This window comes from Microtus pennsylvanicus, chromosome 13, assembly GCF_037038515.1.
Source record: "Microtus pennsylvanicus isolate mMicPen1 chromosome 13, mMicPen1.hap1, whole genome shotgun sequence".
Taxonomy (NCBI): Eukaryota; Metazoa; Chordata; class Mammalia; order Rodentia; family Cricetidae; genus Microtus; species Microtus pennsylvanicus.
This window is the reverse complement of record NC_134591.1, coordinates 42,045,437-42,117,525: the sequence shown is the minus strand read 5'-3', so window position 1 is coordinate 42,117,525 and position 72,089 is coordinate 42,045,437.

Genomic DNA, 72,089 nt, shown 5'->3' with positions numbered 1-72,089 from the left:
TGGCTTTCACAGCCCCCTACATACAAATGGCATTGACTTCCTAACACAATGACCTGGTAAGGCCCCCAATCCCTTTGTTAGCTCTATATTGTCATACCTGCAGGGCTAGGGAATGATGTCACTGCTGCTCCCAGCTTTGCCATAGTTTATAGGGAAGAAACACTTTCTTCTATGACAATGTTAATAAAAACACTAACAACAAAACCCCCAGTTTCAGGGGCATAAGGTAAGCAGCTTCTGTCTTAATATTTTCACCTTACGGTTCAGAGTGGGTTTTCCTGGTGGGTAAGTAGCTTTCTGCCAGGTGGGGGAGTCTGGGACTGCACCCCTTCTGCCTTGTGCGTCTGCCACCTACGGGGCATTGGGTCCTCAATATTCAGACAAAAGACAGGAAAGCAATGGATGAGGCACAGCTATACTGTGTTACCTACCGATGACATATGCTCATATTTCACAATGGACACTCGCGCCACAGACCCGCTGGACCTAAGAGGGCTAGGGGGCATGGCCTCTAGTGTACAGCTGCTCTCTGTGACAGTTCTGTGTTCTGTGTTCAAACACGGCTAACCAGGCCATCTTTACCTCAGTCTAGTTCCTGTCCTGACATTCGGTACATAAAGGTTACATCCCAAGCACCCTTTCAAGGTTCCACAGTAGCCGCCCCGCACTCTGGAATATAATAAAGGAGGAACAAAACATGAAAAAAAAAACCTCACGATTGTTCACATTAAGTTGAACCATACGGAATTGCTGTTTTGTAGGAAGACCTGCCAAATGCTGCCAATTTCATGTGATTCAGCCTAATAATTCATCAGGGAAGGGCTTCCAAAAATGGTTTTCCGAGAACTCTGGCTTCTAACTGGGAGAATGCCTCATACACTCTGCTCTTCGGGGACAGTCAAATATGTTTTAGTCATTATGAGCTCTGAAAACTCCCGTGTTCCAGAAAAAAAAAATCCTATATTATTTAGTTCCTTTCATCAGTGATTTCCTAAGCAACCATGGTTTAGTCAGTAGTTTCCAGGATAATCTGTGCATAGAACTTTTTTTTTTTGTCCCCCAGATGTCTCCTCAGTTCTCAGTTATCATTTTATTTTTCCTGCCCCTGAGAAGCTTTACATAGAGTCCCCGGGGACTCCATCAGTAAATCCTCTTAGACGCTGGATTGTTTTTTGTAGAAGTCTATGTCAGGCACCTCAGGAAACATTTGCTGAACAAAAGGTGTTGGAACAGTTGCATTTCTCAGAGCCTGAGATTCTTCACCTGCACAATGAAAATGGTGAATTGGATGAGAAGTCCCGTGCAGGCTGGCTCAGGAGGAGGCAGTGTCTGTATTAGGCTCCGCCTTCCCTCCGGAGTCTCTGAGCCTAACAAAGCAGCCACTTGCCACGTGGAGGACACCTCATCCCAGAGGCCACATGCGGGATCGCTTTCATTCTGACATGCAAACATGTTTAAGCCCAACTTCTCCAGCACTCACAAGGATATTTGAGTCAGATGGAATTATTTTTATCTGCTCAAGAAGGCGGGGAGGGAATAGGGGGCAGCATCCTTGTGCTGACACGAAATGGATGCCCTGAGATTCTGAACTGGAGGTGGGAGGTAGCCATGCTGGGTGTGTGTGTGTGTGGGGGGGGGAGAGTGAGTAAGTAACAGGCTGCAAGCCCCACATGGAACCACTTTTCCATGCTCTGATCTGGGAAGCTGAGCGTGGTGAGCTTGGAGTGGAGTTATGGCTTTGGTTGGAAGACGGTCTCACTGGGGCCAGCATGGCCTTTGGCAGAGCCACGGTCACATCTGTCCTCCCCCCTGGCCTGACCTCCCTCTGGCAGAACTCAGCTCCAGGTCTGGCAGAACCCCCAGAACGGATCTTTCTCCTGGCCCCCAGCAAAGCGGCTTACTGACTTCCAAACATGTGCGGCTGGTTTGGCCATCTGGGCCAGAGGCACTCTGTGCGCTGGGCCTCACAGGGAAGGGCCTTCCTGTCCCTACTGCATGCACTTAAGGGTTCTAGCCAAGCCCCGCCCCCATTCTCACACAAGACCCCTGCATCTCGGGCTCTTTCCAACCAAAATGGAAGTAGCAGGGTGCCTGTTTGAGGCTAGATGCCTCTAGGCTTGGTCTTTGTGGAGTTGGTGAGTATGGCTCCCAAAGCCAGGAAGACCTGGGTTGAATCTTGACTTGGCTACCCTGGAGCCATAGAACCTTGGGTTGGTAATCTCATACATCTGAATGTCAGTTCCTTCTTCTGTATATTGGGAATAATTACTGTTTATTTTTTCATAAAACCGTCACACATTTATCAAAGGGATTATTTTGTCTACCAGACATTGGAAACATAAGCATGAACTGCCTAAGACTGGAACCTGCATCAAGCAGACACTGGTTTCAAGAATACAAAATTTCCAAGGCTCAGAGTAGACACTGAACACAAACGTGTGGAAATAACTGGAGTTTTCAATCCCTGTACACTGTTCAGTTCCCAATCAGGGTATTAGCTGGCTGTGTGATGCTGGACAAGGAGCCTGTGCTTTTTGGTCCTCTGTACAGTAGAGAGGTTTAACTATGGGATCATTTTAATCTCTGACAGACTATGGTTGTGTAAGTACCCAATTCAAAAATCGAGGAAAAAATAAGTTAAGGGTCATTTGAGTAGTCTAATTAAACTAAGCCCGTGGGACTTAGAATTCTGTCTATGTATTTTATGTTGACAGCGCTGCGAGGGGTTCTCTGTGTTCTTGGGTACAGATCCTGAGCACAACAGCCAATAATTATGGGATCTAACCCCAGTTCTGCCACTTATTGGCTGTGCAGTACTGAGCAGGAATTCCAATTCTTCTAATTCCTCGAGTGTGAGAGTGCCAGGGGCTGCTGCAGACATAGACAGGGTGTGGAGGGAGCACACACAGGGCGTGGAGGGAGCACTCACAGGGTGTGGAGGGAGCATATGCAGGGCATGGGGGAGCACTCACAGGGCGTGGAGGGAGCATATACAGGGCATGGAGGGAGCACTCACAGGGTGTGGAGGGAGCACACACAGGGTGTGGAGGGAGCACACACAGGGCATGGAGGGAGCACTCACAGGGTGTGGAGGGAGCACACACAGGGCATGGGGGAGCACTCACAGGGTGTGGAGGGAGCACACACAGGGCATGGAGGGAGCACTCACAGGGTGTGGAGGGAGCACACACAGGGCACGGGGGGAGCACTCACAGGGTGTGGAGGGAGCATATGCAGGGCATGGGGGAGCACTCACAGGGCGTGGAGGGAGCACTCACAGGGTGTGGAGGGAGCATACACAGGGCATGGAGGGAGCACTCACAGGGTGTGGAGGGAGCACACACAGGGCATGGGGGAGCACTCACAGGGTGTGGAGGGAGCACTCACAGGGTGTGGAGGGAGCACACACAGGGCGTGGAGGGAGCACACACAGGGGAGCATACACAGGGTGTGGGGGGAACATGCATAGGGTGTGAGGGAGCATGCACAGGGCGTGGGCAGAGCATGCACAGGGTGTAGGGGAGCATGCACAGGGCATGGGCAGAGCATGCGCATGCACAGGGTGTGAGGGAGCATGCACAGGGTGTGGGCGGGGCATGCACAGGGCGTGGGCGGAGCATGCACAGGGCGTGGGCGGAGCATGCACAGGGTGTAGGGGAGCATGCACAGAGTGTGGGCAGAACATGCACAGGGTGTAGGGGAGCATACACCGGGTGTGGGCGGAGCATGCACAGGGTGTGGGTGGAGCATGCACAGGGCATGGGCGGAGCATGCACAGGGTGTAGGGGAGCATGCACAGGACATGGGCAGAGCATGCACAGAGTGTGGGCGGAACATGCACAGGGCGTGGGGGAGCATGCACAAGGCATGGGGGGGAGCATGCACAGGGCATGTAGGGGGAGCATACACAGGGTGTGGGCAGAGCATGCACAGAGTGTGGGCGGAGCATGCACAGGGTGTGGGTGGAGCATGTACAGGGCATGGGGGAAACATGCACAGGGTATGTAGGGGGAGCATACACAGGGTGTGGAGGGAACATGCACAGGGTGTGTAGGGGGAGCATGCACAGGGTGTGGAGCACTCAGCAAGGTACCTAGTAAAGGCAGGAAGTTCTAGTTCACAGAAGTACCCAGAAATGGCCATGAAAGCTCCTTTGAGTGGAATGAATGGAGGGTTATTGTGAGAGCCCACTTCTCTCTTATTCCTTCTTCCTCTGTTGCCAGCACACATTACTTTTAAAAATCCATGCGTGTGAGAAAGGTGATGGGACCACATGCCCTGATTCATTCGCACCTAAGGCAGCAGGCATCGTGCTTGGAGGCCTCCCAGGCTTTTCCCTTCATGACACATAGAGGTAGAATGTTATGGTTTGAGTGTAGAGCATGTCCCACAGGCTTATGCTTTGAATATTCGGTTCCCAGTTCGTGGTGCTGATTTGAAGGCAGTGGGGTCTGCAGGAAGTAGGCCTGGCTGCTGGGCACAGGTCACTTTTAATGTTACATCTGTTCCTGGTGTTGTTTGTGCTCCCTGCTTCTTGATCCTCCAACATGAGACCATCTCCATGGCATGCTCCCACTGCCATAGACTGAGGGGGTCCTTCCCCTTTGGTAGACTTCAGTTCCGGAACAGTGAGCCAAAACACATCTTTCCTTCCAAAAGTTTGCCTCTTGGAGGTGTTTTGTCATGATAATGAGAAAGAAAAGCTAAACACACGGTCAACTCTGAAGCGGGTGAGCATATACACTGAGCGGAAAAGAGAGGCTAGCGATGTATATCATTGCATGTCAGTTATTAACTAGACATGCCGCACATGAGGACCAAATGCACTGAGAGCCCACGAGCGGCTTGCAGAGCACGGGGCAAACCGTTTGTGCACAGCCAGCACTAACTGTCACCATTAGAGCTCCTTCCTAGAAGGACCATCGGTTCTGTTTGTCTCAAGGATGAGCCCTTGGATTAAGCCCTTAGCATTGTCCGTGGCCCCTGGTGCACTTTTAGTGGACAAGGAACCTCTGGTTACAAGCACTTGGTTCTTTATTCCAGCTGTCTTTGGGAAGGTTTTACCTGGCACTATCAAGAGGACATTTTCAGTATGCCCAAATGCTGCGCACTGGGATCTGAGAAAACACTGTCTGACCCTGCACCTGTGGCATCTGGGAGTCCTCTTCACTTTGAAGGACACTGTGATCAAATCTGCTGTGTCAGAAGAGCACTCAAGATAACAGTGTATGTCCTTCATGAACTCAGAGAGGAACGGCATGAAGACCCAGTTTGCTAAGAGGTTAGTGTCAGCACCCGCCCTGGAGCCTGCCTGCGTCCAGCTCAGAATTCTTTGTATATTTCCTGGGGAGATTGGATTGGGGTTTCAGCTTATGCACCCTGTAGATTAATATTGAGCATCTACTTTGAACCAGACCAGTATCAGAGGCAGGGTAGACTAGAAGCTGGAATAGACCCTACTCTTTCTCTCGGGGGCAAGCTACGGGATAAGAAAATAAGGAAGGGAAAAAGTCCCACTTGAGACAGGAGAATAAAACGCCATATGTTCAAGTTCACACGAGGGTGGGAGAATCAAATGGTGTTGTATCTTTATATACTATCATCCAATCTGAAAGCATTCTGAGGAAGAAGGAAGGATTTACACGCATAATGACCACTTCTGTTGGCCAGATATAATGCTTCGAGTTTTCCCATATATTCCCTAATAGGAGATAACAGTGCAGTGCATAGATTATATACTTGGTTGTCTCAGATAAACCTGACCTGAAGTCATGGTACCATTCTTTAACTATGGATTTGGGAAACATCAGAGACTCATCCATCAAATGGAGATCCTAAAGAAAGAGTTGTCATGAGGCTTGAAAGAGATGGTGTTTTGAAGTTCTTTCACATATGGCTTGTCACAGAGGAAACTCTAAACAAAAATTCTGGCTCCCTTCCCTTTTGGGATCCTCAAGGAATATTTTGAAGAGGCAAATATTGCCTAAAAAGTTTGGAGAGTTGGACTGCATTTTCTGAGAGAGAACAGCCCCTCAGAGATCAAAAGTCTCGTGGCTTCTTTCTCTACCATTTCATTTTATTTAATTGGAAAAAAAGTGTGTGTGTGTGTATGTATGTGTGTGTGTGTGTGTGTATGTGTGTGTGTGTGTGTATGTGTGTGTGTGTGCACATGGAGATGTGTACATACATGCATGTAGAGGTCAGATGTCAACCTTGGCTGTTGTTTCCCGGAAGTTGGTCATGGTGTGTTTTTTGAGACAGCATCTCTCATTGAACCTGGACTTCACTGATCTGTCTAGACTGGCTGGCCAGGAATCCCCCTGTCTCCACCTCCCCAGTACTGGGATTATAAGAGTGCACCAGCTTGCTAGGCTTTTCTAGGCGATTCTGGGGGCAAAGCACTTCTGTGCACTGAGCTATCTTGCCAGATCTGAGGTAAATGTTCTTAATCCAGATTAATTAATGGAGTGCGAGGTTCAAAGACGTTTTACACATTGCTCAAACCATCTAAATAATAATAAAAGTGTAACTGGCCTGCGAAATAGTCCTGGTTTTGTGTCGTTCCTCGGGACTTTTCATTACAACTTCCTTTCAGTAAATCTGCTGAAGTCTTATAGTCAGTCCCGTACGACAGGTTGGCGCTGTCTTGAAAGGCCAGCTTTCTCTGACTATATTTTATTACTTTGGAAAAATATCTCCTTTGCTAAATCTCTTCAGTGTGGCCAAAACAAGATTCTTGTGAAAATATGTCATACATTTGTACCAAAGATTTAATTTTAACTTATAAACAAAGGAACAAATAGAAAGGTTAAGAGAGTTTGGCTCAGTCTTATATTCTCGATTACAAAAATTCATCACCATCGCTGTGAGCAAGAGTCATTTGTATCACTATGGGCAGGAGATTTGTATTGTTGCTAATTTTCTATAAATTAAATTGTCTTTCACTGAGTATTAAAATAGCTTGGTCAATCAAAGATTGAAACCTGACAACCTTGGAAGTAGTAGCAGCTCAGAATGGTAAGAATTCCCAGTACTCTCTTTGTGTATTTCTAGTTTCTGACAAAATTTCCTATTACACTAACAAACAAACAAACAAACATACAAACAACATGGCATTCGAGTGATGGCTCCATGACTCAGAGCATGTGTGCTTGCAGAGGACCCAAGTTCAGTTCCTAGCGCCCATGTAGTTCCAACTTCAGGGAACCTTCTGCCCTCTTCTGGACTCCATGGGCACTGCACTCACACGTACACACACCCATACACAGCTACATTCACACATGGTTAAAAATACAATAAATATATTTTTATAAATGCACAGAGCTGGAGATGTGAGAGATGCCATGTTCACCCAGCAGGTACAAGACCCTGGGGTTTGATCCCCAGCACCATAAGCAAAAAAAAAATAATAATAAAAGGAAGACAAAGCTCCATAAAATACACACAATCTGGAAGGATTTTTCTCACGAGCTATATAGAATTCCGTTACAAACCTAAGAAAGAGACAGCCCACTCCGTGGAAAATGGGAACAGTGTTAAACACATGCCTCTAACATCCAATAAAGCAAAAAGATGCTCATTTCTTAGCACTCCAAGAACTGTAAGTGAAAATGACAATGAGAACCACTTCTCATGCACCAGGTAAAATTTATAAACATTTGAAGGTCTGGTAATTACATGTAGTAACAAACATGGAGTCATGGGAGGTCACACATTACTTATCGGGGCTGTCATTGGTAGAATGACTAGGAAGAGAAATTTAGTAGAGCAACGGAGTGAGTATCTGAGTCCCTTTAAATTACTTATTTAATTTAGCACCATGGAATCTTTTTTCTCTTTCTTTTGGAGGTACGTGACTAGGCCACAAGAATGGAGCCCTCACAAATGCAGCTAATGACTTTATAGGAATAGACTTGGCAGCTAGCTCATTTTCTTTTTGGCAGGTGCAGCTGTGAGAGGTTGGCTGTTTGCTGCCTGAAGGAGGATCCTTGCCAGAACCTGACCAGGCTGGCTCTCTGATCTTAAATATCTAGGCTCCAGACCTGTGAGAAATGAGCATTTATTGTTTCAGTCACCCATCAATGGTAATTTAAGTGACATTCCAAACAAAAACAGCTGATAAGGTCAGAGATGCGTGCATCCTGCAGCCAGACACTTACTCTTCTTTCGAGAACACTTCCCAGAGAACCTCTAACATGCATGCATAGAGAGCTGACAGTGTTGCTACCTCTTCTTGTTCTTAGGTTATGATAAAGTGCAGACCTATTTGTTCATGGCAGCTGGTCAGTGATAGCGAACACAGGGAATAACTCTGATGTCCATCCCTGGAGGAGTGCCAAAATATTCTGTCATGTATTTTTGTATCCTTGCACTCCTAATAACATTAAAATAAGTGGATACTCTGTAGCATTCAGATGAAGTAGTGTTGGATACATCTGAAGAACTGTGTTGAGAGAAAGGATGAAGTTGTAGAAGCTTAAATGCAACTTGTTAAAAGTTTTCAAACATGCAAAACCAATAGTGCTATCTTATAGGAACATAAGTCTAGAAGCGTAAAACTGTGAAAGAGAATGACATGTCTAAGCTTTAGGGCTGTGGTTTCCCCTGGAATTCAGGGGGGTGGGGAAGGAATGATACTAAGAAAGACATTTCAACTCTAATATTTTAATTCTTAATATAAATGAGGGGTATTCATGTGTTAGCTATAACATTATTATTTTTTGTGATTAGAGATTTATGTTTTTGTGACTATGGATCTGGTTTTTCTTTTCTTTCTTTCTTTTAAAGTTTTTATGTGCATTGGTGTCAAGCCTGCATGCAGGACTGTGTGAGTGTCAGATCCCCTGAAACTAGAGTTTCAGTTTTGAGCTGTTGTGTGGGTGCTGGGAATTGAACCTGGGTCCTCTGGAATAGGAGCCAGTGCTCTTGACCACTGAGCATCTCTCTAGCCCATATCATCAATATTTATATGTTTGAAATAATAAACAATGTTCTAGCATAACACTTGTCTGGAGTTTAACAGAGAAAGCCACCCCTAGTTAGAAACAGTTCTGCTTCTCTCTCTTTTAAAAATAATTTATTTTTATTTTATATGTATGAGCATTTTGTCAACTTGTGCACCCATGTGTGTGCCTGATGCTGGGGGAAGCTGGAACAGAGCATGGTTTTCTAGGTACTGGTCAGTTGTGAGCTACTGTTTGGTGCTGGGAACCAAACTTATGTCCCCTGCAAGAGCAGGCAGTCCTCCTAACCTCTGGGGCATCTTTCCAGCCCCGAAAAGCTGTGCTTCTATGAAGAGCTTCTCAGATAAAGGCACCCATGTAAATACCTGGCCCCTTTTAAGAATGAGCCCAGCACACACAGTTTTAGATGGAATGCAGAACTTAATTTGGATAAGGAGAAAGTCATCTAAATTTGTAACTGAAACATTTCATTTTGACTTGCAAAGACTTTGGGGACTTGGCTCTTTTCCTTCCCCATCTTCATCTGCCTGTCTTAACTTTAGGATTTTTCTTCTAGTATCTTCACAGTTCAGGTACTGGTCCATTTATCTCACACTACTTCACACCTCCAAGTGCACAATTGTTCTCAGTTCTCTATGCTTGGGTATCTTAGCCCCGCGTTGGCTGACCGCATTCTTGCCAGCTCCTGCTATGTATGAGAGTGCCGTCTCCCCCGAGGATGAGTTAGTTTTCCCTCTGAACATCACTTGAATATCGAAGCCCCGAACAGTTTAATCTTCGTCTTTCCAGTCCCTGGCAACATATGGGTCAGCAGAGGCACTGGGGAAACCGCAGCACTATTAGAACAAGAGAGTGCAAACCAAGTTCCACCTAGTTCTCCCCAGCACTGCGGGTGTCTAGTAATGGTTCCCATGGTCACCAAATCTCATCTCAGTGTGAAGATGTTTCTATTATCCTTTATATGACCTTGGAAGGGAGAGGGGAGAGGGAATAGGATGGAAGGCTTGTAAGCAGCTCTGCAGGGGGATTACAATGGATCTGGACCCAAGAGACTTTCCACAAGCCACTCAGCACCGTGGGGCCTGAATGGACAAGAACCCAAGACTCTTCATTCTTGGCCACTGCACTTCCTTTTCTTCCACCCTCTGTGGCTTGAGAAAAACAGCTGCCTCTTGTCATCTTGTTAAAAAATCATCCAATGCTGGAAACAGGAAATGACTCTCGGGTCCTGAGGCAGTGAAACCGGGCCCTCTGGAGCAGGTGGCTTGGACACACCCACGAAAAGAGGCTCTAAGAGAACAGATGGGCCTCAGGAAAGCAATATTAACCCTGCGCAGAGTCAGAGAAAGGGCTTTGTAGTTCAATCAAGTTAGAGCAGGTTTGGTTCCAAGGGTCTCGCGACCCTTCTCAGCGCACTCACACATCTGGATGTTGGATTGAATCCCAAAAGAAATTCATCCTTGAGGATCTAGGGACAGACTTTTGAACGGAACAAGAGAAGCGAATGATGAATTGTCAGCTGGATGATGGCGACCAGGTGTTCATCATTAGAAGGCTGAACAAGATGCAGGCCATAAACAAGACACGGCATTAGAAGAAATGTAGAGGGTTTTGTCTAATTATTTTCAACTCTCAGCGCCAGCCCAGGGTCTGGGATGTGGTAGGGTTTTTTTTTTTTTAAACCAAGAATTGTCCACTGAATGGATGAGCTCTGGTGAAATCGCATGACTGAAAAAAGTCTCAAAGTCTCTTCTGCGTCTGGTTTGAAAGAGAGTTGGTGGCGAAATACAAAATTCTTATGAAAGCTTTTGACATCGGGCTGGCTGAGCTGACATACCAGTTCCAGAGTACCATCCAAATTCAAGCCAGGAAAAGGCCTTGTAGAGGTTTTAATGGTTGAGGATTGGGTTTTGGACTGTGCTGGTGGCTTTCCCGCTGTGTTTAACCTCCCTCCCTCCCACTGAAATGATCCCCATGATATAAAAAAAAAAAGAGGCGAAGATGAACAATCTGGAAGGAATGGCTTCTCGTGAATAGTTTGCAGGTCTCTGGGAGGAACTTCTCCTGCCACAGAGCTGATGGGATAGGATTAAGAAATGAGTGCCATTGACTTAAAAAAACAAGAACCGCTTGCATAGCAGAATATTGTGTTTCCTGTTGCTTTGGTTAATTTTCTAGATAAACAGGTTACTTCAAATTCTTTCTACTACCTGCCTGTGCTTCTCTTTCTCCATCCATTTGATAAACAGGCTCGGGGGGAAAACAGTTTAGAAACAGAAACAGTTGTCTGGGGGGCAAATGCTAAATTAGGTTTCAATACCTGAAGCTGTAGGAATGGCCCTCTGTCCCACTCAGAGCTGGGGTTGACAGGCATGTGCAGGGTGCCTGGCTTGTCACATTAGTGTTGGTATGAACTTTGGTCCTCACGCTTGAACAGCAAGGACTCTTAACCTCTCAGCCACCTCTCTAGCATTCTTTTTTATCTTTTTAGGCAGGATTCCAGCTCAAGGGATAGTATTACCCACATTCAGAGCGAGCCTTCTGTTCTGCCAAACCTCGCAGGAAATGTCTTTACTGACCTGTCCAGAGGTATACTTCCAAATCCAATAAAGTCAACACTAGTATGGAATAAGCATTTACACTTCAATGGGGTAGGAATGATACATAGCAAAGAAAGGGCGTGGTTAAAGCAAGACCAGAACCTAGCATGACAAATATCAGTCCTGTAGCCCCATGCCCAGCACTGGAGGCTCTTGGTGGCATGATCTGGGCTGCAGTGACCTTGGGTAGCCCCACTCTCCTAGTCCCGCTTGCTTGTAGCATATGTAGCTTCTTCTGGAATGACTCTAGTCTATTCCTGCAGCTCTCTGTGCTGACCATTCTGTGTTATTAGCATCTCCAGCATCTGAAGTCCGCATGGTAACAAACCTTACAACTTTGTGCAGAGGTCTGCTCAGGCGTTCTTGCAGGGAATCAGATCCTGCTCCACATGGCCTGGCTTCAGGGATGTCCCGGAACTTGAGGGCAGGATTCCATGATGCTGTAACGCTTATATTTTTCATGCTTTTAAACTGTCAGTGATGCTCCCAAATTCTGCTGTCAGCTTGGGGCACAGTCTTGTCTCCTTCCTGTCGTGGCTCTGTGTGCTTTGGTGGCTGAATCTGAGATTACTTGGGGGTAAGGAATCCCCTTTGGGGCAAATCAGTTCAGCCTCTTTCCTTTCAAATGAATTTGCATTGTTGAAACAGAGAGGTTTTTATAGGTGGGATCTCACTCTCTGGGCACCTTTCTTATTGTCCCAGCACAGAGCAGAAGGTTTCTCTTGAATGGTGCTAATCTTTTTAATAAGCACAGCAGCCTTCTCTGCACCCACTTTATAACTCAAAACTTGCTATGGTGCTTAGAATAAGAATGGGCTCCCCGGGCTCATATCTTTGAATGTTTGTCTCCAGTTGGTGGCACTGTTTGGGAAGGATTAGCAGGTGTGGCTTTATTGGAAGATGTATGTCACTGGGAGTGGGCCCATGACATTCTCTAGTAACACTCTCTGCCTCAAGCTTCTAGATCAGATGAAAACTCTCAACCACTGCTCCAAAACCATGTCTGCCTGCCTGCTGTCATGGGCTCTAACCCTCTGTAACTGTGAGTCCCAGTAAGTTCTTTTATTAGTTGCCTTGGTCAGGGTCTCCCTATCTCTCTCTTTAAACACATAATTCTTTATTGATTCTTTGGGAATTTCACATCATGTACCTGCATCCCACTCACCTCCCAGTCTCTCCATATCCACCCCTCACCTCGTAGCATGCCCCTCCAAATTAATTAAAAACAAACAACAACAACAACAAAACCCCTCCTTGCTACTCCGTCTTTCCAAAGCCTCTTCATTCATCCTAGTGGCACTGGGAGCTGCGGTGTGTCACCCAGTGTAGCCTTTTGTCTAATCAGTACCACCCGCAAATGACATTGCAGTGAGTCACTGGTCTGGTTCAAGGTCATACTATCATCACTGGATCCTCATTGAAACTCCTCTTGGATATCTGCTCTTGTCCTGCGTCATCGAGATCCTATGATTATTGTTTGGCAGTACCAGCCCCTTTATATACACCAGCAGTTCACAGAGGAGGTAGATGTTAGGGTGGGTCAACCCAAAGCCCTGGGTGTGGGTCTGGGTTGTAGCTGAGCTGGTCTATTTGAGCCACTGGGATTGCCCCCTGGGGTAAGGGCTAGAGCCAGCTCTCCTGGGTCTATGCCATTGGGGGCCAGCTCTCATATGCTTGTAATGAGAGGTGGGGCCATCTCTCCTGTATGCAAGGTGCCAGCTCTCCCATGGGGTGGGGGACCAGCTCTCCTTGCAGTGTCTAGGGAAAGGCAGGGCTATCTGTCCCATGCCAGTAAGAGGCAGGGCTGGCTCAGAACAACCCTCTGATTTTAACCCACATTGGTTCCTATTACCTCTGTGGTATCATGGGACATGGACATCATCATGGACCCCAGCTGCAGCAGGAACGCAGACTCAGACATGCCCTTGGCAGCAGATCAGGCCCAAACATCAGGTCATGGTGTCTCTTAACCGCAATAGAAAAGTAACGAAGGCACTTGCTCATTCTCTTTTTCCTTCCCAAAGTGCGCATTTTCCATGTATTTCTGTGCTCTTTCCCTGTAAACCTGAGATCAGTAAGCAATAACCGTGTCACAGCTTGGATGTTTTATTGTCCTGAAATTTCATCTGCCAAACAAAGTAAGGTTCACTCAAGTCTTCAGGACACGAGCAAAATGCAACTGTTTTCTTTTTCTTTTCTTGTTTTCCTTTTTCCTTTATGTCAGAATGTGACATGACTAGCCTCCAATCCAGTTCATGGCCGTCTTTACCGCTTGCCTTTCTGCTAGCATTCTGGCCTTCCGCATTAAAATGGCCCAGCTTATAACAGTCCAGGGCTTCTCTAGTCTACACTGCAAACGCTCTTCCGTCACTGCCACAGAGCAGTACCAAAGGCCGATAGACTGCAGGGCCAGGCTAACCACGGCAACTCACTCCTCAAACTTCACTTCCTTTTCTCATGTCTGTGGAAAGACACCTGACAAAATCAAGTTAAGGGAGAAAAAACAGTCTGGCTCATATTTTGGAGGTATAATCCATCATGGCTGGGAAGCTGTGACAACGGGTGTGGCTTCAGACGGTGGTGGCAGCTGTGTGAGGCAGCTGGGCAGCCATACTGTGTCTGCAGTCAGGATGAACACTGGTGCTCAGCTTGCCACACACTCTGAGACCTCAGGTCATGGGACGATACCACCCAGAGTCACTGTGAGTCATCCATTCTCAGGCAGACCTGCCTGGAAGTGCCCAGGCAAGCCCAGGGGTGTGCCTTCCAGGTGATCCCAAATCCAGTCAAGTTGACAATGAGTGTTTGCCATCACAGCACCCTATTATAATGTAGTTAATGTCTTTCTATAACTCTAGAACTAAAACACAATAATTGCCCAGTCTATTTCAATCCTACCCCAAGCTTGCCTCCTCCATTTCCACCATCACCTGTAGGGAACACTTCTTCCCAAGGACCCTTAGCAGCAGAGGAGAAAGTAGACTCCTTTTGTGTTTTGAGATTTATGGTGTATTAAAGCCTGAAGAACCATCACCAAGACAGGGTGACAAAAATATCTATTTTAAATGGTTTCATGTGGCCAATTAGCATCTTTAATGCTCAAGTCATATTTCAATAGATCCTTAGTGTCTCAGTCTGGAAAATGTATAATGATCCAAGTATTTGGGCTGAGGGAGCGTTTTAGACTTTGTGTGCACATACAAAACGTTTAAAACTGAATTAAATAATAGTAACCAATTAAATTGGTTGAGTGCTATGTTCCAGTGATTAAAGTGTTTAAAGACAATATGTAGGCTTATAAAGACATTGTTTCGTAGTGTAGTACAGGTGCTGTGGAGACTGGACATTTGATGTGAGCTCAAGAAATAGGGTAAATCATTTTTTGCAGCCATGCCAGTGTCTCCTAGGCACTCTGAGTCAGAAGGCATTTCAGGTTAGCGTCACCCAGCTGTGTGGTTTCTGTGTGCTACTTCTTCAGCTTTCTGCTTGTCGTCAGTGAGAGGTGAGGTTGGACATCCCATGTTCACCAGCATCACCCTGTTGTCTTCAGGGCAACCCCCCTCACTTGCCTGGCTGGGCTCATGACTCTTTGGGTCTTCATCTGCACATGTGAGGGTGGAGATGGGACAACCTGCAGTGTTGTGCCACATTGAAAGGCTTCTGAGCTCATGTCCCAGAAAACAGTGATCAGAATTAAAACACACAAAAAAGCTGCTGCTGTTTGGTACTCTGTGAGCTGTGGCTATTCGGATGTGCACCCAGTAAGAGCATCAACGTTTAGTCTGACTTTGGCAAATGCAGCACACCTAGCCATAGTCAGCCCTTGTGTGTGTGTGTGTGTGTGTGTGTGCGCGCAAGCACACGCACGCACGTGTGCGCACAATCAAACCTAGCGCAGTGCCTCATGGTCAGCTGTAAGGAAGCCTTGTGGAACTAGTTTCTCTGGGATTGGGTGGAGAAGCTGTGGGGTTTCTTCTCCTGAGACTTGTTAGGCAGCTCTGTATGGACTTGTTGAAGAGGTGCCCACAAGCAAAGGCTTTGAAACTTAGAGAAGGACACTGTCTTCCGAGGTTGAGCATAAGTCAAAATGTGGGTACGGATACACAAATTCCACGTTTGGAAAGCAGACTGACAATATATGCAAAACACGTGCCAGTTGGAAAAAGACTGGCAAATGAAAGGCATACATGGGCGAGAGCAATGCTCAGGGGAGAGCCGCTCCAGATCTGTAAATCTAAACACCGTGTGAGCACCCCAGCAAGGGCAGCTCCTGTTTGATGGGCACCTGTTCTTCACCAGTGTGCTGGGTAGTTTTTGTCAGTTCAACACGAACCCGAGGTCACTCTGGAAGAGGAAACTTCTCTTGAGGAATTGTCTCCATCAGAATGGCCTATAGGTAAGACCGGCTCATTTTCTTGATTGGTGACTGATGTTGGCAGGTCTCGTCTACTGTGGGTAGTGCCATTCCTGTGTAAGTTGTCCCGGGTGGTATTATAAAGCAGGCTGAGTAAGCAAGGATGAGCGTGCCAGGTTCCTCTATGACCTTTGCTTCAGTTTCTGCCTCTAGGTTCTACCCCGAGTTTCTATCTTGGCCTCCTTCAATGGTAGACGGTAACCCTTTCCTCCCCAAGTTGGTTTTGGTCAGTGTGTTTTCACAGGAACAGAAAGCAAGCTGGAACAATCAGGAACAGTGGGACGTGTTTTTCATACGGCATCCCATTTAATATTTCAAACATCCAAAACATCACTACTGCTGTTCACAGAGAATGAGACTGAGTCAAGGATTCAGGGAAACAGATGCTCTTAAGATGAAGGAGAATTTTGAGTACTTGCCCTTGGCCTCCATTTATGACAGTTACTTTTCTCATCGCTGTGACAGCACAGCCACACTTTAGAAGTGGAATTCCTTCTGTCTCTGCCTACCTGGAGGTCATTCTTGAGTCAGATTGCTCAACTACCCACATCCACAGCCAGTGGATGTGAAGAGAGTCCCTTGCAGCCCCAGCCTGCTCCTGTCCTGGCCCTTGGGTCTACTAGATGGACAACTTTGCTTTCTCTGTCTTCACTGTGAGTGAGCTATGCCAAGGTTCCAACTCACTGCTTTTTAATTTCCTGGGCTAGGCATTCTACAGCCCTGTCCCTTCCTTATGTCACCTGTAGGTGATCCAGTCTGAATACCCCAGAGCCTCTCATTGGCCAACAGTGTAGGGAGAAAAAAAAGTCTATGTGTTGGTCCTGCTAGCCAAGTTTTGTTCACACACGCCCCTTCATGCTTGCCTTGTCTTTTACCCCATCAATAGCAGATTTGATTAGTTTTTTTTTTTTTTTTTTTTTTTACTCACGGCAACCTTTCCCTAGCAGCTGAGGTTTGCTGGGTGACATCCGGGTCCTGTCCCATTCCTCTGAAGAACGTGGGTGTCACGAGTGAACAACAATTGCCGTTTGTCTTTTCCAGTTCACGGGGCTTGGGGTTACTGGAGTTTAGAGGGACACAGAGATGCCGTCAGTGCCCTGGTTTCGAGCCATGGTTGGTGCCGTGGCCGTGTTGTCTCGGCCTGGGACCAAACAGCGGAGATTCCGTCCCCGCCACCCTGGACACCTGTATAGGGTAAAGTTCAAGCTAAGAGAGTGGCAGTTCTGTGTCCTCCTGGCTCAGCCCCGAGTGACTTCACTGCTGGAGAATCGGCTCCAGTCCCCGGCCAAGGAACAGGTCAGGAGAGCAATCGCTGCTGCGCCTGCCAGCAAAACACAAAGGAGCAGAGGACGTGGACATTTTCTGAGTGCCCAACGCAGAATCTCATTTCAGTCTCACCGTGTCTGCGTGAAGCCACACGGAGTCAACCTGCTGAAAGGAAGGAGACAGGTGGGGAGGGGAGGGAGGCTCTTGCTTGAAGATACACAGCGGGCAGAAACCGTGGCATGGGCTAGTTCTGAATCTCGGCTGCCTCAGTTTGCATTCCAGGGCTGCATCTGGAACCTCGAAGCAGGAGATAAACCAGATAGACGAGCAGAACCCACATAGCAGGCCCAGTGAGCTCAGCTGTCTCTGAGACTCTGGGTCCATGGCTCCCGTTCCTAGGTTCTGGTTGCCAATCTGGCAGAGCACCTAGAAGTCGGGAGACTCTGGTGGAGTAGATGGAATGTCTGTGGGGCAGAGAAGCTGCGCTTTCCTCTTCTCACCAACAGGCGGCAGAAGAGAGCAGCATATGTCTGGCCTTGAATCTCCAGCAAGGCCCAGGGCTCATCCATGCACTGGGTAGCATTTTGTCAATTTGACACAAACGAGAACCATTTGGAAAGAGGGAACTTCAACGGAGAACTACCCCCACATTGGCCTGTGGGCACCCTGGTGGTGTATTTTCTTGATTAATGATTGATGGAGGTGGGCCCAGTTTAGCAGGGGCAGGGCCAACTTTGGGCAAGTGGTCCTGAGTGCTAGGAGAAAGCAGGCTGAACAAGCCCTGAGGAGAAAGCCAGTGAGTAGATTTCTCATGGCCTCCACTTCAGTTCCTGCCTTGAGTTCCTGTCCTGATTTCCCTCAGTGATAGGTTTACAGGCTACAAGACACAATACACCCATTTCCTCCCCACGTTGCTTTTGGTCATGGTGTTTAGCACAGTAATAGAAACCTAACTAAGGCAGCTGCTTCGGTTTGTGATTTGGGTGAGCTCATTCACTTTTGTGACCTTGCTTTCCTCATTCACTTGGGAATAATAATCCCAACTTAGGAAAAACCCTCACTTTGTACATCTAGCTAAACTTGAGTTCGTCTCTAGCCTGTTGTGTTTTATGTGAATTTCCTCCAAAGCCATTCCAGACTCGGGCTATGAAGCAGCAGAAATACAAAACAATAAGAACAATGTATAATTTTGCTTGAAAGTTCTGAGGAAACATTTTATCTTAAAAAAATAACAGAGGCCAGATGGTGGTGGTGCACACCTTTAATGCCTTGGGAGGCAGAGGCAGGTGGATCTCTGTGAGTTTGAGGCCAGCCTGGTCTACAAGAGCTAGTTCCAGGACAGACTCCAAAGCAACACAGAGAAACCCTGCCTCAAAAAACCAATAAACAAACAAATAACCGGAAGCTTCCTAGAATTGTGGTTAGACAGTGATTTCTGTTCACTTTACCACTGGTTACACCTAGGTGTGAAGGCCCGTTAGGCACAGAAAGCCCATCCTCATGAGGGCTGTCTACCAGAAGTCCTTAGTCTTGACTGTGTGAGTGAGCGTGAGTACCGGTCACTTCACTTCAGTTATGATGCGCGCTGATAAGGACTGGCTCGCCTAAGAGCACAAACAAGGAGACCCAAACTGTGTCTGGAGGATCCTGGAAAGCCAGCTTTTGGGTCATCATGTGTCTAATGGACTTTTCATGCTCCCGTGTTGATAATATATGGCATAAAGAGAAAGGGTGATGTACCATGTGCATTTTCAGGAGCAATGATCAGGGGCTGCACCACCAGAGCCCAGCTTTTCTCCTGAAGTTTGCACTCTGGCCCTGCTGGTCCTGATGTCTTCAGTAGCTCTGCATGCCTCCTGGCCAGGTCTCAGTTTATTTTTCCGGATGTTTCCTGCTGTTTTCTCTTGTCCACTCTATCCCTCCCCATAATCAGGCTCCTGCCTGCTCCTCCCAGCTCCGCACTTCCTCTCACACCCACGTTTGCTCTGATGGAGCACCTATGTTGCTTGTTTATCTTTCTCCGTCCTGTTGAGTACAGTCCCAGTAGCCACCAGCCTTGTCCTCAAAGCCCACCCTGTGTCCCAAGCCCATTCCTTAGGACATGGGCTGCATACATTTGAGTCTTTGTTTCCACTTTTGATCCATATTGTAGCATGGGTCACACTGTGTTGCACTAGCGTGGGACACACTGTGTTGTACGTTACATTTAGTATGAATTTAATTCCAACCGAATTCAGGAGAACCTCCAAGTTCTAGAGTTGGTAAGAAACTGCTGCAGAGAAATGATTTTCCACTTGAAACTGGAAATGTTTGATGTGTTAGGATTAAACATGCTGGCTACAGTCTGCAAGTCTAGATTGTTTATATAAAGTTAGCCAGACAAATGTAGTGGAATACTATGCAAACGTTAGGCTTGCTGCAGAAGCACAGTTTTGTTTTTGTTTTTTTTTTTTTGCTAAAAACCATGTTCACAATTTACTGACAAGGGAAAAAGAAGGTGACAAGGCCCACTGTTGAGGAAGTGACTCAGCAGGCAAGGGCACTTGCTGCGAGAGCCCACTGACTTGAATGGGATCCCTAGAACCCATGGTGGAAGAATAGGATTGATTTCGGAAAGTTGTTATGACCCTCACACAATATGTGCTCACAGTGGCATGAATTTACTCTACCCTAGTTGCCCCCCAACATTTAAAGTAAATAAATAAATAATTAAAATCATTTAATAATAATTAAAAAGAAGTTTCTAGGGCTGGAGAGATGGCTGAGTGGTTAGAAGCACTGGCTGCTCTTCCAAAGGACTCAGGCTTTATCTCCACCACCCATATGGTGGTAGCTCACAACCATTGGCAACCACAATTCCAGGAGGTCCAATACTCTCCTCTGGCCTTTTCGGGCATCAGGTATGTAAGAGGTGTGTGTAATGTCCCTGCGGGCCATCTGAGAAAAGACAAGAAAGAAGCTGGGTTCAGCCCGATTTTGGTACAAGTGCTAGACCAGGACTTCTAGAGCCAGACATCAGCCTGGTATTTTTGCCATATTTAAGCACAGCACAGTTTTGGGAAAAAAGTTTCAGATAACGATTAACTTAGCCCCGTGAGAGCAACAAAGCTTAAAACATGTTTGCATTGAAGTTCTTTGCAGAGTACATAGGGCTTCATCTGTAAGATGGGTTCTTGTGGATTTATAAACAATGCTCAAGATAAGGGAGAATGACTGAGGTAAACATAACCCCCATGGGAGCTGGGATTTGGCCTGGCCCCAGGATACCACAGGTCACTTAGGCTGTTGTACAAATGGCATCTCTCTCAGGGATGAGTCTTCTGGCCTGAAAGAACTGTTCAGGGTTTAGAGGGAAAGGGTCTGGGGTAAGTAAAACATAAATTCTGGAAGGTATGGGCAGAGCCTGGCTCATCAGACAGCAAAGAGTTGCCAGGTTGCAAACTGCATCCATTCCTAGCATTCCAGGAGGAGGACAGGTTAAACATCTCCTCCCTTTGAAGAATGCCTGCGAGTTTAACATTCCTGACTTCTCCAGTGCTTATCTCTATACCCAAAAACTTTTTGCCCTTTACAGTGGTAACTCACATACATGCGGGCAAAACACCCATACACACAAAATAGAATAAAATAATATTTTGCATGTACTATGTATTCCTTCTATTAGGTGATATATTGCTGAATACACTGGTAAATGATTGGAGGTTAGTTCCATTTTCTACAGGTAATTTGGTAATATCTAGGCATATCTGGAGGGCCACGTCCAGGGCCAGGGCTAGATCAGGAGGAATGGGAGGTTACTCCGACTGCATTTGAAAGATTTAGTGAAGAATGTTCCCAGAGTTCCCATGGACCTAATCCAGACCCTAGAGATCCTTTCAGTCCCAGGATGAGAATGCTATATCAAACCCAGGGACTCCCTGGAAAAGGAAGGCAGGGATGGATTTTTTCCTATGAGGTGACTAGAACATCCACATGGCCTAAGGAAGTATCAGTGGTTGGGTGTCAGAGTGACAAAGCAGACACATCCCAAGGCAGCAAGGGAGTTCAGGCACTGGTCATGAGCAGTGGGAGACATGGGAGCTGGATGGCGGACATGGGGTGACACCGTGAGGTAGAAGTGTATGTGTGTGTGTGTGTGTGTGCAAACATCATGGCCAGCGGAGTGTTGATCCAGGGGAGGCAAGCAGGAAATGCGGTTCAACACAATTCAGTGACTACTGTTAGTTCAAATTTCAAGAGTCTGACAATGGGCAGTTTATTTTATGCATATTTAAACAAGTAACAATTGGGAAAACGTTGCCTGGTGATTATTAACTCAGTTCCATGTGCACAATAAAGCTTAAGGCATGACTGTTTCAAAACTCTTCATAAAATATATGTGACATCTTCCATAAAGATGGACTCTATAGATTGGCTACATGTGAATCTTAAGGGTCTGGGGGAGGGTTTGGTACGGTCTCCATCTACAGAGAGCACAAAGGTCACCAGGCTATTAACCACCTCCACTCCCAGCTTCTGGGCAGAAAGCAGGTTTTCTGTCTCCTTCTGAAGAGACAACCCTGCATGTTTAACATTCCCAGCTTCCCTAGTGCTTATCTGTGAGCATACAAACCTCTGTGCCTCCTACAATGAGGCAACACCCATGCAGAACAACGAAGAGGTGACATAGTAAACTGGAGCCAAACAAAGACAGATGCACAAACTGGAAAAAGAGACCGAGAGCAACCAGCTGTGACAACCCTGGGTGGTAGGCGAGTGGTTTCTAGTTTCTTCTTTTTGGTTGCTCTGTGTTTTCTGATTTCTCCAGAAGGAACATGTGTTGCTCTCATAACAACAACAAAAGCCAATAAAAGACAAGTTTTTCAAAAATTAAAATTACAGGGTACATGCTGCCTGGAAACATGCTTAGGAGAACAGCCAATTTGCAACTAATGGTCACCGAAGTACAAAATGTTACAGCAGATTGGGTACTAGTCTCTTCTGTCCCTGTTTGGACCCCTGGCTTGATCTTTGTGTCAGCTTGCTTGATGCCCTGTGCGGCGACGCCGACCACACAGACTTGCTTTCACACCGTCCTGCCAGTCACCCTCACAAGCTTCTTTACTGATCTCAACAAGTGGCCCTTCTTATTTCCTGAGTTTGGCCTGATCAGCAGGGAGAATTAAGAGTATTGGGAAGGCTGGCAAAAGTCACATGATCATGGTCTTGGTGTTCTATGTGAAGTGATGAGTCTTGGTGCCCCAGTACTGACATCTTTCAGATGCTAACAAGACCCTGACAAAGCAGGTTCCAGATTAAAGGACTCCCTCCGTTTGTTCCAGAAAACCGTCTTGCACCTGTTTCTTACTTTGCCTCACCTTTAATTCATCTGGCACCACGTTTCCTCTTATTTCCTACTCAGCAACATGGGTCTTTTTGTTTCCCAACAGGCTGAGCTCACTTTTCCCCCTGGGCCATTCATTTGCTGTTTCCTCTGCGAGAGTCTTGTCCTGGTCTCTTTTCTGGGGTGTGTATGGGGTGTGGTGGAGGTGGTAGGTGGTGTTTCTTCTCCATTGCTAAAACCTCAGTTGAAAGTTGACTCCATATAGAGCTAGGCAGGAAAACTAAACTGAATGCTGGGAGAAAGAAGGCGGAGTCAATGAGAAGCCATGTAGCTGCTCACAGGAGACAGATGCACCAGAACCTTGCCCCTAAGCCACAGCCATGTGGTGATACATAGATTAATAAAAATGGGTTAATTTAAGATATAAGAATTAGCCAGAAATATGCTTAAGCTATTGTCCAGGCAGTGATTCAAATAATATAGTTTCTGAGTGATTATCTCAGTTCTAAGTAGCTGGGAACAAATGAGCAGCCTCCAACAACACTCATCCAGGGCACTAGCAAGTATGCTTCTCCATGCTTCTCTGGGGTAGGGGACAGCAGAGAGTAACAATTTTAGACTTGGTGGGACACAGACTGCTGCACGTTCTTCTTGTCTTTTACAAATCTCAAAGCACATTCCAGGTTGCAGCTCCATGCACACAGACTATGGTCAGAATATGGACTCCAGGATTAATCTGAAAATCCCTTCCTCTGATTGACTCACCCTGCCATTTCTGCTTCGCAATTTATCGCCATCTGAAGTGGTCTTGTTCATTTATTAACAAGGTGGTGGGGTCTGCACAATTTCTCTCTGATATTTCTGTATCTGATACAGTGTCTGGGACATAGTAGGCCTTCAGTATATTTTTTTCTGAATGAACAATGAGTAATGAATGAGTAGATTTTGGATGCAAGGCACCAGGGTCTGACCTAGGCATGCAGTCTAATGCCCATATAAGTGAAGGCAAACCCTTTAACATTCTAGTTTTTAATGGGACTACTGGTGAAATGAAGACTAAAAATATGCCTCTGAGGACTGTGAGATGATACCTGCGAGGCACCAGCCAGGAGGGAGCCTCATAAACACGCTCCCTTCTGCTTAACTCCTTGGCATGCTTTCCTCAGCAGGGACAGACAGCATCTTCCTCCACTTCATCACCACGTCCCTAGGCTATACAGTCCCTTGTTCCTCTATGGCCCCTCCCTCTCCAGGTTCCCAGAATGATTTGTGGCAGAGCCTATCCAAGCATTGCAAACATACTGGAGTTATTGGCAGTGTTTATATCAATGACTACTGTAGATAACCAGATTGGAAGCTGTTTTGTGACTGATGGAAGCTGAGGGGCTGAGTGGTCCCTGTGAGAAGTTGTGCAGAGCTCCTAGGATTTAGAACCTACTTTTATCTTGTTTTCCTAACCTGGCACTAGCTGGTGTGGGGGGGGGCAGCATTGACATAGGCAGGTGACTTGGGGCTTGTGGTTGCAATGAGGGTCTGCCCTCCGTGGCTCCGACCTACTCTGAAATATGTGGTTGCCACATGCCCAGTGCAATCCTGGTCACTTGTCTTTTGAGGAAACTCTCTACAGAAGTTCTTTTATGTCTCATTGATTTTTTTTTTCTGTATCTTTTCCCTCCTGCCTACAGACTCTAGTGTTCACTGATGTCAATGCCCCTCAGCCTAAAGAATGTCTAGGAGTTCTTGTAGTACATCTATTGGCGTTACAGCCTCTCAGCTCTTATTTAGTAAAAAGTTTAATAAAAATATCTTCATTTCATGCTGGTTTCTGAAGAATATTATTGTCTGATAAAGGATTCTTTATCAGTGTGACTTTTTTTTCCTACCACACTGAAATGTTTTTCCATTGTCTCTGTGACTCCACTATTTCCCATGAGAAGTCATTAGTGATGCTTGTCATGGCTTCGTTATGCAGATGGCCCCAACATGATAGTTTTATCTACAAGTTTTCAAAACTCTTTTTTGAGACAGGATCTTCCTATGTAGCACAGTCTGACACCTAACTTGTGATCCTCCTGCCTCAGCTTCCCAAATGTCTGCTGATTTGTTGTGCCAAACTTTGTGATGGTACAAAGACACCATGCATTCAGTAGAAATTGATTTTGCATTTTGAACGTTGGTCTTTTCCTGGCCTAGCAGTGTGTGGTGCAATATTTTCTTGTGAAGCTGGGCAACAGCAGTCAGCAATATTTTTAACCTATGATGGGTGTTTAAAGATGTGACCTCACAGTAAGCCCAGGGGCATCTGTATATTGTATTTTTTCTTTGTGATTACTTATAAGAGTTTCTGATTTTCATAGGCAGATGTGGTTTTCTTTGTGTTTATTCCATGTAGCATTCATTGAGTATTTTAAATCTACAAATTTATGACTTTTTAAATATGGAAATATTTCAGCTATTATGATTTTTAATACTTTCCTTATTTATTTATTTATTATATATTTTTATATTTTTTAAAATTTATTAATTTATTAAAGATTTCTGCCTCCTCCCTGCCACTGCCTCCCATTTCCCTCCCCCTTCCCCGATCAAGTCCCCCTCCCCCGATCAAGTCCCCCTCCCTCATCAGCCCAAAGAGCAATCAGGGTTCCCTGACCCGTGGGAAGTCCAAGGACCACCCACCTCCATCTAGGTCTAGTAAGGTGAGCATCCAAACTGCCTAGGTTCTACTTTTCTTATTTAGTTTCATTATTTTTCCTTCTGAAATTCCTAGCACATGCAATTTGACTGGTGTTGCTCTAAAGATCTTTGAGTGGTTCTTAATTTTCTTTAACCTTTTTACTTTTTTCCTTCAGATTTCTATTGTTTTATCTTTAAAATCATTATAATCTTAGGGATAGAGAGATGACTCAGGGGTTGAGAGCACCCGTGGCTCTTCCGGAAGACCTGGTTCAATTCTCAGCTCCCACATGGTGGCTCATAACCATCTGTAACTACAAAGTCTCTCTTCTAGCCTTTGAGGGTACTACATGCATGGGGTGCACAGACATACATGAAGGAAAAACAACTATACATATAAAATAGATAAATTAATTGAAAACGATTGTTATAATTATGACTACAAATCTACCATTTAACTTAATTTCTGGTCTTTTGCTTGTACTTTTCAGACCTAGTTTTTATTCCTTCTTTTAAAATGGTTTCGATATCTCCACTGAGCTCTTCCGTTTACTAACTTTTCTTTTGAGACAGGGTCTCTCAGTGGACCTGGAGCTCACTGATACAGCTAGATTACTCAGCAAGCCCCAGGGATCCTTATATTTCTAACTACCAAGAGTGCTGGAGTTACAGGTACATGCCACCATGCCTTTTATGCAAGTGCTAGGGGTCCAAACTTCCTTTTCCTCATGTGTATGTAACAAGCTCTTTACTGTCTGAGCCATTGACTGGATACCTTTATTCACTAATTAAAAACACTGTCCCTTAATTATTTAAAAAATGTAAGCATTACTTTAAAGTAATTGCTAAATCCAGTATTTTGAATGTCTTGGGATTGTTTTTTGATTATGCAAGCATTTCATTTCTCTACTTTTTGTATATCTAAAACCTTTTTATTATGAACTAGATATTGCTGTTTCTATAAAGAGAGACCTTGAATTCTGTTATCTTCTTTTGAAAAATGTTAATTTCATTGTATAAGAGAAATAGATAATTATGAGACTTGAGGCTTTAGGCTTACTTTTATGTGTTCATAGGCAGGATCTGTGGAGTGCCCCATATCTTTCTCTGTCCTTCTAACTTAACGAGTTCACCCCACTCTATGTTCCATGTGGATCTTATGAAGCATTTGTTCGGGGTGATCTAAAGCTGTGCTGTACAATATGGTAGCCATATGTAACTATTAAAATTTGAATTTATATTGTGTAAAATGAGGTAAATTAACAAGTCATTTCCTTAGTTGCATTAGCCATAATTCAAGGGCTCAATAGTCACACATGCTCATCACTTTGGACAATGCAAATGACCTTAATATCATTGTAAAGAGTTATATTGGATGGCGCTTATCAGCAGAATGTCTTATGCTGGACTTCGTGGCACATGCCTGTAATTCCAGCCCCTGGCAGGCAGAAGTAGAATTGTTACAAATCTGAGACCGACTTGGCCTACAAAGCAAGTTCCAGGATGGTCTTAGTTCTGCAGCGAGACCTTGTTTCTCCCACAAATAGAGTTGTAGTAGTATATGCCTATAATCTTAGCATTTGAGAGGTAAGACAAGAGAATTAAGCGCTCAAGGTCAGAGTGAGTTAAAAGTTTGAAGTTAGTCTGGACTATGTGAAACCCAATCTTAAAACCAAACTACAGCAAACCATTCCACGCAAAATCAAAACAGAACAGGAGAGTATGTCTTACTCCTGAGTGTGAAACTTAGAATCTAAGTTGTCACTACCTTGGTGTCTCAGCTGATGACCTGGGAATATCCAAGTAAGAGTTATCCATGGTGTCTCTGCCCATGTTTCTGCTGACCTCTAGCATTGCTTGACTTCCAGATCTTTCTACACTGTTCTCTCTTTGCAGTTGCTCCATGGCAAGCCTCTGTGTAGTCCTTCTAAACATGAATAATGGATCTCTTCCCGAGGACCACACTGGGCATCACAGCACAGACACCCGGGGCTCCCTGTGCATAATTCAGTTCTCCCCCAGGCTGTGCTCTGAGATCCTAGCTCTTTCAGCTGTATCCCTGCTGTATCTCATCAGGGTGCCACATCTGCTCCTTCTGCAGCACAGGAAGTTAGTCCCAAACAAGGAACTGGGCAACCGTGAGACTCAGCTCTGGTCAGGATCTAGATTGGTGGGGATGGAAAGATGGCTAAGGGGTTAAGAGCTCTGGCTGTGTTTTTTCCAGAGGACCCCCTATTCCAGAATCCACATGGTGGCTCACGGGGGGGATCCAATGCCCTCTTCTGGCCTCTGGAGGCACCAGGCATGCATTTGGTGCACAGACATACATGAAGGCAGAACACCCATATGCATAAAATAAAAATAAATCTTATAAAAAGAAATAGGATCTAAACTTATGCTGCCTGCTGGCCAATATGGAAAACTACTGCTCACTATATCTTGCTCGGTTTCACATGTCCTGTGCTTTGTTTAATGCTGGGAGTTCATACCAGTGATCCACCGTAGCCTGAAGTAGAACACTAATTAATTGGTAAACAGTTTAAAATAAAGAATCATGAACTTGTGCTTTGCGGGGCTGCGACTGCAGCTTAGTGGCGAGCACATGGCAAGCGTGTGTGAGGTCCTGGGTCCACCCCAGCACCCAAATCTGCAGCGAGACAGAAACTCCTCTGCTACTGGATTTTCTCATTGAACACTCACCTTGACCATGGGCCACACTGCCATGCTTTGCTGGTAGCTCTTCCCCTCGTCCCCCACCTTCTTTCCTCCCTCTCTGGGGACCCCTGAATTCTTTTCCTGTATCACACAGAAGATATGGTCTAAAATGTCAATAGCCAAAGTCATGATTTTTCTTTTTAAACTGAAAATCCCTTTCCTGTTTTCCTATTTAGCAGGACTTGCCCCCCTTGGAAGACAGCTGCAGAAGCCTTTTTCTTCTTTTAATGTCATTGTTGTGTTATTGATGAACTCATGTCTCATACCTAGAACTCTCTCAAATCTATTCTCTGCCACTGGCCAGAGTAATTTTTTCAAACTGGTTACTCTCCCTTAGAAGTGCTGAAGCTTGAACCAAGGGCCTCCTGCATGCTAAGCAAGCTGTCAATCACTGAGCTAAGTCCTTGGCCCTAGCTCACTCTCTCTTTTAGAGATTTTTTTTTTCCATGGCGTGTAAGGGGAAATCTGCTTCCTTTGACTGACACAGAAGTCCTTCCATGACTTGTTACTGTGCTTCTGGGTCTTTCTCTAATTATTCTACGTCTCCTATTGTTCCATCAGAGCCAAATGGTTGTGATTTTCCAAACAACCACACCAGGAAGTCTCCTCCTTCTTTGCCTTTTCTAAGTAGTGTTTCCTGGGTCTGGAATGTGTCTTGCCCACCACTCCCAGCATTCCTATCTGTACCTGATTCCTCCAGTTCTTTCTTCAGGACTCAGTTTGGACATAAAGGACATCTCATCTCCAATCTTCCCTAGCTGAACCAGGGCCTCCTCACTGATCTACCGTCTCCAATTCCCCATTTAGACTGGGCCGTTGGGCTGCCCAGCTTGTTTCACCTGGTATGTTACACATGTTATTTCCTGCATTTTCACCCATCCAATGAATACATTCAGAGCACACGGTATGTGCAAGGCATTGTTACCAAAACGCGGGAGTTTGCATTCTGGTGAGAGAAGCTGAAAACAAGTAGAGACACAAGATGGTTTAGAAGGTGGTGCATATGTAGAAACCAGAGCACGTGAGGGGACAGGGCAGTGGAGACTCAGAGGAAGGGATGTGCGGGTATCTGGGCAGGAGGGCAGTTTAGGCAAGAACAAAGAATCTGGGACCTTTCCAGGTGTTCTCTGGAAACATCAAGTAGCTCCTCCCTCTCCCCCAGGCATCACATGCACAGTGGGAAGAATTAAGCACACCATCTCTTCGTTATTCCCCCTTTCTGATTGGGAAACTGAGGTTCAGAGTGGTTCCAGGTGAGGTTCTCCAAAGTCACATGATGCTAAAGCCAGCTTTTGAGGTGGGCATGGGTGACTCACATCCCAGTCCTTTCCCATTTCATCGTTTTTGGCTGGTGTAGTGGAGGGTAGGAGGAAAGCTTGGGTGTGTGGGCCCTGGTCAGGAGTCACCAACCCCACCCAAGGCAATCCCATGATTCTAGTTCAAGAACAAAGGCCCACGGTGCTTCCTGGCAGACATGAGGTGCTTCGGGCAAAGTTGTTTCTTCCGGCAGAGGTAGGGAGCACCTGTGTGGCTGGGATCTTGTTTTCTTTCCCCCCCTCTCACACACGAATTGCAGTTTCTTCTTTCCCTTTTTAGAAAATGAAAATGCAAGGAGAGGGTAGAAAGCTGCGCCCTGGTCGCCAAGTCCGTTAACGACATGCATAATGGCGTGTTAACACGGGCGATTATTGAGCTGGACGGCACCCAGCTTCCTGCCCAAACTAACCTTCCTGTTCAGTGACCTGGGGAAGGTTCAGCCCAGTTGGGGCTGGGAGAAGAGGGTGGACTGCACCTTCCATAGTCTGCAAGCAATTAAATACCCTAGTGGTTGGTGTTGCCGACTTCCCTGGGGTTCCGGAGGGGAAGGACTGGGCCAGGGTTGCCTAGACACTCTCCACAGACCTCAGGCCGGCCTCCATCTGCTTGTGAGTTTATCTTCCCAATGGGTTTGGCTGCTTGATGCTGGATCTGGTTCTGGACAGCCATGGAAGAGGTGATGGAGTAGCTGAGCTTTGGGCCCTGGGCACGCTGGGAGGGATCCTTCCGTAGAGCAGAGCCAGGGTGGCCGTGTCTGCACCAGGAGGCCAGGGCAGGATCTGGGTGGCATGTGCTTTGTGGGCTGTGCTATTTCAGGTATGGCCTGAATCACCGTTTCTCACTGTAGAGCGGCAGAAGGATTTTTCTCACCTGGCTGTGGCGAGAATAAATCCAATAGTAGCCCCAGGCTCTTAAAGCATGGGGAGCGAAGAGCCCACATCGTCTTCCTTCCTTCCCTCGCTTCTTCAACACCTTCAGCCTACTCTCCCTTCATTCTTTGTTTCTGCTTTGTTGAGAGAGGGTGTGGTGTTCCAGGCTGGGCACTAACCAGCTGTCTTGGAGGGTGACCTTGAACTTCTGATCCTGTGTCCATCTTCCAAGTGCTGTGACAAAAGGTGCACACCACCTTACGCGGTTTGTGAAATGCTGAGGACTGAACCTGGGGCCACGAGCTTGCTAAGCAAGTGTTCACCACCTGCCTCACATCCAGAGCTAGCTAGTCTTCTTTCTTTCTTTCTTTCTTTCTTTCTTTCTTTCTTTCTTTCTTTCTTTCTTTCTTTCTTTTATGCTCTCTTTCTTTCTTTCTTTCTAGAAGAGAAGTCTGTTTTAACCATGTGTTGTGGGCTTGCTTTTCTGCTTCCCTCAGCCGCAGGGCCAGGCAGGAACACTGGCTTTAACCTGCTGTATGTGCACATTGTAGGTGCTCAATAAATGCTTGGGAATTGAAGGCTGACCGCAGGAGTCCAGGGGCAGCTATCTGTGCCTGCTTTCTTTGCTCTCTCATCCCCCTTTCTTCTGCTTGAAAAATACAAACTTCTAAGCTCACACACTCCCTTGCTTGCTTTCTCCCTCATGTCCCCAGGCTATAAAAAAAACATTATATTCTAAAACGAAACAAAGGTAATGGAAACCAGAAATCCATGTTTTGCATGAGATGGAAAACATATGTGGAGAATGGAGATGCAAACGATGAATGTGCAGAAGCCACTGACGATGCTCCCCTCGGCTTTTCTCCGCTGGTCAGAAGCGGGGCTGTGCGGGCCAGCCACGCGGCCCATGCTGGGGAGTTCTCATGTCCAGCCAGGCCTAGCCGAGCCATGACCAGACTTTTTCCTTTGAACATCCCCTGGGAGTATGAGGTGACGCAGGGTGAGGAACACATAACTTCTCAACTTTGGGTCTATCTCTGGGTTCAGAAACAGAGGCCCAGGGTCCGCTTTGTCTTTATGATGAGAGCGGTCACTGTGGTCACTGTCACATGCTGAGTCTCTTTTGGGAGACCGTGGGTCGGCACTTACGTGTGAAAGTTATTTTGAATATTCATTCTACTCTTTAGGTGAGGGAAAGCGGCACAGAGCCAGTGAGTGACAGACCCGGAAAACCCCATGTATCAAGAATAACTACCCAGAGCTCCTGTGTGTATTTGCTCTCTGTGTTCACTGCACAGAGTAGCTGAGCATGGCTGTGTGTCAGCCACATGGGTTAAACTGGAGAGAAGGAATTAAACGAGACAGATAAGGTGCTACCCTTATTGTGGGCTGGCACAGATGTAACAGATTCTTGTTCAAAGGCATCCAGTCTGGTATAAATGGGTAACACAAGGCACCAAGGAGGTGCCAAAAACCCAAAGAAGGATAAAGGTATTGCCTGCACCAAGAACTTCAGAATAAGTCACTGGGGCATATGATACTTAGTAAATCATTTAAGAGGGAAATAGTTAATAAAGTGATACATTCTAATTTAACTTTTACTATCAGCGTACAAGTGATGGTAAGAGTGTTTAGGAGAAGGAAATGTAGAAACTTCTGGGTTGTGTTGTCTTCAAAAGTAGGCATGGCTGGAGGAAACGAAGGGGGATTGCAGTGCAATGACAACTGGAAAGCTGGGAGTGAGCAGGCAAAGGTGTGGCCCTCCGTTGATGTGGGATTCCCCTCTGCATGCTGTGAATATGCTTTACTGCCATTGGTTAATAAGGAAGCTGCTTTCGGCCAATGGCTTAACAGAGTAAAGCCGGGCGGGAAATCCAGAGATGTATAGAGAGAGTAGGCAAGAGTCAGGGAGACACCATGTAGAGGTCAAAGGAGACAGACGCCCAGGAACCTTTACCGATAAGCCACGAGCCTTGTGGTAAAATATAAAATAATGGAAATGGGTTAATTTAAAATGTAAGAGCTAGCTATTGTAAATATTGTAAAATGTAATAGCTTAAGCTATTGACCAAACAGTATTGTAATTAATACAATTTCTGTGTGATTATTTCTGCTCTGGGCAGCCGGGAACGAAAAGCAACCTCCGTCTACACTCTATATTGCAGAATGAAGCCCCAAAACTCTTTACCAAAATAAAAAATGAAACAATGACTAAATTCTGGATACTAGGAATATCTATAAGCAAGAGACAAAGGTCTAAGGTGTCCAGGGAGGCTTTTCTGAAGAGTGACACTTTCCAGACAGACTGGATGAAATGTCCAGCAAAGGAAGGTGGTGACACATCAAGACAGACACCAGAGTGTGGTGCATGAGATTTGCTGGAGGCTCAAATGATGAGGTTCATGTAGGTGACCTTACTTCATTCTGAACAACATAAAACAAAGCTTTGGCTGTTGCCCTTCTTTTACCTGCCTGGATCCAAGAGCTAGCACGAAGGGTTTTCCCCAAGTTATATACCTAGAAGTGAACTGAACTTTAGTGTCTTCCTCCAGTGCTCATCCTCAAGTGTAGAGTAGTGGCTGCCTAAGACTCTGCGCCTGGGTCTTTTACAAAATTCTTTTGCAGTGTTGGGAATAGATCTTGGACCCTCATGCAAGCTAGGCAAAAAAATCTCAATGACTGAGCGACATCCTGATCTAGCTTTTTGAAGTAGCTAAAAATGAGAAACATGACCAAGAAAAGAAGTTCCTAGTGTGGGACTCAAGTTACACCCTTCTCGGGGGTTGCAGAACCCTAGGCAACTGCTGAAGAACTTTCTGGAAAAGGTCTTCAGTGCCTCTAGAAACATTAAATTGTAGGTGGTGGTGGGAGATTCATAGAGCTTATCATACTTTCTGACGCTTCCCGGAGACCCAGGGGTCTGGTTCTAAAACAGTGTCAACCCCTATATTTTTGTAAAAGCTTAAAATTGAAGCTCAGCTATTGTCTCAGTGAGAAAACCTTCCTTGAGCATGTTAAGTCTGTCATTATCCCCCTTTTTGGGGACCTCCTACTTGTGCCCATCCTCCCCTGCTCCTTTCAGGGGGAGTTCTTTTGATTTCACCCTGGACAACTCCTTATTTTGAATATTATTCTCTTGTCTTTTGCTACCACTTGAGTGGGAGCTCTTTGAGGGGAGATTTTGGAGTTCAATTTTGTGTTTGAGTGAGCCCAGGGTCCTCCGATTGTTGACCAGTGTGCCATCATCTTTACTGGAAAGGTTGTCATGGGCTATGAGTCTGAGTTTGGCTCAAAATGGATGAAATTGGAAATCAGATCAATAGTGGCCAACACACAGGCAGGCGGGTCCAGAGGCCATTCCTGCATTTCCAGAAGGTCCACTACATTCATCTTGTTGATGTTTCAACATCAGACAAGATACTGGGACATAAAACCCAGGTAGGAGACAGTCAGAGCTTGAGAGGGGGAATGTGTTTCCTGAATGGTTCCTATCTGATCTGAGGGTGTTCACACCCTAGATGTGAAATAATATTTAACTCTCTCCTGGCACTTTTAGCACCAGAAATAGCAAGAGAAACAACCCAGAGGAAGGCTAGAGTGGTTCAAAAGGAGTTACTGGGACAAGACACCAGGTGCTCCTGGGAGATGGGATTAGAAGAGGCCAGGGAAGCCAGCATCTTACCACCTATAGATCACAACCCTGTGTCTGGTGTCACCAGACTCTGCAAGAGCAGATAGCCTGTCCATTGAGGATTGTGTGGTCATGTGTCTTAAGGTTTCAATTCTTATGAAGAGACACCATGATTATGGTAACTCTTTTAAGGAAAAACATTTAACTGGAGCAGTTTACAGTTCAGAGGTTTAGTCCATTATCATCAGTGGGACATGGTGGTATGCAGCTGGACATGGTGCTGGAAAAGGAGCTGAAGGAGCTGAGAATTATCCATGTTGATCTAAAGGCAACAGGAAGTGAGTTAAGACACTAGGGTGGTTTGAGCATATATAAAACCTCAAAGCCCACCTCCACAGTGACACACTTCCCCCAACAAGGCCACACCTACTCCAACAAAGCCACACCTCTTAATAGTGCCACTCCCTATAAGCTAGAAGCTTATGGGGTCCAATTACGTTCAAACTACCGCAGCATGTAATATGCCGTGTCACCACTATGACAGTATACAGAAGAGTTTCATTGTCCTTCGAATCCTATGTGTTCCATTTATCCCTCTGTGAGAACCCAGGCAACTACTGGAGATATATATTTATCATTTCCATACTTTTCTCCTTGTCCCAATGCCATTTAGTTGGAGCTGTACAACACACAGATCTTTCAGAGGGGCTTCTTACAATTACCAATGTATATTTAAGGTCTCTTCTAAGTTTCATGGTCCAAGCCTCATTTCTTCTCATCTCTGAGTAATATGGATGCCACAGTTTATCCATTCACCCACTGAAGGGCATCTTGGTTGCCCCCAAGTTTTGGTACTTAAAGGCAGCTACTCTACAAGGCCACGAGCAGGTTTCATCTGCGCATAGTTTGCAGCTGGTTTGGGTGTCTAACTGACACATCATGGTAAGACTAGATTTAGCTAAACCATCCTGACCACAATGGAAGGCTTTGAAGCTTATGCTTGGGTGTTCAAACCATGCTTTCTTCTCATTGGTTGCAGGCGTTCATTTCTTCCGCTCTGTTTCCTTATTTGTAGAAAGTGGCTCATGACGCCACCTGCCTCAAAGGCTTGTTGGGAGCACGAAATTGTATTCTGTATGGAAGCAGCCAAAGCTTGGTGTTGTTATATCAAAGTATCTAAGGCCGGGATGTGCGTATATAACAATAGAGAATGCTGAGAAAAAAAGACATTGAGATCAAGGCATGCTGGGTTCAGATCAGGCTTTAGATCAAAGACTGTGTTCTCAGAAGAGATTCTCAGAGGTCAGAAGGTGACTATGGGACCAAAGGGGCAAGATCTGGGTGATGTGGCTTGGAAGCCTGGGAATGCCAGGTTAGAAGTGTGGAATGAATTGTTCCAGAAAGAAGAACTTTTGGTGACATTTCACCTCTGGCTCTGTGAACCATGGCAGGATGCATTTGGTCATTTTAGGCCACCTAGAAAGCCAACACTCAGCACATGATGGCCCTGGCACTACCGTTTGTTCCAAAGCCTCTCTTCCCTCTGCAGGCAAAGCTGACTCCTCCTCTCCGATGTCCCCTTGTCCCAAGCACAGCTTCTGTCCCAGCCTGACACTCAAGTCTAGAGATGGCACTGGCTTTGGAATGCTTAAAGGACTGGCATCAGCCAGGCCACCTGGGTATCGGTAGTGCCCAGTCCAGGTCTGGCATAGACACAGTGCTTGATAAAGATGGAAGGAGGGTCTGTCTCCAGGTTCCTGTTGGCACCTGGTTGCTGGACAGTCTCCTGCCTACATAGCATCCTCCATTTTCGTGGTCAAATGTAGGGCATCTGGTACCCCTCCTCCACCCCTTCCCCCACATATGGCAGAAGTAGGTGTGAACGAATCAGAAACATAAGGATCCCATTTGCTCTCCCTCGGCTTCTTTTTAAGCCATGTGCTTTTAGAATTAACTAGCCAAGCATGACTGAGAGTTTTGACAAACCCAAAGTATTGAGAAAAACATTCAAGATGTTTTGATGATCTTCAGGGCAAAGGTAGTCAAGCTGTTGGCCCACACATTTGCTCTGGGTAAAATTAGGGCTCTGAGAAACACAGTCGGCATTGGGCTAAGAAAGGATTGCTTTTGGGTACAGGGACTTTGGCAACTGCACTCTACAGGGACACCTGCTTGGATTTATCTCAGGGTTTGCCTTGCCCAGGAAGAAACCTATGCTGGATGGGAGATAGATAGGGCTCTAGTATCTGCCCAGCCTACCTTGCTGTCTTTGGTCCTGGAGATGACTTAAGTGCTATAGCTCCTGTAAGTTGGTAACTACATGAGGCACACAGAGATTTTTGTATAGTTAGATTCTGAGAGTACAGAGGTCAAAGGTCTTATTCCTCAATGCTCGGACTTCTGTGTCCTTGAGACAACAAGTGAATCTCATACTTCTTACATAAAAATCAATGCCTGCTTTATTTTCTGAGACATGGATATTGCTTTATTGATCCCTAGGCTCCAAGCACTGCCTGAACACACCATTGTGTCCAGTGGTATTAGGTCCATTGGGTACTTAATTATGACATGGTAATCATGAGGGCCAAGACAGAAGCAGTCACTGGTTTATAAAAAGGCGTGGGCAGCATGCTTCTTAGAGAGTAACTCCTTTGTCTTAGGGAGTGTCTACCGCTGGGAAGAGACACCATGGCCATAGCAACTCCCATAAAGGAAAACATTTAATTGAGTGGCTTACCGTTCAGAGGTTTAGTCCATTATTACCATGGCAGGAAGCATGGTGGTGCATAGGCACACATGGTGCTGGAGAGGTAGCCAAGGGTTCTACATCAGAATCTAGAGGCAGTAGGAAGAGAGAGACACTGAGCTTGGGTTGAGCTTTTGAAATCTCAAAGCCCACCCCCAGAGACAGACTTCCTCTAACAAGGCCACACCTACATCAACAAGACCACATCTCCTAATCCCTGTTAAATAGTGCCACTCCCTAATAACCAAACATTTAAAGAGCCCATGGGGTCCTCTCCTTTCCAAATCACCACATTTTTCAAAATGCCATTGCAGTGTTTTAACAGCTTCCCATTTTTAGAGCCCCTGTGCTGTTGCTGAGAGCCAGACAAGTCTTTTCATGGGATTTTGATAGGGTAACCACTTTCTCTTTGCATGGGGGGAAGCCAAGTCACACTCGGCTCAAAACTTGCAGGAGGGCTAGCTGGGAACCAGGAGCCAGGAGGCCGGTAGGTGTAGGGTGGTGGTATTGGCTTTCTATTTAATGGCTGTGTCCTGGCAAGGGGCTGAGGTGGAGGAGTGTTGAGACAGTCAGCAGTGGGGTCCAAATAATGCCTCATTTTGGTGAATGTGGGAAATAATATCAGGGAGGCTAGTTATAAGGGGAAAAACTACTTATCATACACTGCTTCAATTTGCTTTTCTCTTACTGAGATAAAACCCTGAGTAAAACCAAACTGGGGAGGAAGTTTGTTTGCCTTACACGTTCAGGCCCGTTACTGAGGGAAGTCATGGCAGGAACTGAAGCCTGATCCTGGAGGCTGAAACGGAAGCAGAGACCACAGAAGAATGCTGCTGATTGGCTGGTTCCCTCTGGCTCGCTCCACTACCTTCCTTACACAAACTAGAACCATCTGCACAGGGGCCACACTGCTCACAGTGGGCTGGACGCTCCTCCATCCATGAGCAGTTTAAGCAAAACGCTCCATAGGTATGCCCACAGGATGGAGATAATTCCTTGTCTGAGATTCCCTCTTCCCAGACATGCCATGCTTGTGTTCATTACTAACTTGTATACCCACCTTGGACAATTAACCACAATTTTATTTTTTATCCTTCCAGCTAGTGTCCTGTGCATGGCTACGCACATGTTACCTATAAACAGTTGCATCAGACCCTGGCAAGTTTGAGAACGTAAATGTTGTATCCTGAATTCAGCAGAGGGAGATTCCACTTACTCAGGAGAATTTCAAAAATTTAAACTAAAATTAAGAGCGTAATGTCATGCCTTTTGTACTCTGATTTTTTTTTGGCCATTTGTCCTTCTTATTTCACATATGCATTCTTGGAAGGAGCAAAGCTGCATCCCCTGGGATGTGTTCTCCATGGGTCTGGTATTCGTATCGGAGTGTGTCCCTCATGCACACAGATGTTACAACATGTCCGTGCGTCACTCTTACATTTCCTACTTGGCTGTAACTGTAAGGTTGGGGCTATGGCTGCTTGCACCCCATCCTGCCATCACTTCCCTCCAGTCCACGTCTCTGACCCCCAGACTGCAGTCAAAGCCTGTGACAAAGGCCCTGCTGGCTAGATACATCTATTCACCTCTGTGAAGGCCTTCAGTCTTCCCCAGGGGACCCAGCTACTGAATAAAACCCAAGGAAGAATGCATGGATAGCCTTCTGGAATTCCATCTGATACTGGCCCCAAAGTGAGGACAGGGAATCACACTCTCGTTCATCAGATAAGATGAGGAGAGAGGGAGACCTTCATAGACCAGGAGATACATAGAGCTCTCACGTTATTTCCCGTAAGAGAAGGACAAAGAGGTACCAAGGGCCATGCCATGACCCGAGTCACATGTGTAGGGGGTACAAATTTCTTTGGCAACTGAGTTTCTATATAGCTTTCTGACCCATGCTGGGGACCGGCCAGGGGAAAGCATCTTGGGAAGTCATCTACAGGAACCAGTGCCACATTGGATGGACAGCAGGGCACTGTTATTTCTGACAGAAACTTATAGGATACAGTCAGAAAGTTCCAGAACTCAGGTTCCTTTAATCCCACTCATTTGTCAGCTTAAGCGGATTCTTCATTCCATAATGCTTATTATGAGCCTGATTAGGTGGAGACTCGTATACAGCCTGCATCTCTGGACATGCGGCACTGGGGCAGACAAAGGCCCTTTTATACATCCTCAGTTGTAACAGACACGAGAGACAGAGGGAGAAGGGACCTCTGCCACCCTCATATAGAATCCGTAGATTCTCCTAACTTGTGCTACAAGCTGTTCTATGGGATGTTGGTTGCCTCGCTGTCTTCCTAAGTGGCACACTTACCCAGCAGATTGAGGACATTATGTAAGCGAGACCTGGAAACGCCAGGTTTCCTAAAAGTTCTTCAAGATGTCTATGTGCAAAGGGCAAGCTTCACACACCATGAGACTGATCTCTAGTTTTGGTGATCTAGAGCAGGCCTGGCCGACTTTTCCCGTAAAAGGCCACAGAGGGGATAATTTTAACATTGAGAATATGGTCTCATCTGTCAGTGCTCAGCTCTGCAGCTATAGAGAAAACGCAGCCATAGACAAAATGTCAACCAGTGAGTGCGGCTGTGTTCCAATAAAATTTTATTATCCAAAAAGACTTTGGGCAGTGCTTAGTTTGCAGACCCCTGATCTGGAAAATGTCAAACACTTCCTCTAAAGATGGCCAAGTCGTCTTTTCTGTGTTTCTGCCCACTAACAAAGTGACATGGTCTCAGATTGGGTTTTGTATCCAGTTGCTATAAACTGTATTATTATACAGCTAACATTGAGTTTTCATAAATTAAGAGGCTGTAGGTCGGGGAGTTGGGTGCCAGCATGTTTGGATCTGGATGAGGGTCCTCTTCCAGGCCAATGGCTGTGCCTTTTCATCCCCTGCTCCCACAGTAGGAGAAAAGGTTGAGAGCCGCGGGGCCTTTCAGAAGTGCAGCAACCTCAGGTGTGGCAGCTCTATTTACCCCAGCGCCTCTAGTTAGTTCCTAAGGACCCACCCTCTAATGTCAACTCCTCGGGAGGCCTAGGACTTCACCACGTGAATTTAGGAGCAATGCCAACAGTCCACGACAGCGGGATTTTCAGAAAGTCCAGGTCTGTTGATGTCACACTTAGGCATATAGTTGTCACACGTGTGCCAGGGACCTAAGAGACAGGCAGCATTACATTTTATAAAATGCCCGGGTGAAGGACTTTTGGTTCTTCCAATCCACAGTCAAGGAGGCTCTTCATTGGGCTCCTTTGAACTAGTGCGTTTGTGTAAACTAAGAGGCTGGGTAGCGTGCTGTGGAGACACCGTGCTACTCACTTCTTATTGTTGCGATAAAAACACCCTGACCACAGCCACCTCAGGCTTATTTTGGCTTCAAGTTCCAAAAGGCTAGAGTCCATCATGGCGGCAAGGATGTGGCAGCTGGAGCATGAGGCAGTCAGGAAGTAAAATGGTCACATTTTATCCACACACGGGAAGCAACTAGAACAAGAAGGGAGGCCATCCACAGTGACATACTTCCTCCAGGAAGACTCCACCTTCTAAGGGTTCCATAATCTTTCCAAACGGTACCACCAACCGGGGCCCAAGTGTTCAACTACATGAAACCATGAGGGGTATTTCTCACTCTCATCTCCACAGACACCACAAAGAAAAATGCCAACAAAGAAAAATGCCAGCTCAGTGAGTCAGCTCTCACCTCACAATCTCTAAACATTTAGGGGTCTTTGTGTAGCTAGGGTGGGCCTCCGAAGCTGAGACATAAACTGTCTGTTGTAAATGAAGGGGAGGCAGAAAACCTGCCAGAGTGGAGTGCTGATTGTCTCTGCTCTTTCTGTCACCCGTATGGCTTCCATCTTCTCCTCCGTCCCGAGGCTGTGGTGGTCTCAGAAGTCCACATAGACCCTAGATTCTCTACCACGGTGGGGCACTGACAAGAGCTTACTGATGTGGGCATGTGAGTCCGGAGAAAGCGCTAGAGATCTGGGAAAAGGGAAACAGAGGGAAGTCAAGCCAACGTAACTCATCTGTCTTGAGCTGGCCACCAGTCTGGGGGAAGGGGTGGGGTCTCATTCTATTGGGACTGTTACAGTTTGTTCTGTGTCAGAAGTGTTAGGACTGTGGGGATGTTGAGAGGTGGTGAAACCTTAAGGAGGTGGGGTCTAACGGGAAGGGGTTAGGTTGTCTAAGATACTGCCCACAGAAGGACTCATGCTGCTCCCATGGACTAAGTTCTTGGGAACAGGTTATTATAAACAAAGCTACCTACCTCTGAGGCTTGGCACCTTCCTGCATGTAGCTAGCTTTATTTCCATTTCTCTGTCATGCTGTAATTAAGCCACAGGGTTGGAACCATGCTGTCTGAATTCTCCAGCTGTCAAAATTGTGAACTAAAGGACATCTTTATGAAACACCCAGCCTCGGGTGTTCTGTTACAGCAACAGAAAGTGGACCAATGCTAAGGCAGTCCGCAAGCCCAAACTGCTCACCCAAGTGATGGAAAAGGGAAGCATTGCCCATGGCCTGTGCGCCACCTCATGGGATACTGTTTCCTCCTATTTCTTGATTTGTCTGATTTTACCATCTGGCCTCCTGAAGGTCACATCGCAGTGTCAGAGAAGTCCCAGTTCAGAAAGTCAAAGATAGGTAGTGCAGCTGAGTAATCAGAAGGCTAAACCTTGTAGAATCATTGTCTCAGTAGCAAGTGGAATTGAAGATAGAATGGGATGAGCTTAGACAAACAGAAGAGGCGACAACATGATGCCTAGCATGGACCTTATGAACTTCCCCCTTTACGGTTAGTCTTTCTGCTAACACTCAGCTATCAGCTTGACTAAGTCTCTGGCATACAGAATGCAATACAAAGGCAGTAGGTTGGTCATCATGGCAGCTACTCACTGTACCATAATCTCCATTTGTAGCTGACCTTGAAGGACAAAGGAATGTCGCTGGATAAACAGGTGACCAGGTGTAACTTCTCTGACACTGCGATGTGACCTTCAGGAGGCCATATGGTAAAATCAGACAAATCAAGAAATAAGAGGAAACAGTATCCCATGAGGTGGCACACAGGCCATGAGCAATGCTTCCCTTTTCCACCACTTGGGTGAGCAGTTGGGTGTTTTCTTCAGTCATTCATGTGATTTCTGAATTGGGGCCAATGGACAGTGGAACCAAGAGGTAGAAGTTGGATCCTGCCTCTTGTGACTGCACTTCCAGTCTCTGCTTAGGACGTTTCTGCCTGAGTTGTCCTCTGTGTATCTGTAACCCTAGGAAGTACCAAGGCAGGAATGATCCTATTGAGGGAGGTAGAAACTGTGTAACCCTAGGAAGTACCCAGGTGGGAATGATCCAATTGTGGGAGGTAGAAACTGTGTAACCCTAGGAAGTACCCAGGTGGGAATGATCCAATTGTGGGAGGTAGAAACTGTGTAACCCTAGGAAGCACTCAGGCAGGAGTGATCCTCCTGCAGGAGATAGAAATTAGGGTGAACTGGAAGTCATGGTTGATGGAGGAAGGTCATTGGCTAATAAAGGAACTGCCTTGGCCCTTTTTTATTGGTTAGGACATAGGTAGGTAGAGTAAACAGAACAGAATGCCCGGAGGAAGAGGAAGTGAGGTCAGACTCGACAGCTCTCCTCTCCGGAGCAGACGCCTCAGAGAGACGCCATGCCCCGCCATGCCCCGCTCCCGGGCAGACACAAGCGATGAAGCTCCGACCTAGAATCTTCCCGGTAAGACCGGTGCTCACAGATTATTAGAGATGGGTTGATCGGGATGTCAGAGTTAGCCAGTGGGGGCTAGAGCTAAAGGTCCGAGCAGTGATTAAAAGAATACAGTGTCCGTGTGGTTGTTTCGGGGCATAAGCTAGCCGAGCAGGCGGCTGGGGTGTTGGGGACGCCGCCCCGCCACTCATGTTACTACACATGGTGACTCCTTGTCCACTTGGGCTGCAGAAGCCAAGCAAGCAGGTTAGTTAGTGTGGCCTGGAGAATGAAGGTGTCGAGAACAATCTGGATGGAGCCCTGGTTCTTCCCTGGTTTAATCACATTGCAGCTTTATGTTCTAAGGCTTACAGAAAACTGGTATGCCCTTGTAGGGTTGGAGCCACAAAGGAAGCGAACTGTCCAGCCCTTTCATTAAAGTAGGCCTATGATGATTGTGTGTGGACAAAGAATAGAGCTACTGTATCCCAGTAACTGGATGTCCGTAGTCATACACAGTCACCACTGCAAATCTACGTCCCTCGGGAGAAAAGGAAATCATGTTATCTTGCGTACTGGAGGAAGGTGTCAGGGACTGAGCAGGGCAGAGCCAAGATCAACATCTTTGTAGCTTCACATCTTCTTCTCCTCACCAGTAAGTTCACTAGCCTGGGTTTCCCTCTTGCTCTGGCTGTGGGGCCATGTGGTGGAAGACATATGGTCAGCTGCTGGGCACTGATTCTACTTGAGATCTTGTGAAAAAAATAACATTTTTTTATAGTAAAGACAAGATTGCTTTACGAAGCAGATGCAACTTGATCATGATTTTTTTTATAAGCCAAAAACATGAACTTTCCAATGAGTTTTATGAGATGAAATCCTCCCCCATTTCCTTACAGTTTATGTCTGTACTAGTTCTCACTGGTAACACACATGCAGAAGATGGCCGAGTGCTGACGTGTGGTCCCATGTGGATTGCACAGTCCAGGGCTTGGCCTTGGCCTCTATAGACCTCACTTGCCACTCTCTATTGTGTTTCTTAAGCTTAGATGCCACCCAGTCACCTAGTTGTTTTCTTCCCCCAATATGCCACAGACGGTCACTCTACTGTGTCTTTGTGCTCCCTGTTAGGAGGTATTTTCTTTCCTCCTCCACTTCTTCTTCCTCCCCCTTCTCCTCCTCCCCCATTTTCTTTGACAAGGTCTTACTATGTGTCCCAGGCAAGCTTTGAACTCATAATAACCCCACTGCCTCAGCTTCCTGAGTGCTAAAACTGCAGGAGCTCACACCATGCCTAGCTAGAAGCTTTGACCTTTAAGAAGAGTGATAGTCCTGAGGCTTCAGCCTTGTGCCTTCTTCTCCAGGCTTCGCTTCATATACCTGGAAAAACACTTAGCTGGGCATTCATTAGTCTGGGACACTCCGAGGACTCCCACATAAGCAAACCAAAGTCCAGCCCCATGGAGACAGTAAAAAGGAACTCCTTCCCACCTCATGGGCATTGAATCTCCAATTCTTTAAAAGTCTACAGAGCTAGTTCCAGGACAGGCTCCAAAACCACAGAGAAACCCTGTCTCGAAAAACCAAAAAAAAAAAAAAAAAAAAAAAAAAAAAAAAAAAAAAAAAGTTTCAAGTCACCTAAGCTTATCTCTGAAATTTTTTTCATAAGATATATTTTGATCACGTTCTTCTCCTTCCCTGACTCTTCCCAGATCCTCCCTACCCTTACCTATCTAACTTTTTATTCTCTCTCTTAAACACACCACATACACACACAGAAATATACACACGTGCACACACACACACACACACACACACACACACAAAATCAAAACAAAGAAAACCCCAAGAAGTTGAAAAATATCAGAACAAAACAAAAAGCTTGCAAAAAAAGCCCCCCAAAACCCAAACAAACAACTAAAACCAAAACCATGGAGTTTGTTTTGTGTGGCCAACTGCTCTTCAACAGGGGGCCTGCCCTGGTGTGTGGTTATTCTATCAGGTGACTCTCCATTGCAGAAAACTGCCTTGCCCTTTGCAGCTGGTATCAATTGCAAAGAGTTTCTTGGTTAGGGGTGGGACCCTGTTCCCCCCTCCCCCTCTCCGTGCTGACACCCCATCTGACCTGAACTTGTGCAGGCCCTGTGTGTGCTGCCATAGTGTCTGGGAGTTCATACAACTGTCAGTGCTGTTGTGTCTGGAAGACACTGTTCTCGTGGAATCGCCTGTCACCTCTTCCAATATTTCTGTCTCCTCTTCCACATGGCTTTCTAAGCCTTGAGGGGAGGGGTTTGATGAGGACATACCTTTAGGACTGAGTGCCCCCAAGTTTCTCATGCTCTGCACACTGTCCAGCTGAGGGCCTCTGTCTTGTTTACCAAAGCTGTAAGAAGCAGCTTTGCTGATGCGGGTTGAGTGAGGCGCTGATCTATGGGTACGAACGGTACAAAAATTAAAGTGAGCCGCTTTTCTATAGACAAATGGCAAACATACTGAGAACGAAATTAGGGAAACAGTACCTTTCAAAATGGCTTGGGATAACTCTGACCATGCAAGTGAGAGACATTAAGGCATCGGAGAAAGAAATCCAAGAATTTAAGCTTATCTTTTAACACCATTGCTAAATGATAGACAGGAACTAAAATTGTAAAAACATATATTATTCAGGACATATTAGAAGAGGAGAAAAGAGATCAGAGGACAGAATATTATAATGAGAACTGAGAATGCAGAGCCCAGGAGTGCGGCGAGAGGACAGCGGTGTGGCTAGCCCGACACTACTGCAACTTAAGGCAGGCCGGCTTGGTCAGGGGCCGAGGGTGAGGGAAGGCGGATTAGAAATTTGTCAAGCGATTGAGGGTAATTACATATCAACAGTGAGGCTCTTAGCAGGACCCTCGGCACCCAGGCTCGGAAAGTGTAAACTCGAAGACCCTAGCTGAGGTGACCGTGGAGAGGAGGCCGGCCACAGCGTGGGCAAGGGAAATCTTACCACCACTCCTCTCGAGGTTGATAGTAGGGCTGCAGAGGGGGCTCGGTGGGTAAACTATGTGCTGTGCAAGCATAAGGGCCTGAGCTGTGATTCTTAGAACCCACATCGAAGCTGTGTCGGGGAGGTGAGTTCCTGGGACCCTGTTAATGGGTGGCCAGAGACAGATGGACCTTAAGGGCTTATTGGCCAGCCAGTCTAGCTACTGTGGAGCTCTGGGTTCCTTGAAGGACCTGGTCTCAAAACACTAGGTGGAGAGCTTGACACTGATCTCCAACTTTCACAGGTATGTGAAAACATGTTTCTACTCATGCATATACACCCATGCACATAGTTCATGTACATATATATACTCATGCACACAGCTCATGTTCATACACCCATGCACACACACACACAGAAACAACACACACACACACACACACACACACACACACACTGCATTGGCACTGAATACTGAGTACCTGAATAGGTAAAGGGGCCTTAGGGACCCTGAACCATACAGATGCCTCATACAAGCTGTCTCTGCTGGCTGGTGCTGGGGATTCTGGTCCCGCCAGCAGCTGTCTCAACTCCGTTAACCAATTTGCTCTTTATTTTTCCCAAGCCCCACGGACCTCCAACACAATAACCTCTCTGCCTGTGTGAGGTTTGCAAGTCATCAGTTTCTGACCATGGGCCATTTCCTTTGTCAGGGGGAGAAAGTGATTCCCCGCCGTCTTCTGAATTTACAAAGGAAAGTGGTCCAGATGTGCCTGGCCTACCTCTCTGCTTCCCGTCCCCGCCAGCCCCCTGATTTTGCCTCCAAATGAAATTCCTTCGTGGCAGAAGGGAGTGCAGAGGCTTAGGGAGTCCACATGCAGCTTCTTTCAAGCTTTGGGGGAGGGCAGATGGTTCCAGTCAGGGGTTTTTGCTTACAGACTTTTGTTTCTTAAAGCAAAATGTGGCCTGTGGATACCCAGGATTGCTTGCCCTGAACCCTGGGGGCCCAGTGGTTGTCCTCCCAGGTTGGGTCACGCTGGGTGGGAAAGGGCTTCGTGGTTGCTGCCTTCCAGAGTCTTGGTGTGCTCCGGGGTCTGTCTAGGAAAGGCTTAACAGGACGCATGTCTGCGCCCATGAATGTACCTTGCTGTGACATGGTTTTTCTTCTTACAAGGAGACAAGCTTCATTTATATAATTATCTCTTTCTAAATTCTGTCTCTTGAGGCTGGAGGTAGAGCTTGCTCAGCATGCATAAGAACATGTATTCATCTGCCAGCATGAACCAGTCAGCCTATTAATAAATATAAAAGACTAAACAAAAACCACAAACTTGATTTCCAAATGTTAGTTGCTGTTAGGGGTACTAGGAGTTAGGACTTGAACATAAGGATTTTAAGTCATATCTTAATATTAATAAGGGGTTTCTATTTTTGTGTGTGTATGTGCATAGCTCTCTTTATGTATGTGTGTGTATATATATGTGTGCATGCACATACATGCAATAAATTCCTATACAAACACACTTGATAATTTCCAATAATGGTTGGTTGTGGGAAGAAAATAAAATGAAGACAACAGCAGAGGAGCTGAGCTCACAGCAAATGTTGTTGGGAGAACAATATTTGAGCCAGGATTTGTGTTGATTACTGGGGGTCAAACGTCCAGCAGATCTTCATCTTGCCACCAGACAGTGGCAGGGTGGTCGAGTAAACCGTATGCACACAGGAAATACTGGGGGAGACCCCACAGTCAGAGCCCTTGCTTAATCAGGAATGCTGGCGCAGCTCAGCTGAGCCCAGAGGTGGGCCGGATGCCTGGCAACGTGTCCAGGAGCCACCAGCCTCTGTCCACCAGCGAAAACTGATTTCCACTTTTGACTCTGTGGACAAGCTTCTCTCATCATCTGAGAGATCACAGCACCGTAATCTGAACTCAAGGCCGTGTGTTCTAACCTTTCTCTGCACCCCAGGACAACTGGGCACAGAGACTAAGGCCAGAGGAGACTGGCAAAGCACCAACAGGTGCAAGGGAAGACTTCTGCTGGTCAAAATGAACTTTAGGAATTCTACCTGGTTCACTGAGGAGGAGAGGATGGGGCTCAGTATAGCCCTTCCGTCAGTGGCATAAGACTTTGGTTCCTGAGTGGAATGTGCCTGAGTCACTCAGAGAATCTGCTGAGCACAGAGAAATGGCCTCTTTTTGTCAGTGCTCTGTAAGCATTTTTAACTAATTGTGTGTGTGTGCATGCGTGCGTGCACACACACATACACACACACACGCGTCCCAAAGGACAGCCTCAAATGTTGTTCCTTAGGATCTTTCTTAGGATTACTATTGATGTGTTGAAACACCGTAAGCAAAAGTAAACCGGGGAGGACAGAGTTTATTTTTCATATAGTTCCATAGAACGTTCACCTAGCCATCAGAAGTGGTGAGGGTAGGAACCTGGAGGCAGGAGCTGATGCAGAGGCCATGAAGGGGTGCAGCTTACTGATTTGTGCCACATGACTTACTCAGCCTGCCTTCTTATAGAATCCAGGACCACCAGCCTAGAGATGGCCCCACCCACCCTGAGCTGGCCTCTTTCCCATCAATCACTTACGAAGAAAATGACTTACAAGCTTGCCAGTCTACAGCCCGATCTTATGGAGACATTTTCTCTACTGAAGCTCCCTTCTCTCTGATAACTCTAGCTTGTGTCGTTAACATAAAACCAGCACACACAGGACTCTTGTTTTTTGAAACAGGGTCTTTTACTAGCTTGGAGTTTCCCAAGAAAGTAATGCCGGCTAGCCAATGGCCAGGATTCTGCCCGTCTCCACCTCCCCAGTGCTGAGATTACAAGTGTACCAGTTCCTGATCTTTTCCACAAGGGTTCTGGGAATCGAGCTCAGGTCCTTAGGTTTGCAAGGTAAGCATTTTTCCGAGCCTCACTTCAGCTTTGCAAATGAACTGGATCCAGATGTGGTAGCTCGTACCTATAATCGCAGCAGAAGCAGGATCCAGATGTGGTAGCTCGTACCTATAATCCCAGCATCTTGGAGGCAGAAGCAGGAGGATTGCCATGGGTTGGAAATCAGCCTGAGCATCACTGTGAGTTCCAGAATGGTCTGAATTATAGTAGAGACCTGTCTCAAAAATACCCCAACCAAAATTTAAATGAACTATGATGAATTGCACGTAGCTTCTTAGGCTGTGAATAGGTTAAGTCTTCCTCAGCTGATTCATTTGTATAGGTTCCTGGTCAAAGCAGCTATGAAAACACTTTTACACACATGCTCTTGAACCAGGTAGGCCAGCCTCAGTAGCTTCGTTACCGTTTATCTTAGACTGGTTTCTGTTGCTGTAAAAAAAATGCCCGAGGTTAGGTCCTATATAAAGCTAAGAGGTTTATTTAGTGTAGACAGAAAGTCTAAGATCAGGGAAGCTGTTGTTCTTTAGTAGGCAGCAGAAATGGCTGCCGGTCCCAGAGTGGCGGGGGGCCATGTGGCGGCAGACAGCGGGCCCTGGGAGCAGCCAGTCCCAGGCAGAGACAGTGGCTGGTCCCAGAGCAGTGGTGGCGGGCCATGTGGCAGCAGGCAGTGGGCCCCAGGCAGAGACAGCTGCTGGTCCCTGAGCAATGGCTGGTCCCAGGCAGGGAGACACATGGCAGGCAGGCAGAAGACAGAAACATGGATAGACAGGACATGCAGGGTGAGGTTGAATGTTTATTCAGGGGGTTATGGAAGGAGGAAGGGTAAAGTGGGGGACAGAGAGGGGGAGAGAGAGAGAGAGAGAGAGAGAGAGAGAGAGAGAGAGAGAGAGAGAGAGAGAGAGAGAGGAGGAGAAAGACAGAGAAGGGGGAAGCAGAGAAGTGGGGAGAGAGGCAGAAGCGAAACTGCCTCTCCGAGAGGAAGATGGAAAAGAGAGCAAGCTCAGGCCGGAAGCTGAAGATATCAGCCTGCCTCAGCGGATGGGGAGGGGAATGGGTGTGGCTTGTCTCTTAAAGGGATCAAAACCATAACATTCCCAGGTCTTCCTTATAATAAAAAGCATGCATGTCAAGGAAGCAGAAAAGGAAGGGCCCAAGATGGCGGCAGGCAGGTCAGAGGTAGTGAAAGTGGGCGTGGCTTGTCCCTTAAAGCGACAGGAAAGCACAACAGAAGCTATTTCCTTGGCTTCTGATGAAGGGGCTCATTGCAGATGCCATCAGAGCAGGGTACACGTGTGAGGGGAGAGTTGCACAGTGGGGCCAGAAAGCCCCAAAGTGGAAGAGGGGCCAGATTTGCCCTTTTATAAAATCCCTCTTACAAAAATTAACTGGGGCCCATGAGAGCACCCTCACCCTCTCCCAAGGGTAGTGTCCCAATGACTCAATTGGTTCTATCAGGCCTTACCTCTCCATGGCTCATGGCTTCCCCACATTGTCACACTAAGAACCAAGTTTCTGACATACAGAGTCTAGGAAATATGCTCAAACCCAATTCAAACACTGGGGCATCATTCTGCTGCCCAGGGCAGGACAACCAGATTCGACTTCTTTAAATTGCTCTCTGACAGAGGTGTCTTGGAGACAGAGAGAGATTATACAACTCTGGGATCAAGTTTCCAGAGTGACGGGAAGTATGGGGGAGAAGATGCTGACGTAACATTCACGGCAATTGTCTGACAGGCTATGCACTAGGCTCTCAGATTCCTCTTAAGTAGATTCAGAGAGCGAGGTGGCCGTATTAGTCATTGAATAGGGTCATGTCCCCATGAGATGCCGTTGGGAAGTGGCCCGGAAAAGAGAAGGAAGTCTCCATGGCATGTGATTTCAAGTATGCTACCCAGCGAGTCATGGTGAGGTCTTGGGGGTAGACTAACCAACTCTGCCAGTTTTCCTTGAACTGAGGGGTTTTGTGGGGGTGGAAAACAGGGAAGGCCCAGGCAAACTGGGATGCACAGTAGTTAATGTAAAAAGTATGCCTCAATCTGTCTCAGTTGGAACTTGCGGAGGGGAAACTGGGCAGTTCACCAGCTCCACATCTTTGATTAGAGGTGACACTGTTATTGAGATCCAGTTTTCTCTCGGAGCTCCTGAGAAGCCCTGGGCTCTAGGTCACAGCCTGTTGCTGGTGGGGCTGAATCTCTGCGAAGAGGCATCAGCTGAAGATGCTTGTCCCGCCACTTCCCCCTCATTTGCCGTGCCCTCCACTCGTACAGCCTGGGCTCCTACCTCCTGTCTCTGCCTTGGCTCTACTTTTGAGAAGATTGACCTCATTCAACAAGGAGTTTTTGTCACCCAAGCTCAAGTCCCAGTTTTTCAGTTGAATTCCTGTGTTGCTTTAGATAATTAATTTATTTCATCGGGGTCTCAGTTTTTCCACCTCCGAACTAGGAGTTGGAAGTATGATTGCTTAGGGCCTTCTCAGTGTTCATGTTCTCTGGAGCTATGAGTTCCCTAAAAGACCCCCAAATATTTCCCGTTAACTCATAAGCCTCAAGCTCCTTTCAACTTGGTGGTATTTTTTTTCCCCTATCACTGTTAATGAGTTTTGGTTTTCTAGGCAATTTTTATTTAAAAGAAAAAGGGAAGAGAGGGTAAAAGCAGGTTTGGAAACTCATAGTCTCTATGCCTGGAGGATATTTTCCTAAAACAATCCTTTTTTTTTAATGGGGGGGCGGGGCTTAGTTTGCAAGGAAATTCAGTTGGTCCAAAATGGCCTTTGAAACTAAAGACTGTGGAAAAGTTCAAGGCGAGGCATGAAGTGATTGGGGATAAACAGTTCCATATGAGTTACTGGGTATAATATTCCTCCTTGCACCGCTCCATTCTGGTGCAAGCCGAGACCGCATGCTCAGCGTGCGCTAACAGATGTGTGCTTAGCTTTAATGGGATTTTTAGAAGGGTCAAAAATTCCCCTAAACACTGCTTACCCCACTCAGCTCTCTGACGGTCATGAGAAGCCACATAAAATCCCACTTCCTGGTCATTCCCAGGCCTTAGAGGTTTTGCTCATTCCCGTGATGGACACTTTGGAGAAGCCTTAAGGGCGACTATCTGGATAAAATCAACGGTGCTCATGAACGTAGCATGCAAACTCATGTCTCACAGAAGATGCTCAGTAAGTTGTCCCAAGCTCCGTAGTGATGGAGGAGACGTGGGATTTAGGCCTCAAAATCTGCTTTGGTCACTGTGTGAAATAGGAAGAGGCACTGAGTCTTGGGCCGTGGTTTAGACCAGAAACCCTGCAGGCCTCATCCAATTTTATGACCCAGCCAATGCTTGTTTAGACAGGGATTGTGGCCCCGGTCCTATGGTAGCAATGATGAGTTGATTATGGCTCCCGACACATGTGGGAATTGATGTTTCATGAGGAAGATAAGGCACACCGTGGATTGCCACTTTACCTTCTAGATACAGATCGTTGCAGAGCTCAGGTGCAAGAGGCCAGGAACAATGGCAGGGCTTTGGGGAGGCAGGCTTGTATTGATGAGGGTCTTGGTTCTGGGATTATGTCATGGTTGGAAATCTCCAACCACATTTCTATGTCCAGAAATGTGACCTTAGGCAAGATTGCACAGGTTGCACAAGATGGGAGAGCATCTGAACATGGAAGGAACAGGTCACAATGAGTGAAGTCACAGATTATGAATGGCTTATTTAAGTATTTCTTCTACACAGGAGAACAAAAATACACACAACCTCTTTTTCCCGCCCCCCCCCCCCCAGAAGCATTGTAAATTCTACAGTTAGCAGTAGAACTGATTTTCTTTTTGAAATTTGAGGGAGACTTCTTTATCATTTAAGAAAATTATTGAAATGGGATCTTGGCTTCAGGAATCCATGGCCAGAAGCTGTTTCAGAAGGAGAGGTTGAGGCAGAGTTGGATACTAAACTGTTGTGCACGATCAGCTGAAAAAGGTGCTGTATCCCTGGGTACCAGTAAGTCATGAGCTGCCTGTGGCAGAGAGGGCTGGCTCCTCACCTGCTTCCCCTCACTCTGGGGCATGGACTACTGTCTTTCCCTAGCTTGTACAAAGTGAGGCTCCGCCATATGTCCCAGCATGCCCTGTAGGTAGGAACTTCAAGTGTCACTTATGATCACCTTCTGTGACCCTCTTGGCTGCTGGATGCTGGCACTTGGGTTCATTGCCTCTCCATCATTATGACTAAACACCTGACAGACTCAACCTTCGAGAGGAGGAGCTTGTTTCAACTCCTTTAGGGGGGTGTAGTTCTTCATGGTGGGCAAGGCACGGAGGTGGGACCAGTTCTTGTCAGGATGGCGAGAGTACGAGGCAGCTGGTCACACATCAGAGGTGGGCAGGTGGCAGAAAGGCCCTGGGCTGGAAGTGAAGCAGGACTGTACTCCTCAACACCAGCCCCCCAACAACCCACTTACCCCAGCGGCCCTAAGATCTTCAAACAGCGCCATCACCTGGGGGGAACAGTGTTCAAACGTACTAGCCCGAGGCACAGACCATAACAATGCCCAGGATAAGCTGGGAAGCACAAGGTGAGAGCAGACCCGCCGTGAGCTCTGGGCCCATGAGCGTCCATGTGGCGTATTCATGGGTTCCTGCTCTCCTGCAGACTAGACTTTATATGAACAAAACTTTCCAACAAGCTTTTGAGATTTCATAGTTTGTCTCTTACAGCAGTCATTGTTAGAATGAATAATTAACAGAATACCAGATCCCAGGCTGCCTCAGGAGAGCTCTGGGGATTGAGGGTTTTACATGAATGGGGAGAAGAGGTGAGGAGTAGATGTCTGGGGTGAAGGTAGCAAGAGCTGAGCAGAATGACGCCTCTCTGGGGCCGAAGATGCAGGTACAAAGCCTCTTGCTCTCCCAGATCGGTACTATCTGCTATCCGTCTCTAAGTTTTATTTTGGCTTTTTAGATGGTAGTACCCTTGTAGTAGCCTCAGAACTTAGTGAGAACTGCTTAAACAGCATGTTGATATCACCCATACTTCGGAAAATGAAGGCAGGGCCAACACGCATGGGTGCAAAGATCAGAGGAGGCCACCAGTGGTGTGGAAGCTTCCCGTTGAGCCCCAGGAGTTCCTAGCACCACTATGGGTGGAGTTTGATTTTCTCCTGTAGTTATGAGGCTGAGGTTTAACTCGAGCTAGGGTCCTTTGGATTCTGAAGGAGCTGCTGAGTCTTTGGTCTTACACCGTGGTTAGTTATTGCTGCTGTGACAAAGTGTGACAGGGACAGTTTCTAGGAGGGAAGATTTGGGCTCACAGTTTCTGAGAGTTACTGCCATGGTGAGGAAGGTAGGGCAGAGTCCACAGTGGTACGAGCATATGACAAGAGACCCCTCATATCATGGTCAACTGGAAGCAGAGAATTACCAGCACCAGGGCCAGGCTTTAACCTTCAAAGCCTACCCTGACTTCTGCCAGGCAGGCCATACCTCTTGAAGAGTCTACAGTCTCTAAAACAGCACCACAGGCCAGGAGCTCAGTGCCCAATGCATGGATTGTAGGGAACGTTTCAGATCTGAACCATGACAGACTGGGGCCTTGGAGATGTTTGAATTGCTTATGTCTGGAGATGCTTTCTCTTTGAGATGAGGAGTAAGGATTCATGAGACGCAGCTGCTGTCCTCAAACCCTGGGAGGCAGAGGGACAAACTAAAATAACCAAAGGGACAGAAATGGAGCGACCCCAAAGGCACACAGTTAATGAATGGCAGAGCCCGAGTCCCAGCAGGGGCTGGTTGGGATTTATTTCTGCATCCATAAAAGGGGGAACAAGAACGACTTCATGGAACTGCTCGGAGGATTAAATAAAAGAGCATTTGGAAGCCATAAGCCTGACACTTAGTAAGTGCTCAATATATATTTAATTCCACCCCTTCTTTCCCTCGCTGACAATGGCTGACATGTGGAAGGGCTTTCTTATGTGGTCGAAATAAGTACAGGTTTCAGAGAAGCTGATTTTGGTTGATGATTGGGGCGAATATTCCATCCCATTGCACACGCGTTTCTTAGGTATCCCCTTAGTGTAGGCCTAGAATTGAAAACTGAGGATGCAGAAATAGGCAGAGGTTCAGGCCCTTTGAGAGTCATGGCCTACAATGGCAGCTGATGTGGCAATAGGAGCCAGTGTGAGCCTTGGAGGCTCTACTAGGGGACCATGGTGGGCAGACAGCTTGGGAAGCAGCTTCTTTTATACTGGTGGTGGCTATGTCGTGGCTCAACAGCCAATTGGTTGTTTGGAATTCTACCAGGCCAGGATGTAAACTTTTGGAACATCCTCCTCCCATACACTACCATATATACCCGGGGAAGCACTAGATGAATCAGGGTGTGCTTTAGCAATGCATTTTGAAGGCAGTGAGAACCAGCTGAGGAGGAAACTGGAGCAGCAGCCCGGCTCCATCACAAATTTCGGAGCTGGGTATGGTGGGCCACATCTGTAATCCCAGTACTCTAGAGGCAGAGGCAGGAAAACTGCAGTAAGCCCAAAGGCCAGACTAGTCTACATAGCACTTAAAAGCCTATTTATTATGTGCACCTCTAGGGCTCCCAGGCATAGTACATGTAATCTCTTGTGCCTCCATATAATATGTATATTACATGTGCTCACAAATACATAAACGTGCTTACACGCTCATTTTATATACTTATCTCTTACATGCGCGTCACATGTACTAACCTGTGCTTACACGTGTGGTAACTCAGTCAAGGTCAGCAGAGATGGTACAGCAGCTGCTGGTGTTTCAAGGTGGGAAAGCCCTGGGGTTGTGGACTCTGGGTGGGGAACTTGGCTTGCTGGGAAGAAGGGAAGTGGGTTAGCCTTGGCTACTGCAGATGCTTGCCCTGTGTCCATGTGTCCAGCAGAAGGTAAGGCACCACAAATGATACAGAAGAGACAGGGGCAACTCCATGCAGAGCCCAGCGTGGTTCTCACGTGGGGTCTGGCCTGTCAGTGCTTGGGCGGATCCAGAAGGATACAATGTTGCAGGATCCAGAAGGATACAATGTTGCAGGATCCTGAAGGATACAATGTCGCAGGATCCCGAAGGATGCAATGTCCCAGGATCCTGAAGGATACAATGTCGCAGTCACTTTCCACAATGTGGTAGGTGCTAATTAGTTGCTACTCCCTCTTTTCTCCCTCCTCCCAGACAGAAAAGTATGCTCCCTCAGTTCACGCACATCTAGAGGTGTACATGCAAAAGCAAAAGGGGGCACAGCTGGAAGAACATGCTAGAACCCAGCCTGTCATCTGACACAGAGGAGGTAGCTGAGGCTACAGGGTCACACCCTGGGGTTGGCTGGCTGTGACACAGAGAGGAACAGGTGGAAGAAGCATGGTCCACAGGGCAAGAGCTACTTGGGATTCTGAGGAAGTCTCAGGCTGGAAATAATGTGGAAAACTCAGAGCTGGGGAGGCCCAGCCCACCAGTCATGGCATGAACTGTCTCTGCAGGACCGACCTCAGGAGAGGGATCTGTGTGCCTTTCCCATGAAGACGTGCTTAGCTGCGGCTGGGAAGTAGGTATTGGGTACCTCATCTTTCTGTTTGAGTCTGATGACTCTTTGGGGTCAGGTCCTGCGCCTGCCTTTGAGGTCTGGATAGGCCTCCCAATCCTTCTTACATATGTTCGTGTCTGTTCCTCATTGGTGCCGTATGTCATCTAAGCTGACAATACCCTGTGTCACAGACAGCAGCCTACTCATCCATGTTCTTGTCCTGTACTGCTTGATGGAAAGGATTTGGTCTTCAGGACTAGAGAGAACCTCGCTAGGCTTCATCTGTAACACAGAGAATTCACAGTGCAGAGTGCATGCAATACAGTTTCTGAATACAACTAACCCTCGCCTAAATAAGGACTTTCAGTAAAAAAAAAAAGTTTTCAGTAAAATACAAATCTTTATTTAAAATGAGATCCTCAGACTGTCTAGACTGCACTGTGTCTCCACCAAACCATAGGCTCCACTGAGCTCTCGTCTCTTCCTCCTTAGTTCTGGGATTAAAGGCATGGCAGTAGGACATATGGCTCCAGACTTGAGCTCAGTCTTGTGGAAGCAAGTGGAACTTTGAGTTGTAAGCAACACCCTCTATGCGTCCCTGGTACTGCACACTTGGCCGTTCCCTGTGCTGGGCTTTAGCACTGCTTTGAAAATGTATTTGGTATCTGTCAGCCAGGATGGGATCTTAGGAATTCTCGCCCTTCTAGCATACATCAGTCTGCCTGCCTGTTTATCCCATAATCAGTGCAAGTCTGTCCATTGAAAGGTTATGTTTCTTCTGTTCTCTGGCCCACCTGGATTCTGCTGGGCCACTGTGGCTCTGTTGGCCATGGACAGACTGCAGCACTAAGGAGGGCAGGGTCCGGGTCAGTGGCTGTTCAGAGTCTGCAGCCATGAAAACTCAGGCCTAGCTGCTGGAAACCCCAAGACTCCGTACCTCTTGGATCTCACCAATCCCTGTTAATCTTAAGAATTGGCTTTGATAAACACCAAATGACCCCCTCTAGGAAGGTAAGTGTTTATGCCAGAAACTGTACCAGACTTTTTTCTTATGCTTCCCCCCCCCCCCACTGTCTCCTTAGCCTTAACTGTGGCCCTTTTTCTGCCTATTTTGGGGTCCTATTTATTTTGCAGGATCCAGGTGAGATATTGTCACTTCCTTTTGGCAAAGGGATGGTCTCTCCCCAGCATCTTCTAGGATTCTCAAGTCTGGCATCAGCCAAACTTCATATAGGCTTTCAGAACAAGGATCTAAACCTGTGCCTTGTGTAGAGACTCCTTTGGTCTGGAATGTTCTTCCACTCAGTTCCCTTGCACCTGGTTAAAAAACAAAACAAAACAAAACAAACAAACAAACAAAAACCCATCAGCCTTCAGCTCTCAGTTAAATTGCGACTTTATCCAGGACTCCTTTCCTGACTTGCTGAAGTAGATGAGCTTCCTCACCCAACCCCACCCCTCCCCCACCACTCCAACACCCCTCTCCCACCACTCCATAGCATTTCCCGTCAACTTCCAGAATTGTTTGTTTAATTGTCTCTCCTTCCCATTAGAATAGTCAGCTCTGGGAAGACGAGGTTCTGCTGTGTTTATTGCTGTGTCCTGAGCACTTGGTTTCCTGGCAGACCCATAGTAAGTATTCAACAAAGACTGCGTGAAGGATAATGACCCCCAAGTTCATGCCCACTCTTGTCCTTCTTAGCTGTGCTTTCCAAAGAGCACTGCCTTCCCTGAACCACAGCTTCTTCACTGCTAAAGGAAAAGTTCATCTGAGAGTCTACCCATCTCTGCCATCCTGCTACCTATTTTCTCCATATCTCCAACTCATCCCCCCGTCCACCCAGCCCAAGTCATGCCTCAAGAATGCAAGGCACTTGCTCACTCCGAGGGCTTGGCTTTCTTCAGAGACCCTTTCACTCTTCAAATATTATCTTTCTGATGTGATCCTTGGCAGCATCATAGATCCCTCTGGCTCGCTGGGGCTGGGTCATTTGCTGTAAGCAGGCTAGGTCAGCAAACACTTCTTACCTACTTTCTCTGTTCCTGGCAGCTTTAGCCTTGTGCTTTCCCATAAGGGGATGCGGAAGAGGGTGGGTGTGCCAAGCCCGTGAGAGAGAGAGAGAGAGAGAGAGAGAGCGAGCCAGTGGTGCTGACACAGCCAAAGGGTGGCAGGCCAGGGGGGAGCCATGACTCAGACTGTGTGAAATGTCAGTATGCAGAGTGAGTACAACCAGGCTGAGTGTCTTGGGAAGTAGTGAGCCCAGTTCATCTCGGTTGGAGCCAGAAGGTTGAGATCAGTTCCCAACACAGCTGTTCCTTCTGCTCTAGCTGTGTCCCCATTACCATATGGTTGAACCTCTTTGAGGTACAGTTGCTCTGTTGGTAAAATGTCTACATTAACACTTACCTACTCACCCCAGGATGATGGAACACACATCTGCTGAACGCTACTGTGTGACATCTCCTTACTTCCATCCTCAAGACAGGTCTGCATGTTTACAGGGAAGAGAGTCAGCCTTTCTCTTGAACTCCATGTACCAGCGAGTTCCCAGCTAGGTGTGGGAATACTCCTTTTTTCCTTGAGGCTTGAAGATAAAGGTTCATGGTCCAGCATCTTTGTTTAATCCCGTGTCCTCCTCAGTCAAGCAGGACTGCAGGGCCCTGGGATACTGAACTCTCAGAGTTTAAATGTAAGGCTCCAGAATTCTGTTCCGGAATTGCCCACTCTACACTCAGTGGCTTTTAGGGGGCTCTCCTACCCAATGTTCTGACTGTTTGACAGGACAGTGGTCTCCTGGGTCAGGGCACAGCTTGACTGTGATTCTGGGAAAAGCCTTCTCCGGATGGAGATCTGCTTCTCAGCTTCAATGTCGCCAGGGACTTTTGCCTCTAGAATTTGCCCTAAAATTTCAAGGCTGACAATTTAATTGAAGAACTATTTCCATTCTAAATAAATTACTATTGAGCAGATCAGGTACTTATGAAATGACACCGAGAAATCCAAGTTTCTAAAGGATTGGGCACATAGCCCCTGGTCTTCAAGAATGTCAAAGTGGTTTATTGACGATTAATTCACAGGACCAGGTAACCAATTGGAGTTCTGTCTGTCCTGAGGATATAGCCTGTGCTCTGGTCCAGAGAGCAGTTTCTCTCAGTGATAGAATAGGGAAGGAGACAATGGAAAGGGTGGGGCAGATCTCTACAATTTAATCCTCTATATATAGAAATTACTTTTCAAATTAAAAAAAATTGAGACAGAGTCTCATATGGTCACCTAGGCTAGCCTTTAGCTTTTGATCCTCCTGCCTCAACTTTTGGATTTCTGGAATTATAGGTGTGAGTTGCCATATACTCTAGTCAGGGAAGCAGTTGGGTTAACAAGTCCAAGGTCCCACTCTCATCCCCGATTCCCAGGGGTCCAAACAGATCCTGTGGAATACTCTACTGTTCTCACTGTGGAACCCCTCAGTCACTGCCCCCATACCTCCTAATCTATCTTCATACCTAAGTGTAAGCTTCCAGTACCTAGAAGCACATCTTATCCAAAGCCTTCAGTGGCCACACCAATCAGGATCCTGTAAAAATTTCCTCCCAGGCAAAACACAACCACCAGACCTACCCTCCTAGGAACCAGTGAGGGTAACAGAAACCAAGGGAAAAAACACCCACCAAACAAAGACAAGATGAAGAATCCACACCTAGAATTACAATCCTCCCAAACCCAGATGCCTAGATGCCATGGTAAAAACACAACCAGTAACAGCCAGGAGAATAAGTCCCTACTAGAGCCCAGCAATTCTACCACAGAGGCCCTGAGTATCGCAATACAGCTGAAGCCTAAGACAAAGTCCTTGCAATAGCCCTTAGGAATATGATGGAGGTCCTTAAAGAGGAAATGATTAAATTCCTTAAGGGAATCCATGGAAACAAAAACAAACAGTGGAAGGAAATAAATAAACCACTTCAAGACCCGAAAGTGAAAATAGAATCAATAAAGAAAACTTAAACTGAGGGAATTCTGGAAATGAAAAATTTAGGAGCTCAAACAGGAACCTTGGAGGCAAGTCTCAGCAACAGAACACAAGACATGGAAGAAAGAATCTTAGGCACTGAAGACATAATAGCAGAAATGGATACCTCAGTCAAAAAAAAATGTTATTATCAAAAAGAAAAAAATAATCTTGGCACAAAACATCCAGGAAATCTGGAACACCATAAAAAGACCAAATCTAAGAATAATAGAAAGAGAGGAAGGAGAGAAAACACAGGTCAAAGGCACAGAAAATATTTTCAACAAATCATAGAGAAAAATTTTCCTAACCTAAAGAGGGAGGCACGTATCAAGATACAAGAAGCATACAGAACATCAAATAGACTGGACCAAAGAAAGAAAATCCTCTTGGAACATAATAATCAAAACACTAAACATACAGAACAAATAAATAATATTAAAAGCTGCAAGGGAAAAAGACCAAGTAACATATAAAGGCAGACCTTTTAAAATTACACCTGATTTCTCAATGGAGACTCTAAAAGCCTAAAGGGTCTGGAAAAATGTACTGCAGGCTCTAAAAGACCATACTTCTATACCCAGAAAAATTTACAATCACCATAGAAGGAGAAAATAAGATATTCCATGATAAAACCAAATTTAAATGGAAGTGCTGGAGGATCTGAAGAAAACAAAGTCCTGTAAACCAACAAGAATAAGTCACACGTGAAGTCACCATGACCGAGGCAGCAGGTACAGGGCCTGCATGGGTCTGCACCAGATGGGGTCCTAGAGCCGAAGAAAGAAGAGGACTCACGCCCCTATCTCTAACCCATAAGCTGTCTCCAACTGATAATGACTTGCACATAAAAGTTTAGGGTAGGTTGTATGCCCAGCAGTAGGCGACCACAGAAAATAAACTAAGTGGCGTCTTTGGAGGTTCCTTTGCTCATAATGTTGTATTAGGGTTTTTATTTTTTTTTAAATTTATCATATTATCTTTATTTTATTTCACTCATATATGAATATTTTCCTCTCTTTTTACCCTACAAGGCCGTTTGTGTCTGTATTATGACTCCAGTTTGGTGTAAGTAGGGGACTCCTGAGTTTGCCATCAAGTGGGTTTCTGCTTCTTGTGCCTTCTCTTGGTTTCTTTTCCCTCTCTTTGTTTGTTTTGTCCGGCTCTGATGTGTTCATTCTGTTTTATCTTACTATTGCATATTTTATTATTATCCCTTAGAAGCTTGCTTGTTTTTTAATGAGAGGCAGGGGTGGATCTGGATGGGAGGGGAGTTGAGGAGGGGCTGGGAAGAGCAGAGGGAGGGAGGGGAAACCATAATCAGCACATAGCATGTAAAAATGTATTTTTGACAGAAGGAAAAAAATTATAGCTTGAGTCTGCTGTGTATATAAGGTAGTATTATTATATATTCTGATTTCAAGTTACATACAATTAAAAATCCATATGTCAACAAATCATTAAAAATTAAAAGACAAATAATAAGCCATGAAATTTGGTTGTCAGATATAAAACTTAAAACAGTGGCTTTATTTTATAAATAGCTATGCACAATAATAAGAAAAGTCACCAAATGTCAGAGAAAGGGGTATGCACGGGCACTTTCTAGAGAAACACCCCAAACAACTACCAAGCTTACTCAGATATTTAAAAACCTTTTTTACTCTTGAGATGAAAGACTTAAGAATGAGAATTCATATGATGTTGAAGGCAGGGCAATTTAGTAAACTCTATTGGAAATTAATAAAAATATTGTGGGCTTAACATGGTTTACATCCTTGATCCAAAACCTCCAACAGGAGTATTTTCTCCTTAGGAAGTCCATGTGAGAAGCATAGGAAATATTTCTATACAACCAATCCCATGATAGAATGAGTCACGGTGGAAAAAATTTTGGGTGGGGGATCCTTCTAAAACCTTCTTGTAAGAGAACCGTTATTGCAAATCATGGTACACAAACTAGCATAAAACCATTTTCTTTGACAGATGGTCATACGTGTGAGGCATGATCTCATTATATAAAACTCACCTGTTTACACACAAGGACACGCTGGAGAGAACCACATTATGCTAACAGTGGTAATTTCTAGATTGTGAGGTTATGGGTGTTTTTAATTATACTCTTCTGCCTGTCTCCCATCCCAAGGAATGAAGAATGTATATTTCTTTATAAGATTAAGAAAAAAAATTAAAGTTAATTTGAAACAATGCTATCCAGCAAAAGTCCTAATTTTATTATTGTAAAGCGACTGAGCAGTGAGGTGACGGCTCATTATTAATGTGACCAGACAGCGTTCAGTGCTGAGAGCATGAGCTATTATCCATCATAGCAATCATCAATGCTGACTCCGTGCAAGGCCCTCCACTAAACATTTCAAATTGTAATACAAATCCCTCCTGCCTCATCGAATTCCAGCAAGGCCTGCAACTACTTTTGCTGTATAAACGTGGAAACTAAGACCCCATCTGAGTAAGCAGCTTGCTAACAAAAGACACGGCTCCTTACCTGGTGGAGCCTCTACTTGAGCATGGATTGTTCAGCATGGCGGCCCTGTTTCCCATGGCTGAAATTCACTGGCAGACGCTTCTCATGTGGATGGTATGAGGCTCTTGGTTGGACAGCCCTTCTACAGTGGGCCTGAATTGGAAGGCAGTATGGGTCACAGGCCAGGCCTAGTACAGGCTGAACGCATGCAGCCCTTCTGATGGTTAGAACCCTTCTAATATCTGAGAGCCACTTTGTAAGAGAAAATCCAATTTCCCCCAAAGATGAAGCAAAACAGGTTTTTCTCCATATTTTCTTCAAAAAAAAAATCACAGGAGAGTTGGGGTTCCCTGTAATAAAGAAAGTGTCTCTGTACTAGCTACTGCCTCTAAGCCCAGCTCTGCCTCCTTCAGAGGGATACAGTTTTCTCTTCAGAAACGTCAGTATCTTCGTGCTGGCTATGACTAAGGGCTTTTGTGCACAGAGGACCATCCTTTGCAGTTTATGCAAGAGTGGTGTGTAGGTTGGATTGCTTGGTCTTCAAAAGCTGAGTGCACCTTGCAAAGTTGGGATGAGGGCTAGCAGTGGGCTCTGTGAAGACAAGATAAAGCCTCTCTTGGCCCATATGGCATGGACACTCTTTTCTCATCCTGGTCCCCTGCACACGGCAGGTGTTCAGCAGATCTTCACTGACTGGGGGTGGTGGTGGTGAATTAGTGAAGTCCACAGGGGGTTGGAAGAAGCGACTGGATACTCTAAACTCTAGTTGAGGTATGCTAGGACTCATTGCCTTGGTCCCTTAGCCCATATCTGTATCCCTGAGGGATAGGACCAGCTGGTCTCTAGGGGTTCTTTTAGCTCTGGGAGTCTGTGTCTAAGTCCTACTGCTGTGGGCTGGTGCTCAAGGAGGAAGATCTTCTCAGCATGTGCACAGAAGGACCCGATGTGTTTAGAGCCCCCATCCCATCCAGGCCTCGCCCTGCCCCTTCAGTACCCCTTCAGGGCCTCTCTCGTGCACATGGCAGTTGGCAACATCTGTCAGAGCCACTGGGTGCCAGGATGACTCTTGCTTGCAAGTATGTCTTCAAAGGCCTAGAGATAGGGAGCCCTGGGAATTTAGCTTTCACTCTGAGTGGCCAGAGCCCTGTGCACACAGGGCTGCCTGATCTTGCAGACAAGACCCCTTTGTCCAATGGGCCTCGTCTTTACACTGAACAGATAAAGAAGAATCAGGTGAGGGAGGGTCTGGGTGCTGTATTTGTTGTTGTTGTTGTTCATAATGTCTTTCCAGAGCAGTCAGCTGGGAACCTTCCATTGATGAGATGCAAATGATTGTGTATTTATTAAACCCCTTTTTGCTTTTGCTAAACAAACCGAGATGTTTATTCTTTTTAAAAACACATCTTCTAAGTGGAGCAATATGGATGGGACACTCAGATCTTAAAACTGAGACATGCTGGTTGAGAGTCAATTGCCATAGAAAATAGCGATGCTATTTTTCATCTCCGTGTCACCCTGTGTTTACGATGCTTGGAAACGACAGGACCAGCCGAATGCCCCTTCCTGTCTGCACTGCGGCTCGCCTGTGCAGGGCAGCGCGCTCTGGGAAGGGTCTGGTGCTACCGCAAAGCAGGAGACGGGTATGGCGCCACTTGTTCCTGGGAAGCTAGTATCTCTGCTTTAGTTCCAGCCTTGCATCCTTCCCACTTAGTCTCATTTGGCCCAGTCTGCGAGCTGTTAAAGCCGTGGTTCACAGGAGGAACTCAATGGCTTTGCTTGAGCACATATCCCACAGACTGGGGATTGAACACTGGGCATCTGGTGGTGAGCGCGAAGAACAGGGCTCCTACCCTCATGAAGTTAGTGTCTGACAGGACAGAACGGAATTAAAACAGACAGAAACCCCACACCTCTAAGCCTTGGGAATCAAACCTGGCTATGGAAGGCTAGGCGTTCCAGAATTTTCTTATGTCCTTCTTTCCTCTGGTAATCCCCTATTTTAACACTTGTTTTTCTAGTGTTTTCTTAGACTATTAACTGGAGAATTTCTGTGCAGGTGGTCTTCTATAAGCCAACCTACTTCTTTTTTAACCACAAGAAGGTTAAAAGCTGGAAATACGTGGCCCTGAGTGAACCCCAGGATCACTGGGACTCATGCTCCTCTTGTGTGGTGTGTTCTTGATAGACCGAGCCGAGAGGACTGTGGGAAGGGCCCTGTGTTGTTGATTGAGGCTGAGCCGAGAGGACTGTGGGAAGGGTCCCATGTTGTTGATAGAGACTGAGCCCAGAGGACTGTGGGAAGGGCCCTGTGTTGTTGATTGAGGCTGAGCCGAGAGGACTGTGGGAAGGGTCCCATGTTGTTGATAGAGACTGAGCCCAGAGGACTGTGGGAAGGGCCCTGTGTTGTTGATTGAGACTGAGCTGAGAGGACTGTGGGAAGGACCCTGTAAACATGAAGAAGCTGTTCAACTGCTGGGCACTATTACAACAGACAAACCACTGCCGGCTCTCCTCAGTGGCAGTTATTCTAAATAGCACAAGAGAGTGATATATTTGAAACAATAACTAAAATAATGACTATCATTGTTATAGTGATGGCTAGCACTTAACTATCACATAAATATTTTGGGATAAATATGTAGAACTTCGGGGATAAGCGATAAGCAATCTGTAAATAGAAAGCAAATTCAAACAAATGGCTCTTGTTTACAGCCTTTAAAAAAAATCACATACACAGCTCCAACATGCTTTGTACTGGGGTAGTCAAAGCAGGCAGAAGTAGCAGAATCCCCTTCTAAGGGGAAAAGTGGGCTTGTTTCTAGCCTCCCATCCCGAATGGCTGATAGTGATTTTTCATTGCTAGGGCTGGAATCTAAACTGGACTCAGGTGTGAATCGTGGCTCTACTGCTTCCTAGGAGAATGTGCTTCAGGACAGTGCGTCTCTTTTTAAAGCTGGTGGTAATGGTACTCATCTTGTAGGGTTTCTGGTAATGAAAACATCCAGAATATTCATGGTTCTGTGTCACGTACCGTGTGTTCATGTGTGTACCTAGTTCTCTACCAGTCCTACGTCATCTGTTGGTTGTCTGAGTCCACACGGAGCCAGTGAGGAATGGCAGACCTGGGGATGAGCTTCTGTCTCTCTGGCTGCATCACTGGCTGATGACAAAGCAGGGGCGAGTGCCTTCCTTTCCTCCCTTAAACCTACTCTGTTCTGAAGAGTAATCGTTACCCACCATTTAACACAGGGGAACACAGCTTCAAAGGGGGATTTCCAGCTAAGTGGTTTAGGCTTCTGTACCCAAAGTACCTAGAAAGTTAAGGCAGAAGGATTATGAATTCAAGAGTAGTCTGGGCTTCATAGCTAGACAGTGAATTACAAAGCAAATGAGCAAACAAATACATGAATGGCCAAAAGAAGGGATTTCTATCTTCCATTTCCAAAGACACCTCCATTATGTAGTGCGTTTTTAATAACAAGCATCTCTTCTGGTCTGTGACAGGGTGAGGTGATGAATGTGGAAGAGTGGTAATATTCTAATATGCTAGTCTACAAAATGACTCAATATAATGCTCACTGTGGCATTTATAGGAGAAAGAGAAATTTAAAAATCAAATTACATTCATCTTACAAAGTAAGGATAGCAAAGACTCACCCATGTTCCAATGTTTGGTTCCATAAGTCCATTTTGTTATTTTGTTTTTAGAACTAAAAAAGAGACAAAGATATATCACGGAGCAGGGTAGAACTTTCTTTTGAGGAAAAGTCATTCTGGGAGCTGAGATATGACGTTTTGGACATCAGTGACATTCTGACCTTCCTCAAGAAAATTTTGGCTCTAGACTTTGAGTTAAGAGAAAAGCTATGGAGACAATTCTGATGGTAGTATGAGCAAAGTCCCCATTTTCTGGATCCCGTTGCTATGATCTTATGTGGGGGAAAGGAATGTTGTAGCTGTAGTTTAGTCAAGGGTCTTGTGATGGATGATCCTGGGTTACATAGGTGGATTTAAACATAATAATATGGATTCAGAAGAGGAAGTCACAGGAGATTTGATGCTGTGCAGCAGAATGAGGAAGCAACATGACCAGTGAGGCAGATATTGGAATAATGTAGCCTTAAGCCAAGAAACACCAGCAGCCACAAGGAGCAAGAAGGATGAGGGGCAGATTGTCAGTTCCGTATAACCTCAATAGGGAATGTAGCTGCCAACAGCCTGGTTTCAGTCTGAGGAAACCAAAGTGCTACTTCAGGCCTCCTGATCTGTAAGAGGGTCCATCGCAGTGGTTTTATGCCACCATGTTCGTGGTACCTACACTGGGGTAGCTGCTGGGAATCAGTTATCGGAGCTTGGAGGATGATGAAATGCTCTTGGCTTTGCAGAGGCAGGACACACATTTGCACATCCTGAGCCTCTCATTTGGCTGGTGGCATTAATGGCAGGTGCAACATTGGCTCACGAAGCTCAAGAAAGTGTGTTGAACCTGCACTAGCCAATATCCAAGAGCCCCAAGGGAGAGAATCTGAGTCCAGAGTAACCAGCCAGGGATGAAGGACCGCAGGACTCATCTTGGATCAGCAGGTGAGCCACGGTCTGCACACACTGGTATAATTCAGGGTGACTGCTAGAGACTGATTCTCAGCAGATTCCCAGTGCAGAGGCAGAGGAGTGGAAAACACCGCCACTGAGCATTTGTCTAACGGCAAGAGTAGTCCTAGCTCTGATCCCAGCAGAGCCCAGGGCAGACTTTCAAATGGAACCGGTATGACAGAAGTCTAAATATCTTTTGAAGTTACCAACAAACCTAATAAAATGCTATATAACATATTTTGATAAAATTAAAAAAATTACATTGTAATTCTTAGATGCATAAAGGTTACAAAATATAAACATGACTGTTATTATGATTCTATTATGATTCATATCCTGTGGGTGAGATAATAATATCTTAATGAATGATGAAGTGAAAATATACGTAATTCATTCATTTTTGAAATTTTTCTGCTATTATTAATATTTCCAGATAGTTTATGATCTCTTGACAGAACTATAAACAATGTAGCATTGCCTTGGTCATTATATTGAATAAACGTCTTTAAAACCTAATTCTTACTTGGAGAAACTCTGCTGTCCTGGATCAAGACTTAATATTATCCATATAAGTTTTATTGTGTTTTTTTTATTATAATTAAAAAAAATGAGATTATACTATAATTACATCATTTAGCCTCCTCTCCTTTTCTCGGATGGCCATCTTCCCACTGTGTCCTGCTGTGATGTCCAACCTATACATACATCTATAGGTCTTTGAGGGTCTCTTCTGTTCCTGTAAGGTCACACGACTTGTTGGATTGGAGTTCTACTTTTATGACTTCATTACTCTAATAGTCAGATCCCCACACAGAGTCACATCAGGGCACAGACCTTCAGCACAAATCAGAGTTGGGAAGACCCTATTTAGTCTTTATCCCCCAAAACACAGCGAGAGCAAACAAAAACAGAACAAACAAATAACAAACCTAAAATCACAGCCCAGAGCTTCAGTGATCCCTGGAAGCAAACAAGCAGCCCTTAGCCACGATTAATACTCCAGAAAAGATATGGGAAAGAATAGGAAGGTATTTGGAGCATTAACACATTTAAAGGCTGAAAGTTTTCTAAACGTGATAGAAAATTCAGCTTGCAAATTCAGGAAAGTGAATGGATTTCAAGTAGGGCACACAGGATACACCCCCAGTCACAGCCACCCACCCACACCTGCCTCTGGGACACATTGTCATCAAAGTAATGGAAAACAGATAGAAATTCTAAAAGCAACAAAAGGAATCAGAGGAGGCCTATTATAGAAAGGCAGTCATAAGTTCTACAGACAAGTCTAACAAATGGTACATTTTATAGAGAGGTAGAAGATATACTTATGATCTCAAAGTAATTTTTAAAAAATTATTAATGTGTAGTAAGAATAAATAAAAAATGCACAGCAGAAACTTAAAGATACCTTCACAAGATAATCAAGATCAACACCACTGAAAAGGAAAGCTGGTGTGGTGGCCCCAGATCAGGGGTACCAAGAGGCACCAGCTGTGAGGGGTTCTCCCTAGGAACGCACAACTTGCAATCTACTCAGGAGACACTGCACCAGACCCAAATGAGGACGAATCAACAAAAGAACTGGTCAGTACCTTCAAAGTCTCAAGGTCATGGTCAATGAGAGATGAGATTCATCTGAGAATCTGCGGCACGTTAGATGGGCTGTGGAAGACAGGATGATGAAGAAGATGTGATAATGAAGAAGAGATGTTAGGGCCTAGCTAGGACATTGGGGCATTAGGACATTCCTGAAAAATACCAGCGAATCCTAATGACGTCTGCTGGCTACTTAGCAGCGTCAGTCCAACATCAATCCAACCATCTTACTAAGGTCATGTGGGATGTTAACCCTAGGAGATGCCGATAAAGATGCCTGAGAAGTCTTTGTTCCATATCTGTAATTGTTCTGTAAGTTTAAAATTATTTCAAAATTAAAAAGCTAAAAATAATTTCCTCACCAAATAAATCCCAAACATTTTAATATGTAGCTGGCTTTTATCAAAGGTTTAAGAAATAATACCAATATCACATAAAATCTTTTTGGATAAGAGAATATTCTCCCATTTTATGGGACTAACATTACCCCAATCCTAGATATTAAGAGAAAAGAAAGCCAAGATTAAAATCCCTCATGAATATAGACACAAAATACTGGCAAAACATTAGCAAGTCTTATCCAGCAATATCCTGTGCTTGTCTCAGGAATGTAAGTTTGGTTCAACATCTGAAACTCGGTTGTGCAATAAAATATTAATAGAAGAAAGGAGAAAAGAATATGATCATATCGACAGAGATAAAGCAGCTGATATCACGACACAGCCACTCATAAAATTCCTCTCAAGCTAGGAATAGTAACAAGCTATAGAAATGGTTCCCAAAAATAGAGTCCGCAGACAGGGAGGCACAGGGGACCTCCCTCAGAGGGCGGGGGGCATCTACAATAGCCTTTGACTGGCTTCACACGTAATGTCGATAGCGGATCCTTCCCTGTGTTCATGGATGCCCCCATGACCAGTTCTGTCCTTTAATACACAGGAGCTCCTGGGCAGTCAGTAGCACTTAGGACAAAGGTACTCTGATGGGAAAGAAGTGGCATTGTCTTGATTTGTATGTGGCATGATTCGTAATGTAAGGAGATCCCAAGGAAGCTACAAGGAGCTGCTGGGACTAAGTAATGGTCTTTGAATCTAAGTTCAAAATCCCAAAGTCAATTGTAATTTGCTATGTAGTAAGGGTTGGTTAGAAAATGTGAGGGTGGTATCAAAAACATGGAAGAGGCTAAGTTTATTAAGATGTGAATTTTAGAAAACATTAGTGAAAGATGACTTGAATTACTCCTCTGGTAGAGTAGACTTTAGAATCAAAAGACTCAATATATTTAAGATGCCATCTATGGTTGACAGGATGGGTCAGTGGGTGAAGGCACTTACTACCGAGCCTGGCAGGTTGATTTAGATTCCTGCAATCTGCACGGTGGAATGAGAGAATGGACTTCTGCAAGCTGTACTCTGACCTCCACGTAAGCACTAGGGTATATGCAGCCACACGTATACATACATGCTTACATGCACACATGTACACACATGTATACACACACAGACATCCATGCCATAACTAAGTATAGTAACTTATAACAATAAATAAGTGAAATAAAAGATGTCATTTCTCTCCTAAGTTATTAGACAGTTGCTGTGAAATTCAAAAAGATGCTTCCAGAAGACCTTTTAGAAATTTATAGACAGCTCTCAAATTTACATACAAACATATAAAACCTAAAATAGTCAAACTACCTTGAAAAAGGACAGCTATAGGACTTACACGACCTGATACCAAGCTTTCCTTTCCTTTTTCTCTTCTGTGTTCTAGATTATTTAAATTTTTTCATACAAATGTTTTTTTCGATCATAGTCTTTCTTCTCCTCCAGATCCTTCCCACCTGTTTTCATGTTCTTTCCCTCTTTGTTTTTGAGCCAGGACCTCACTGTGAAGCCCTTTTGATCCTCTCGTTTCAGATGTCCAGGGTGCGGATGCTGGTAGGCCTGAGCCACCACTGGTATCAAGGTTTATGATAAACTACAGATGAAAAGGCAGTGGCGCTGGGCACACATCTTTAATCCCAACACTCAGGAGGCAGAGGCAGGCGGATCTCTGTGAGTCTGAGGTCAGCCTGGTCTACAGAGTGGGTTTTAGGACAGACAGGGCTCTTACCCAGAAAAACCCTGTCTCCAAAAACAACAACAACAACAACAACAACAACAACAACAACAACAACAACAACAACAAAAGGCAGTGGCTTAGTGTAAAGACGGATGTCCAGGTTAATGCAAGATAGCAGAGCCCACAAAGAGATCAGAGAGTGTACGGTCAGTTGCTTTTTCCTAAGGTGCTGCCTAGTCTAGAGGTTAAAGGATGGTGTTCACTGTGAAGAGAGCTGGTGGGTAGAGGAGAGGGGAGGGGGCACACATTGAAAGTGCACGAGTCTCAAGTCACCTCTTACCTCCATGTGGACATCAGCACTGTGTGTGAAAAGTAAAAGAACCAAAATCAGGACAAGACCATAAACCACAAAAGAAAATAGTCAACACGTTCTCTTGATTAAATGCAAAGCCTTTGCTCTTTACAATAAAACATTAAGACAATGGATGACACATTGACCTAATCAAGACTGGCTGTGAGACATCTCGAACAATCTTCAGCAATTAATAGCAAATCAAACTTCCCAATGAAAACTAGGAGACATCTCTGCATAGTCATCGCAGAAGAGACCATCACTGGCCAACAGGTGCCTGGTGTTGCTACTTAGTAGGAAGTCAGGAATTGAAGTCATCATGTGATCTCATGCTCTAAAAGCATAATTTGTTAAGATTTGTTTTCGATGGGGCATAAAAACTTCCAAAGATTTAAATAAAGTCAGAATGTTACTTAATTTAAAAAGAATTTTAATTAAATATATAAAATCCTTCTAGGAAAATAAAACTCCCTAATGTCCCAGCTGTCAGGGCCCGTCTAGTTATCCTCCCACAGAGGTGTTGTCTCTCTTCACTCAGACTTCATCTGGACCTATATATATGCAGCCGGGCAGAGGGATCGCTTCATATCCCAGAGTGTTTCTTGATGCTGTGCATGTTGCTCTCATTTGTAATACCTTTGGAATTAGGGATTGGAATGACATCAAAGGAGCCAAAGCCAGCCTCTAGCACTACTGGAAAGCGGCTTCTTGCTAAGCAAGACTGATGGTACCTCTGCTGTTTCCTTACTTTGTCTCTTCTGCCTTTCCATTCTTGCTGTGGTCTCTGATGCTGGGTACTTAGTGCAAATTTGCCTCTGAAGGATACACAGAAGGAGGTAGCAGGGAATTCCAGGCTCCTTCCTGGGCTGAATAGCTTGCTTCAGAGCAAAACTGTGGTTACAGGTTGCACTATGTATGTATGCATGCATGCATGTATGTGTATGTTTGTATGTGTGTATGTGTCTTACACAACTCAAGAGAGATGCCTGCATGTTTTATTTCACATGTGCTCATGACATATAGCCCATTGAGAGGATCCTTCTTCCCCAGGTCTAGGAGTGACTCTGGGCAGAGAAACCATGGTGGTTTCTTATGTCTAGACATGATAGAACCAACTCTCGAAGAAACACAGTGAAGGTCAGAGCTCCTTTCACAGGCTAGGTTTAGGTTCTTCATCGTTTTATTTCTTTGGAGTCCAAGGAAGCTATCTTTATGGGCAGAGAAGACGGCATGGACATAGCTCTGAGCTTGTATCTAATTTGAACCAGAGAAATTATATTTACATTTTACCATAATTTTGCTGGAGGGATTAGCAAAATTAGATTTAA